A 72,089-nucleotide genomic window follows, 5' to 3' on the forward strand; every position below is an offset into this window, starting at 1 on the left:
TGGTGGACGGCTTTTCCTTTATCTTTCCATTCTAAAAATGCTTTCAAAAGCATATTTTGATGGAGTTATTGTCCATGGCAGTAATTTGGATTCTAGGGCCAAGCTCAATGGTGAAGATCCAAAGCTATTTCTGAGACAGCAAAAGGCAAAGACTTACTCTTATGAAGAAAGAGAGGAAAAAAAAGAGACCAATTTTAGACACAGTATATGATTAGACATATTTCTAAACAAGTTATAAAAATGGCCAATAAACACATGAAAAGATATTATGTATCATTAGACATCAGGGAAATGCATATCAGAATCATAAAATAATTACTTAGCACCCATGCAGATGGATATAATTTAAAGAGATGAAGAAAATTATAGGCCTAGGGAGAGTACGGAAAAAACTGGAACCCCCATACATTGCTGATGGGAATGTAAATTGGTGCCAGCCATTGTGGAAAAGTTTAATATAGTTAAATACAGAGGAACTGTATGCTCCTTCAAACTCCTGAATGGATATATCCAAAAGAACTAAAAATAAATGTTCACACAAAGCACATGTACACAAATGTTTACAGCAGCATTATTTGTAATAATCAAAAAGTCATAAAACCAAAATTTCCATCAACAAAACGTGGTACATATATTCAGTAGACTATTATTCAGTCATAAAGAGGAATGAAACTCACATAATATGCTAGCTACAGTTATGAATGAACTTCAAAAAGATTATGCTATATAAAAAGAAGTCATATGTAAATGGTCATGTTATATGATTCCATTTACATGAAATGTCCAGGAAAGGTAAATTCATAGAGAAAGAAAGCAGATGAGTGGTTTCCAGGATATGGAAAAATTTAGAATGACTGATACCAGGTGTGAAGTTTCTTCTTGGAGTGGAAGAAATTTTTAGGAATTACAATAGTGATGGTTATAACACATTGTGAATACATTAAAGACCACTTCACTGTACACGTTAAAATAGTGAGTTTTATGGTATATGTAAAAAAAATGCTAGCAAAATATTTTGAAAATAAGATTTCTATTCTGGTTGAGGTCTGGGAGTAGGAATGACAGCAAGTGCTAGGTAGAAAAGGCAATTAAAGAAGAAGTTCATCACAGTTCCAAAAAACAAGAACTAGATAGGAGTTCTATTCTATGCAATCATATCCTTAAAGATCAAGTAGTATTCTCAATGGCCTCTATCCTCTTTATGAAAAGTCTGCATCCTTTATCATTAAGCAAGAAATTCTTACAAAAAAATCTTAACATTTGCTAAGATAGCTCCACCATGTTACTCAGTCAAATTTTCATCCATTTACTTACTTGCTTCCAAAGCTGGAAACCACACAATATATTTTCCTAAAATGTCATTCACTGACTCATAGTCTCACATTTTTATAAATTCTTATGCAGGAGAAGGTACAAATAAATATGGCCCATTGTCCTTTTTCTGTATTTGCTTTCTTTTTTTTTTAACTCTTGCTGACCTATGTGGACTCTTACAGGAATTCACGGTCTATACACCCTTAGCAATGTCAACTATACATCCCTGAGTTCAGGGAAGTTATAGTGTAATAGTTTCTTTATTTGAATATTTCTACATATAATTTGCTAGGAGTGACTATCAACCTAAGCAGGATTCTTTTTTTTTCTTTAAATAGTTTTTGTTTTGTTATTTTTTTAGTTTTAGTTGGAACCAATACCTTTTATTTTATGTATTTATTTTATGTGGTACTGAGGATGGAACCCAGTGCCTTGCACGTGCTAGGCAAGCACTCTACCAATAAGCCCAAGCTCCAGCCCCAGCCCCTAAGCAGGATTCTTGTCAGGAAAAAAAAGTATAGCTTTCAACTCCTGGTTAAATACTAATAATCAGGGCTGGGGTTGTGGCTCAGTGGTAGAGTGCTCGCCTAGCATGCACAAGGCATTGGGTTCGATCCTCAGCACCACATAAATGTAAAATAAAGATATTGTGTTCATCTAAAACTTAAGAATAAATATTTTAAACTAAATAAATAAATACTAATAATCAGAATAAAGGAGACTAAATTAAAATAATCCTGTTTTCAAAAATTAGGCAACAGATTGGGAGAAAATATTGTAAAAATAAAGAACTTTTATCTGTAGTACATAAAGAACACCTACAACTCAATAGGTAAGAGATAATTCAATTTAAAAATAGGTAAAAGCCTCTACTCAAAATGTCATGTGTCCGCGAAGTTTTCCCTGATACCAGATTTAAAATGGTGGTCTCCTAATTTCTACCCCATATTCCTGTATTTCTCTTCCCTACTTTATTCTTCTTCAAAGTATTGACCATCATCTAAAATACAGGCAAGATGTTTTGCCAAAATGTGACAATAAGGCAAGAATCCAAGTTTCTATAGCTTAAGAGTCATTTTCTAAGAATGACAATAGACTCAATCTAAAAATTAGACCTATTCAACAGTAACCAAAAAGCATAAACATGTGACATGGCAATAGCTGATGAGGCAAATCAACTATTTAGAATAACTTGATGGTAAAGAAAGATCAGGCTTAAGCTAAAACCTATTAGTGTCACACAAATTCAACTAATTACCTACAATAATTAGCAAGCTTTGTCCTGCTTTAGTCAAACCAATTTTTAAAAAATGAAGTTACAGGTGATAATATAGTTTATACACAGTCATCAGTTGTGTCCATCGAAGGGGGACACTGTCCAGGTGTACCCTGGATATTTTTTGAAATCTCTGGGCTGATTCTGCACCTGATAAAAAAGATAGCACAATGATAGACAACAAATGAGAAAAAGGACAATCATCTGGTCCAAAAACTTAAGACATGAAATTAAGAAGCAGACAAAACAGAAGACAAACAACCATATCACTTGGAATGTATTACTCTGAAGGCAAGTGCAGTAGAGAGAAACACAAATTATTTTAAGCAAAGTAAGAAAAGACCATAGCAATAAGTTATTTTTAGAGAAAACCAACTGGAGAAAAAATATGTATGTTAAGACATGTCAACTTGACACAAAGATAAAGTAGAACAGGAATCTGAACCCATTTACAAGCTGAACAGAGCTGAATAATGAAAGCTAGTGTCATAAACTTGGCTGCTTGACTGGCTTTGTGTAAGAAAATATCTCAGAACTTTGAACTTAGGAAATTCCAACTTGTCTTGCACCAGGTCACGAGCTCCACAGAGCAGGAACCTATTTCAACAAGCAGGTTTAAAAAACATTTAAAAAATATTTTTCATTGCTATTAATGATACACTTAAAAATGCAGTAAGTGCTAAAATCCATCAAAGTAAAATGCACTGAAAAAAATTAAACTTACTCAGAAAGATGTTCAGAATTTGGGATACAGACAGAAACTGAAATTAGAAGAAAAGTTTTATATTTACAACAGCATATGAACTATGATGAGAGTAACAATTTAGTAAAGAGTTCATATTGTGGTTGACCAAAAATAATGGAATAAATAACAAAATCCACAAGCGCACAGTTATATATACGTACCTTTCTCTACTACAACTTGGCAAGTATGGGTTTCATGTTGACTTAAGTGTGCAGCCATATTATCTAAGCCAGAAACATCAGTTAGGAAATCACAATTAAGGCACACTAGAGTAATGCCCCTATTAAAAAATAGCATAAAAGAAAAGTTTTTATCTGTTGTTAAATCTATATACAAGTTCAATGATTATTTTTCCACAAATTATCTTTTTGTGTAATAAATGTAACTTGTTATTTGTTATATAAATTTGATGTAACTGAAATGATTCTCTATAAAATGGTACAGCTATGTCCAAATTTTGCTACTACTTATTTACATAGAGTATTTATGTTTTATAAATATTTATCTTTTGTACCAGTCAAAAGACCTACAACCAGTCTAGGTTCCATTAACAATTTGCAATAATATAGGCAAGTCACATTCTATTTGTTCCCCTGCCCATCTGCAAAGTGAGAATAGCATTCATTCACTCAATATATATTTACTGAGGTTGTCTATACAACTGTATCACTGTTATTATGAACCACAACAACAAAAAAAGCCAGTCAGTACTTGAATGAAATTTATAATCTAGTGTTTTATTTAGTTGAGGACAAAATTAGAAGAAAATTATAAAGTATTTAGAAGTATAGTATGATACCTGCCACTACATGCCAAGGTTTTAGCATGATCTTTCAAGGGTGGTTATTATTTAACATGGAATTAACTGACGTAGTTAATAAAAATGTTGGAGTCCACAAATTTGGAATCCTCATCATCCCAGCACTGTGAATGCTATTGCCTACCTGATGGGGCCTATACTACTCATTCTCTTTAACAAAACTTGTGAGTGCTGTACAGAGAAAGGAGAAAGAAACTCAAGTCCAGAGAAAATAAAGACAGCATCATGCTGCCTTAGCAGGTCAAAGCAGGGAGAACTCCAATATGTTCTTGATTCTTAAATAACACATGAAATGATTAAGGACTTTCAAAGGAAGTTAGGAAACAAGTCCCAAAATCATGAAAAACTTTTTCTGAGTCTAGAATAGTTCTTATACTCACTGAATTAAACTGAATAACATTTGCTATCTGAAGTATTTAAACATAATTGGCATGTTAAAGTTATGTGTCAATGGCCTTAAGATTCATATTTAAAATGTGTTTGATCTCGTGACTTTTAATTGAAAAGTATCTTAAATATTATTAAGACTGTAAAAATATTGAGATGGTTCAGAGAACTTAGAAAGCCACTATATAATTGAACTTATTAGATTTATTAAAATGTTAAGCAATTGGGAGCTAGTTGGGTCAAGCATTTGAAGTGCTGTTTAAAAGAAAATCAAGTATATTTAATGGATAAATGACACTAAATTGTTTAAAGTAATTTGAACTTAAATGTCACTGTTGAAAAAAATTCACTCTGTTCAATTTAAATGAACTTTATCTTACATTAAATTAAAGTTCCTCTAGAAAGTGATTACTAAAAAGTACTCAAATTCTAAATGGAGTATTTCTAAAATTCTAAATGGAGTATGGAGACTTAAAAGCTTAAAGAAAGTTAAAATGTAAAATACTTAGCTTAAATAACTAACTACAATTTTTTCTATGAACAAACTGCCCTCATAGATACTAAAAAGAGTTTCACTGGTAAAGAACAGGCTACTGCCTATTCCACTGGATATAGATAATTTAAAAAGGGATGGCATGACTAACTCAATCTGTTTTAAACAGGGATTTGTAATTGGAATTTTTAATCAAATTTCTTGATTTGGGAAAATATGTGAGTCTGGGAATATTATAGTTGAGTCATTAGTAGAGAAAAGATGGTCTGTACAGAGAAAGCAGAAAGAAACCCAAGTCCAGAGAAAATAAGACAGCATTGTGCTGCCTTAGCAGATCAAAGCAGAGAGAACTAAAGTAAGTTCTTGATGACTTTTTGTTTTCCTTATTTGCTCTGCCTGTTGCTCCTCTACTTAAGGGTCTATAAGAGTCTTTGGAATCTCTCTAATAAATCAAAGTTTCACCTAAATTTTGTTTAGGTGAAAAAATTGATCATTTAACTGATCACTGTTATTATCAGTTTAATACAAAGTATATACATTCAACGTTCATATATTTGATGTTCATTACATAATATATATGTTACACCAGTATATGAATACAAACAAACAGGATACTTCAGACTGATTTCTCCTCCTTAAGTTCTATTTTAATAGCATGATATATGTGTGCACTGAGAGAATTCACTGGCACATCAAATCTAAAATCATCTGCTTTCTCCCCAAATCATCTCCTCCTGACTTTCTTATGGTCCCATTTCACTTGACACTAAAGCTCAAACCATAGTCACCTATGACTTTCTCCTTTCTTAAAACATTTAATATGTCAAGCATTCTATAATATTAACAACTTATTGAGTACTTATCTGTGCCAGGCTGCTTTTAAACATATCATCTCATCTAAATCTTACAACAACCTGAAGAGTTAAGTGTTATAATTATTACCCTTTTATACAGTACAGAGTTAGCTTAGTAGCCTACCAAGGACATAGAGCTGGTAAAGGTCAAAATCAGGTGTAAAATTATGCACTTTGATTCCAGAGCCCATATTACATCATAAACACAATGTAATACCACCTCACCACCTTAATTCAGATCCCTAATCTAAATGATTTATGCACCTACAACTCACCTTGCATGTCCCTGAATTCAACTTTCCTTCAGTATCACTTGAATCTACACAAAACACTAATGGTTCTCCAGTGCCCTCTGAATTAAGTCCAAATTTCCTAAGTTTAATTTTCAATGCATTCCAATATGATTGTAAGCTCAAAATTGTTGCTACAGACTTTAATCCATTACTATCACACAAACATCATGTTCCATCCATTTACTACTAGCCATACTTTCTGTATGTCTTCTCTTTTTCATTTCTGCACTTTTGTCCTATTTTCTCCAACTAGAAGATCCCTCTGCTTCTTCTGCCAGTTTAAAAAAAAACACTCATCCTTAAAAACAAAGTAAACCTAATTCCTATCCAGATCATTCCAAGTAATCTCTCACTTCTCTGAAATAACTTATTGCACTTATTAAAATCCATAGTTACTTCTGTTCATACTTTATTTCCCACCTAATGAACAACATTCCCTGAAGGCTAGTTCCAAGATTGCTTTATCCCTATCATCTACACAGAACCTGCTACAATACATACATGATAAATGCATAATACACATAATATACACAATAAAAAGTATTCCATTTCAATAAGTAATTACAAAGATTGGGGGATATGGAATTTTATAAATATGCTAAGTTCCACTCACAGAAATTGACCAATTCCAATGTGAGACATAATGGTAGTTGAGAGAAAAACACTCCAGACCTTTAAAAAATCAGATAATTTGTTTAAAAAACTAACACACATCTGAGCTAGACAACAATGAGGTAAAAATCAAATTAAAATCTGATTTTTAAAATGCAATAAATCCTATTCATTCTTATAAAAGTCTTTATTAAGGCAGTACCTCAAGTAACAATCAATTTCTCTGAATACAATAAACACTCTAATGAGACTAAAAGTTTTAATATTGAACCATTATTTTTTATCTTCCTGTGAGCTACTGGCTCAGCATCATAAATGGGACCTTTTGTCCAAATACATATTTTTTCCATATACATTAATTTATTCAACAAATATTTACTGAATGCCTACTATATGCTAGGCTTAAAAAAACAAAAACAAATGAACAACAACAACAAAAAAAAACACAAGCCACATAGAATGTATTAAGAGAACACAGACCACAGACAAACAAAAAGTAAAATATACAGTATTGCAAATGCACTTTGAAAAAAAATATTAAAAGGAGGTAAAAGTGCTAGAGTGAAGCATGGGGGGAGTGGATACAATTTCAAATGCAGTAATTAAGGAAAGGATCACTGTCAGAGTGGAGATAAAGGAGTAACCATATAATATCTGGGAAAGAGTAAACTATGCATAGGAGATAATAAACACAAAGATCCTAAGACATAATGCCATTCCCTCTTCCTCCTTTTCCATGAACCCAAAGCATCAAACAAGTCTTTGGCTATACTTATCAATAAATTAGTTTGGTGGAACAAAGATATTGTTATTTCAAGGAGAATAGCAACATAAGCAGAAAATAAACAAAGAAAAAGAAACAAAGGAAATCAGAATTTTAAAAAATGGTGCTCAATGGATTTTGAATTCAGTGTGTGGTATAACCAATGCTAATTATCAACATTCATCCATAGTTTCTTTACAGAAGCTAAGATGTATACTTCTATTTGAAAAAGAAACAAACAAAAAAGAATTATGAAGACTACTGATTTCAAGAATTTCAGTGGTTTCATATATGTGCTTCAAAAATTAACAGCGTCACTTTAATAGGTATCTTAAGTAACTTTTTGATATTCAAATATTGTTGGTGGGCCTGATTTTTCCTTTCATTTTACAATGCAAATGCATGAGAATTTCATCTTGACACCATTTGTCACCAATGAAATAAATTTACCAAGAGATTAATGGCATATCTCAGGTCTTATAAGGAGCAATATAATATCCATTAGGAATCACTCAGATTTCCAAACTGGCACTCCCAGACAGTTTAATTTAAAAGTGCAAACCACAATGATACAGCACTTCCTAGCAACTAGGATGACTATAACAAAAAAGATATAATACAGAATGTTACAAAAGATTGTGAAGAAACTAGAACCCTCATACACTGCTGGTGGGAATGTAAATAATGAGGCTACTTTGAAAAGCAATTTAGCAGTTCCTCAAAAGGATCAATGTACTATAAAATCCAGCAAATTTAATGTTAAGTATATACTAAAGAAAAATAAAAAGACATGTCCTTAAAAAAATTAATATGTAAATGTTCACAATGTAGCATTATAACAACCTAAAGTGAAAATGAACTGAATGAATGGCTAAACTATGACATATTCATAATATGGAATATCATTCAGCACTTTGAAAAATGAAGCATTCATACATGCATGCTACAATATACATAAACCTTTATAGACAGTTGGAAAAGACTACATACACAGTCTATCATTCCATTTGTAGAAAATATCTAGAATGAACTAATCTACATAGGCACAAAGTAGATTCATGATTGCTTAGTAATGGGGAGAGTTGAAAAGAAATGGGGATAACCACTAATGAATGGGGAAAGGGTTTCTGTTTGGAATGACCAATATGTACTAAAATTAACTGTGGTCATTGCTGTACAGCAGCAGTACAGTATAATATTATAACCTATTATAGGTTTGGATGCTATACTATACTGTATAGTATAATATAGCACAATACCATAACCTATTAATTTTATTGTTAAATGCATATTGTACAGCATGTGAATTATATTTCAATAAATTTGTTATGCAAGAAAGAATGTAAATTATAACCATTGTTTAGTAGAAAGAATTAAAAAAAATCAACTAGTTACCTGAGATCTTCAGAATGCTCCTTAAATATACAAAACCTTTTACTTGGACGACTACTGTGAAAGCTGGAGAGACAGAAGACATTTTAATAATTTTAGTATAGAATTATATTATTTCATAATAATAATTATATTAATTTATAAACATATTTCAAGTCTGTACTTAAGTTTCTAGTTTTTAAAAGACTATAGAATAAATACTGAACCATTAACTCTGTTTAATTTAACATTTGATCTGATATTCCATTTTGCTTTTAATTCCTAATGACACATACTTTTTTCCCTAAGCATATACTTAGATGATCAATACCTCACCATTATGTAAAAAGGAAATGCTCAAAGAGTTAAAAAACAAACTAAATTTTTCATTTATTATACATTTAAAACAATTCTAAATTTTTATTAACAAATTAATTTTGCTACAATCTGAATTATTATTAGAAATCAACTTTTTGAAAATAACTTTTTAATAATCTTAGCATGCTGGTATAGAGGCAGGGGAACAGAATTCAATTGATCTAGAAAGTACACACTATTTCAGCTAAATATTACTGTTTACCATCTGTAAATTCAAACATCTAGACAGTTCTTTGTAATTGTTAGTAGAGGTTTAAGAAAAAAAGCAGAACTCATAACTTAATGCTTCCTCTAATCACAGAACAAAAAACCACTAACCAAACATTGTAGCCAATAAGGAAAGCTTTCTGTACTAGAAAACCAGAAGTAGTTTAGCACACTATATCTGAAAGTCACAGAAAACCGTATCACCATCACCTGAGAGTTTATTTAGAAATGCAAAATCTTAGGCTCTTCACAAACCTACTGAATTAATCTCTGGCAGTGGGATCCAGGAAACTGCCTTAACAAGTTTTTCAGTGGTTCTTATATAAGTTAAAGTTTGAAAAGCAGTAGCCAACAAACTAGATAAATGGCTACTCACATCAGTGATGCCTGTATGTAAAGGAACAGAAATGTTCTGGCTAAATATAATCCCTAGAAAACAGCCTCAGAAGATTTCAAATATCATTTCTTCAAGCTAGGGTAACTATTATTTGGAGATTTATGAATTTAAGATATTATCACAAAAACACAGTTTTTAGAGAGATCGGGGGTTGGGAAGCCCTGAAATTGTGTGCAAAAAATTATATAAATCATTGTTTCCTTAGAGGAATGAGTCCAAGACTGGGAGGCAGGTTTACTGGGGATTGAACCCCAGCATGCTCTACCAGTGAAATATACCTCCAGCCCTTTTTATTTTTAGACTAGGTCTCTCATAAATTGATGAGCTGGCCTCCAACTTGGAATCCTCTAGCCTCAACCTCCTAAGTCACTGGGATTACAAGTATGTACCACCAGGTTCAGTTCAAAATAAGTTATTTTTTTAATGACATTTTAAAGTTTTTTCTCTTCAAATAAGTATACTGTTTTTATTTATTCTTTGATAAGGAGAGAGAAAAATTATATTTTAGGGTCTTTTTGATGGCTTCCACATCTATCTATAACTTGAACCAAATATCTACAAATGTTCCTAATTAAATTTTTAGTTGTCTGAATCCAGTTATGATTTAGAGTTCCCTATCTTTGGAAAAAAAAAGCATTTATACTGCCTCTGTAACTCATCTGTATTTACTACATAACTTCTACAACTGCAATTTTTTGTAATGTAAGAATGGAAAAGTGAATCACAACTCACAAATAAAAAGGAGGAAAAAGCTACCTTTCTTCCCTATTTCCACAAAGTTGATAGAAATACAGAAACACACCTAAGAAAACAGAAAAGGCTAAGACTTTTATTCAATACAGTAAAAATACAGTGTTAAGACGTAGGTCTAAAAAACCTGCTACCCAACTGCATGACTATAATTACCAAAAGCTCATTGAATTGTTCTTCACAAATAGGTAAATTTTATTAGGTATAAATTATACCTCAAGGAAATTGAGGACAAAATCCCTCTTTGACCATATTTTCCTTAATAATCTTGATTCCATGTAAGAAACAACTTAACTTTCTGAGAAACACAAAAGGAATGACTTCCTTAACATCCAACAATATTGATGGTATACCTACTATTTAAGACACTGTAGAATGATGATATAATAACTAGAGTGGTAAGTCGCCTGCCCTAGAATTCATGGTTGAGTGAAAGAGAAGAAGATGGTTTGACACAGAATAAATGCTAATAAATAAATGTGGAATGAATATATATTCATAAATTAATGCAAGAAAAAAATCAACAGTGACACAGAACTCTGTGTACAGGAACAAATCATTACAACAGCTTTCGTTTTACTTGGAAACGTTTAACATCTTTCTTCAAAGCCTAAGAGAAATGTCATTTATAGAAAGTCTTCTCTACTTCTTATTTAAAGAATTTATTCTTACCTTCTCTGTGCTCTCATAGTCATCTGCTTATCACATTAACCTAGGTAAACATATTTCTCCTACTAATTAGCAAAAATTAACAGCAAGGACTTGACCCCCAATACTACCTGCCTATCACACTTTATAGAAAACTGTATGGTTTCATATGCCTCCCAAAGCTCATGTGTGAGCAATGCAAGAAAGTTTAGAGATGACTCAATTAGTTTATGAGAGCCTTAACATAATCAGTGCATTGATCCCAGATAGGGATTAACTGGGTGGTAACTGTAGGCAGGTAGGGTGTGACTGGAGGCTCGTCTTTGGATATATATTTTGTGATCATGAGAGTGCTCTGCCTCTCCTTCCTGATGCCATGTTCCCAGTTGCTTTCCTCCACCATTTGCTTCCACCATGATATTCTGCCTCATCTCAGGCCCAGGCCCATGGAGTCAACCATCTACAGACAGAGACCTCTAAAACTATGAGCTCCAAAATAAACTTTTCCTTCTCTAATTGTTTTTGTCAGGTCTTTTGACTAAAACACAAACTGTACCTTCCTAGTATGTAATAATCAGTATTTGTGAAAATGAATCTGGGTGATATAAATACTATTAAAAAGAGATATTAGTAATGTCCATTAACTTAATTCTCTTACATGTAGAAGAAAAAGTTGTCTCATATATCTTTTTGAGGAATAACAGTAATATTATATAGTAGTTAATTTTCACTTTCTCAGGTGATTTCGATTACCACTTACAAGCTATTAGCAAAGTACAATAATTCAAATAACTGACCCCAGTAATACTATTTTTAAAAAATAATTTATAATTATGAAGTTAATGATCTGTTTCCTTCAAAGAGTCTGACTTTAAAGATGTTTCAACAGCTTCAAGATTTTTTAATCTCTTCTTTGAGATTAAGTTTGGGGCCTCTTCTAATTATAAATAATGATTATCATTTATAGTTTATAAAGTAGTAAGTGATATGATAAATACAAAGACCACTTCTCAAGGAGATTCTACATACACAAACAAAATGAAAGGCAGATCAGATGAATGGTACACAATTCAAAAGAATTGACCATTTGAAAGATGAACTGGGAGGGAAGGACAGGGTGTCATGGGGACTAATAAAGAATAAGAAAAAACTACTATATAAAATAAGTATGGGAAGAAAAATACTTTTGAAAAGATTAGCCAACTTATGAGGATCAGAGTCTCTCTTTATAGAAGACTGGGCAGGTATGAGACCAGAAAGAAAGACTACTTGAAAGGCTACAGAGTTGGTATGGTATAGGGTAAGAACTGAATGTACACATCTTTTGGAGAAATGAAGCTTCCCTTCATAAAAACTTCAAACCTAGATCAAGTATCTGCAGTAAGTAGAAATAAGGGTGTGCTACTCAGTGAGAAGGCAAAGGAAACAACAGTATCAATGAAGGAAAAACAAAACAAAAAAAAAAGGAGAAAGGAGCTAACAATGAATAAGGAGTATATGTGATGACAATGAAATGCAGGTTTGGGTGGTTTGAAAAAGGGTAAGAAGAATGTCTTGAGCCAACTGCAAATGGTTGGAGATATAATGGATTTGGAAGTTCTTCAGGACAGGAAGGAAACCTATGATAAATGGGAGAAGGAAGGCCAGATGAACCTTAGTTTAAGAAACACAAAATACTTTCCAATTTGATCCTTTAGAAATTAAGGGCAAAATAAAAGACATCCTTAGGTAGCTTTGTGTTTTGAACAGAATAAGAGATTAGCATTCTACCCAGAAGTATACTAGGGGAAAATATAATGGCGCCTGGTTTAGAGCAATAGGTCTATCAGATACTGCAGTGGTTGGGAGGCAGTCTCAGGAAGCCATGATGCACAGTGAATCCAAAGAACTTCTTGAGTTTCAGAAACTTGGAGCAGTAAATTATTTCTAGCTGGAGCTAAACATTCACACAAAATGGTGCCCTGAAAGAGATGGAACTTAAAAAGTTGGGATGATAGTAATGTGAATCTGAGACAGATAATAATATTTGGCTTTTATTGTTGTTCTATTGAGATGCCAGTGGGTCTAGGGTAAAAGCATCTACAAAATAATTAGAAACACAGATTTGGATCTTAGAAAAACAAAAGATTGAAATTCTAAGATTTCAAGTTGAAAGCTGAAAGTGCAAGTGCTAAAATTACTAAGAAAGGGACTATAAACAGTTGGAGACAGGCAATGAAAGAGAGGTGTTACCTAAAAAGAAGAAAAATGGTATTAACCGCTTAATAGAGACTAAAGAGAAACGTTTCAAAAGTGAGTGGCAACAACGTTAAAAATAAAGTTAAGGAGTAAAGAATGAAAAAAGAGGAAAAGTGTGGTGATAAGTACATGACACAATAATCTTTAAAGGGTCAGTGTTAGTTGATAGGTAGGGATGATACTCAAAAGGGTAAAGAAATGAGTCACAATTAAGCTGGCAACAAACATTTTGAAAAATGTTGATGGAAAAAGGCTGACAAGAAATAAAGAAAATACGCAGGAAGGACACAGCTCCCTCATCCTAAAATTAAAGAAAGTGTTTATAAGCAGAAGACCAATAGTGACATAGGGATGAAGATACAAGTTAACTGAATTAGTTTATGATGAATTGAAGGAAATAAAAGATAGAACTGGCTATGGAGAAATGGGACAAGCTTAATTTCTGAGATTAATATCTGGATGAAGAAAAATATTTGGAGTTGAAAAGAGCTAATTTAAGGAAAAATGAAAAAGATGACCTTCAATTGAGCAATTAATAAGTTGGGTTAACAACTGAAAGATGAAAATAAAATCTTTAGGATACTGAAAAAGGATTAAACAAACACTGTAGGTAAAAATAAGGAGGTCTTTAAAAAGAAAAATAAAGAGATAGGTCTTAATCAAAGTTAAAGATTATAAAGTCAGAATGAATAAATAAACTCTTGTATTCTAGAATTAAGCATACATAAAGATGGAAAGGGGAAGAGGCTGAAATCTTAAACTGGCTTTTATGCTAGGTGAGCATGAATAAAAATGTAGAAGACAAAGAAAAGAACAGGATTCGAAACAGAGGACCACGATGACTATAAAGTTAGATGAATGCTGCTAGACTGGCAAAAAGAGTCAAAACTCTGAACATCATAGAGTATTAAGAATTCAGAAGGAATGAAGAGTATATAGGATGAGACTAAAAATGAAGAGGACCCAAAACTTAAAAGCTGATGTGAAGTGCTGGCACTAAAGAAGCCAAAACACCAGGAGGTAGGCCAATCATCAAGGCAGAAAAACTGAGAGAGAAGGGCTAAAGTTTCCATGAAAGGTAGGAGAATTCTGGAAACGCAGTTTCTGATAATGATAAGAAAGCAAAACAGAGGTTATGTCATGATCTCCAAGAAACTCAGTTATACATTAATTCTAATGTTTATTTAAATGTAACAAACTCACTATGAATAAGCAGTATATCACATTTATAATGGAATAACTATTTTTAAAGATAAAAAATCCACCCTGATAGAATAAAATATTCTCCTATTAAAGAAATACAAATGAAAATAATATGGGTTCTGAAGGGGTTTCTTAGCATAGTGTAATGATAGGTACTTAAACAACATAAATTAAATGAATTAATGAAAAAGAATTCCAACGGTGGCATCATAACCAGAAGAGTCTCTCCTTTTCACTGAACAAATGTATGTATAGATGGCCTGACAGATGAAGGACCATAGAAAGAAAACCAGATTCAATGAAGTTCCTAACATCACTGAAAATCCTCCAATAATGTTAGCTATTAATTAAAAAGCTACAGCTACTAGTTGAATAAAAGGTTAATAGTTTCAACTATCAATACATTTAGGTACAGCTATTCCTCTATGAGCAGAAGCAGTAATCACTGGATTTCATCACAAAACCACAGCTTCTCTCAAAGTGACTAATTTGAAGAGGATATTCCTAATGAGGACATTTATTTGTATGCTAAATAAGCTTAAAACACTTAAAGTTTTATTTGAAAATCACCATTTTTAAATACCTATAGGGAAAAATAAAAAAACAGAAAAATTATTTTCCCAACAAACCTATCCTAATTTTATTAGTTTAATTAACCGTTCTTACAATTTAAGACCAGTAATTACTTGAGTTACTATGTTGGAAAATAACATCAGATAGTATCTTAAAAGTTCCTTACTGCTAGGTCCTTTTGGCTCTTTGAGGAGAAAAACTAGTTTCTAATAGGGATAACTTTGCTTCAAAACAAAAACTTCCTGTACTATAATTTTAGTTGTCAATTTACAGGTTTAACTCTTCTTACCTCATCATATGATTTACATAGGCTTTACTACAGATAGTATTGTATCTGCAAAAGCTACAGTGGACATATGTAGGAAAATGGTTTGCAAAATCTTTTATTTCAGAACAGCACTCAATGCACTTGTGAATGCCCCGACGACACCTTGTGGAGACACAAAGAAAATGGTATAAATATATTTTAAAACAAAAGTAATAAGTAAGAGCCATATTACTATTCTAATTAACTAAAGTATAATGTTTTTATACTTAAATTTAAATTGGTATTGTATATTAGGAATAAAACATCACATTAAGTTCCTCAATGCAGTATTAACTTGGATTTTTTTATTGCTATTAGCCAATGTGCTTTGTTTCTTTTGCATATTAGAGATTTTTGATTTGTATTTAGATTTACTTCCATTAGGCTTATTTCCATTAGGTTTATTTGCATTGGATTTGGTTGTATTAGGTTTACTTGTATTCGATTTGTGGGATTTTTAGCAGTTATATTTTTAGTCCTTGGAGGTGAGAGCTGAAGGGTAGAAGTGCTTGCATTAATGGAAGGTGTAGGTGAAGATCCTGACTGAAGAGGTCCAACTGAAGCTCGAATAGTAACCTACAAGAATGCAGAATATATTTACTTCAAAAAAAATCACTATATTACTATTAAAATATCACTGTACAAAAACCACTTAAACATCAAGTATTTTGAAAGAGTACACATAAACTACAATTGTATTTAGTCTTATTTACTCCAAATGTTCAAAACAATTAAATAAAGTTAAATTTGATATTTATTCACTTAATGTAAAATCAGTTATGTGTAAACACAGTTATTAATGAGTAATTAGGAGTTAATAAAAATTGTATGACTATCAAAAGAGCACATTCCATAGCTATTTTTATGCTGTGACATAATTTTTTTAAAAATTCATATATAGGTCTAAGTTTCACAAAGCTTGAAAAATCACTCTAGAAAGGCCTACTGATATCACCCTTTCATAACTACAAAACAAATAGATCTATAGTAAATGTGACCTCTCCTTTACAGGCTCATTATCCTGGATTTATACTTATAAAATGTTATAAGAAAGAGTTAAGTCAACTTTTTGCACTGTGTGAAGAATTTAATATTGAGACTTCTCTTAAAGGGAACTAACACAAAATTTATCATTTAGTGTTCAAAATAGAAAATATTCAATTATATCTGTTAGTTGACAATGGAAAGGTCAATTGCCTACCAACATTCTCATTGATCACTTGACTATACTCTCCTCATGCATGTGAGGAACAGACTATGATGAAGTCCTATGAAACGTGTGCTTAGGTATTATACAAAAGCACTAGGTCAGGAATCAAAAGAACTGAGGTTGAATCTCACATTATGCCTTCCAAGCCATGTAATCTTGAGTAAATAAGATATCCTCTTTAAACTTCTTCATATCTAAAATACAGGGCACTATTTGCCTTTTCTACTCACTGAATGATTGTATGGATTAAATAATACAATGTATGAAAAGTACACTGAAAGCCTCATTCTAAGATGTCATAACAACATTTAGTATCATTATCATTAATATTATTATTATTATTAAGGGGAAAAATGAGAGAGGACTGCACTGCTTACATTAGTGTTCTGCATGTCTAGTTCCAGCATGAAATGAATGGTTTGCAGGGAAGAATGCTGGATAGCTTCTCTTGCTCTAAGTCTTCAGAGCATGGCTTTATATTATTTTATTTAATTCAAGTACCAGACATACCCACATTCAAAGGTAAGTACCCAAAGCCAAATATAAATGTTTTGGGGGTTATTTCACTTTGGATTATCCATGCCTCTGTTTTCCTCCACTAGAGCAAATATTCAAGAGCTGACTATATGTAAAGAAGTTAGAGAAAACAGATGTATATAAGGCAGAAAGGGAAAAGCAAATTACAATCATCAGTATGCAGTCAGACATGTGTTTGCTCACTTAAAATGCAATGCTGTCCAGCAGCAGTACTTGCTTCTCTGAGAGTAGACTAAATGATAACAACTTCAACAAACATCTGAGAACCTATGGCATTCAAGGCACTATGTCAGACATTGGGGATACAAAGATAAATAAAATAAGATTCCTGATATCAAGTCTCTTAGAGTTAACTGCTAAAACTGACATAGTTCAAAAATAGCCTATATAATATTGAAACAACCCCCTGACCCAAGGAACAGTTAAACTACGTACACTTTTAATGGAGAAATGCCATTTCAACGTAGTACCCACCACTGAACTCAATGGTTAAAGCTTTCCTTTCTAAGCATAAAAACAATGAAAACTAAAATTAGTCAATAAAAATCTGAAGTCATTTTTAAAAAGTCATATTTAATAGATAAAACCAGGTTAGAGCTAATTTTTATTATACAAAATGTTAAAATATAACATATTTGAACTCACTTTTGTTCCAGGAGGAAATCCTTCTAGTTGTTTAGGTTTTATAAATGTTCGATGATGCTGTGTCTTATGATCCATTTTCTCCTTGCATGTCAAAAATTGCAGTCTACATTTTGTACAATGATGTATTCCTTTTTTCTATTGAGAAACAGAAAAAAGGAAAAATAACTTTTATAACCACAAAATTCTGTGTCCTGGAACTACTCTAACTTAATTTTAATGAAAGTTTATAATTTCTTATCATAGATAGTATTTTTTAAAACTTATATTACTATCAAATGTATTTGTTACTATATAGAGTCAAACATAAAAGTTCTATTAACAGGTTCAAATAGAAGTTATACCAAATGTATGAAAGCTTTTAATTATAAACTTAAATTATTTAAAAACATGATACTATGAAAATGAGCTAAACATGTTTTAATTTTAGAAAATGTCAAAATCATTTTAAAATTTTGCTATTTTCAATCATTTGACAAGTTGGTAAAGTAAATTACACCCTCTAAACTCAAGTAAATCTAACTAGATATTTCAAAGGTTAAGTTACAAAAATGGTTATACAAAGCAATGTTGTCCAATAAAATTTCCTGCAATAACAAAATGCTCTAGAGCTTTGCTGTTCAACATGGTAATTACTAGCCATATAATGGTTACTGAGCACTTGAAACGTGGCAAATGAAAGTGAGGAGCTAAATATTTTAAATTTTATTTAATTAATTTACACAGGTAATTGTGACCAGTGGCTACTACACTGGTCAACATAGATACGGAGGCATAAAATATAACTGATCATAACCTATGTTTCAGTTGAAAACTCCCTGAGTTCCTCCTAATATCCTGGTCCTATCACATTCTACAGATGGGAAATAGAACCCAAGAGAAATCTAAGTCCCTCTCCCATAGCTAGATAATAACAATGCTAGACTCCCTGATCCAGTGTTCTTCCTACTGTATAATATCAACTGAAACCTTTACACATTTATTCTCAATAATATAAAAAATATATTTCATATACATATGCTTATAGTATATAGAAATTTAAAATAACACATGCAAAATATTTTCTTCAAAGCTGTATCTCTGCCAGATACATCACTATTTCCCTTTAAATACAACCAACTCTTCATAAAATTTAAGGTAATACTTCTCTGAGGTAATATACAGAGAAGTATCTAGCAAAGTTACTAGCACACAGCAAACATTTCATTAAAAAAAAAGCCAGACATAGAAATACAATATCACATATTCAACTGGGTGTAATGCTCATTCCTGTATTCCCAGAATTTCGAAGGCTAAGGCAAGAGGATTTCAAGTTTGAGACCAGCTTCAGCTACTTAGCAAGACCCTGTCTCAAAAAATGAAAAGGGCTGGGGATATAGCTCAGTGGTAAAGTATAGTTGGGTTCAATTCCCAGTACCCTCCCCCCGCAAAAATCATATGCTCTCACTCATACATTCAAGATAAAAAAGTTGATCTCATGGGAAGTATATAAAGTGGTCACTAGAGGCTAGGAAGGGTGCAGGGATATGGATGAGGGAGATCAGACACTGGAAAACAAAACACTTTGATAGGAAGAATAAGTTCTAGTATCCAACAGCACGGCAGGGTGACTATGTTTATAATAATTTATATATTATTATAAAGAGCTAGAAGAGAATTATGTGAATGTTCCCAACACAAATGATAAAAATGTTTGAGGGAAATGCTAATTACCTTAATTTGAACTTATACATTGTAAACATGTATTGAATTATAACTCTATTTCCAATAAATATGTACAATTGTTATATGTCAATTAAAATTTAAAAAAAATAGAAAATAGTTCTTCACAATGTCCAAAGCAATATGTAAGAACAACATGTTAGAATAATTTAAGCTGTATCTTAAGACTAGCAGTGTAATGCACTATCTTATATCATAGATATAAGCAACTTAACACAAATTCACTTATAAAGTATTCAAAGAGAGGAGGAAAAAAGAGAGAAAAACTTGGCCAAGAAACAGATACCAGAACAACAGGACAGAACAAAAGTTCACTAGAATTCATTTCCCAGAACTCTTTACTAGAATCACTTACTAGGTTACCTCATCCAGCTTCATGATTTTAAATACCACCTACCCAAATGCTTATTTGGCAATATTACTTGACATCTTATATGCTTCTCTATGGACAAACTAAACTCTAGGTTTCCTATATCTCTCTCCTACCATCCTAAATCTGTTCCTTGCTCAGTTTTCTCCATAGCTTAGAATATTAAAACTCCATTCTTATAAATGCTTAAGACAAAAAACTCAGTGTCCCCTCCTGCCCCCCCTCTCTCTTTAACACATTAATAAAACCTGCCAACTTCACTTTCAAGACTACTGATAACATTCCTATTTGTCATTACCTCCAACCACTTCTACCATACTGGTGCAAGTCACCCAGACTATGATTTAAAAAAAAAAAAAAAAAAAAAACTTCTATCTTCCTTTCATGTCTTTTTCTGCCCTGTGATCTATTCTCTCCATGGTTGTTGGTAATTCTTGAAATATGCTAGGTCTCTCACTTAAAACCTTCCAGGAGCTTTCCAAAGTCGTGACTCTGGGTCCACACAAATTGGCCTGCATTCTATTGCTACAACCTTATCTCCTACAATTCATCCTTCTGTTAGTTAACTCTGCTCTAGCTTCAATGGCCTCCTTGCCAATCTTATTAGTAACTCTGGTTTATACTCACTTCATTGCCTACATAATGTTACCTCTCCCACATGGCTTACTCCTTAATTTCCTTTGAAGAGGCCCTTTAATGCCCATGCTGTATATAAAATAGAAAACCCTCCTCCCCAGTGCTTGGCACTCCTTATTTTCCACATTTATTTCCTACCCACAATACTTATCACCAGCATATACAAACACACATTCACACAAATTTATTATCTTTCTCCATTACAGTACCAATTCCTAAATCACACTGCTATATAATACCTAAAACAGTTCCTGACATACAGTAAGGCATCCTTAATAAATATTTGTTGGACGACTAAATAGTGAAGCAGAAAGCAAGAGACTAATGCAGAAAAATACATGAGCGGCAGGTACAATTTAACTAGTTCAAATGACTGCTACTTCATTCAATGCACATTTATCCAAAATCCTGAGACAGAAAACATCAATCTATAATTCCCTGAGGTGGACTTATACATCTCTGATGTTATGTACATATGCATTTTAATGTGCTAAGGGTGATGAAAATACAGTATCACAGTTTTTAATAACAACAATGTTCAATCAAAGATATAATGATCTATTCAGAGTATAGAAAAATAACTGTACTGAATTTTTTGAGAGTCTTGAGGTATTTAAGGGTAATTCTTACTATATGTAATTTCTACCTTTAGATCTAATGCCAATGTAAAATCAACTCCGTGACAGCAGTAAAAACTAGTGCTCTAAAGTCATGTTCTGTCTTTGCCTTTTTTTAAATTTTTTTTAGAGAGAGAGAGAGAGAGAGAGAGAGAGAGAGAGAGAGAGAGAGAGAGAGAGAGAGAGAGAATTTTTTTTTAATATTTATTTTTTAGTTCTCGGCGGACACAACATCTTTGTTGGTATGTGGTGCTGAGAATCGAACCCGGGTCGCACGCATGCCAGGCGAGCGCGCTACCACTTGAGCCACATCCCCAGCCCTGTCTTTGCCTTTTATGAGACAATGCAACATCAGGCAAGTTACTTTCACTAAAACCCTGTTTCCTCATTTATAAAACATATATAGGTTGTGAGGATTAAGTACCCTGATACCATATGGTGATTACTATATGTTAACTGCTTATTGTTTTATCTAATAAGCTTTTTTAATATATCAGAAATTCTTAAATTATTTCATAAAAGTCATATAAACTGGGTTGTTTGCTCTAAAATTACTCAAGACATAACAATATAATCTTTTAAAGAAACAATTACAAGTGAGGTCTTCAACATAATAAAATGAGACACAGAATCAACAATTTTTATTACCTGATATTGTACTGTCATCTGTTAAAAGTTTATAATTCTACTCAGTGAAGGTTTCCCAGTCTTTCATAAATAAGTATACATATTATAAATACATTGGAGGATGCCTGATGATCCTTCTTTCTTACTAATAGATTGCCCTATCTTTACTGCTGGCTATCTACTTCCCAGGCACACCCAAACAAAAAATTTAAAAGTTAGGAACCCATGGCAAGTCAAGATGGCTCCAGGCATGAAGGTTTGATTTTAAATAACATAGCCTAGGCTGGTGACACAACTTAGTAGCACATGCTCAGCATGTGCAAAGTCCTGCATTCAATGCCCTACACCACAAAAAATAAATAGAACACATTGTACACCCCACACACTGGCTCCACACATCTTATCATTATTTTCATGTCTATAACTCAATGTAGAGCTTAGTAAAGCATCTGGGGAAAGTTACATTAAAAAGACTCAAAATAAAATAGTTTATACCTTACTCTCCCTTTTAAAATTAAAGGCTAAAGATGAAATACAGAATACGAAGGACAATGTTTCCCAAACTCTTTATCAAGAAATGTTAATAGGTATGTTCAAATAAAGTGTTCAGTGGTTAAACAAGTTTGGGAAATGATACATACTTTATCTTTTGCTTGGAGATTTACAATGTCCATTAGCATATTAAAAGCTCTGAGAAGTCCTGTTTTAAAAAAACAGACAAAGAAAACTGTTTAATTTTTTAAATCCAGGCATTTACCAAATTGATTTACCAGTGACAATACTGGGAGAACCCCTATTAACACCTGTTGGAATACTGTTGGGGGACCATCAAATAAAAGATCTTTCCAGAACTTCTCAAGGATGAGTGGTATCCCAGTCACAACACCAGCGATCCCAAATTCATTTGGAAATGCTACTTTTATCATCTTTCCCAATTAAAAATTACTACCTGATTTCATGATTATCTAACAACTGCATCTCATAGCAAGGTGATTACCAATGGTGAATAAATTGGTGTGCCAGTTTAATTCATAATACGGAAATGCTTAATGAGTTGGAAAAACCTGATTATATGATCAGGTGCAATAAATCCATTAGGTTCTGATTTTGACAAAAACACTGTTGTATCAACATTTCTAGCATAAACAGGGATAATTTAAGGGCTTCAGGAAAAAAAAACACAATAAGCATAACATCAGAATTCCAAGCACTAATGCTGAGTTCCAAAAATTACACAGCAGAACTGGCAGAAGTAATCCAGGAAAGAAGTTAGGATCTAAACACAGTTCTCTGGCAGAATTCATACATCAATCCATCAACAGCTTCCTTTGCCTTGTAGCTGTGAAGGATGAACCTAGGTCAATGACAACACATTTTCTCATAATAACAGAGCTTTGAAAGTGGAAATAAAGTTTGAAAAGAAATAGGAAAATAAGGTTATGTATCCACAATCTTTTTTTTCTCAGTTCAAAGTAATATTCCCCCCATCCTGCTTCTTGAAAACTCCTTCAAAATCATTCCCAGATCTACTCTTAGGACCTAACTATCTGCCACTTGCTTATTTCACTCACCTTCTCTCTTGTTTTTTCCCCCTCAATCCTTGGTTGCCTATTTCTAATCATTTTTCACAATTTTATTTATGATCTTTATTTATGGTCTACACCATCACTGGAAAGGAGGTAAGGAAAGAACTGGAAGTTTCACAAATAATTCAACATAAATTATAAATTTAATTGGGTTATTTGGAACAACTCTGCTTCATTTGCAGAATAAAACTAATCAGTGTTTCAAGACTTAACCTGGTTTTTCATTAAGATAATATGAAACAGGAATTAGAAAATCTCACCTGATGTTTCATATAATGATGCATATAGGTGTTGCGATTTTAGTAACTTTGAGGCAAAAAGGACACAGCAAGTTCTTAGTGTTTTCATGGGATGTTCTAAACTGAGTTTCCACATCAGAAAATGATGATGATCTATAATTGCAAACCTAGAAATAGAAAGAAGGTTTTGTTTGATTCAAAAATTTATAACTGATGTGCAATTACAAAGCAAATGATGGATCATTTGTTTAGAAGAACACTGTGTACTACTACTCTTGCTGATGCCTATACACCCAAAAATTCCACTAACAGAAGCATCAAAATAAAAACCCAGAAATTATCTTTCAAAATTAAAGAATTCTTCTCAAAACATAACTAGGTTTTGTGGTTTTTAGCAGATCGTTCATCTATCACTGCCTTGACTGAAATTTTCAAGTTTTGGCACCTCCTGTCCTATAAAGTGCTTTTTCTGCTACAAAACAGCACTCTTTTTAGACTGCAAATGGACCCCTCACTATGGTGGTGGCAATCAATCTTTTATTCTTTTGTCTTCCTATTCCTTCAAATTCTGGAAAAATACTGGTCACAAAACATTAGCTAGGGTTCTTTATAACTAACAGCATTTCAAATTTCCCTTGTATACACATTCTTCCCTATATGGTAAAACATGTCCATCTGTATGTCTAGCTGGGCTCTTCTTTGACTACCACAGATGTAAGCAAGCAACAGTCTGTGGGCCAAATGCAGCTCACTGCCTACCCCTCATATAATGAATGAGTTATGCCTTCCACTAATAAATTATTTATAAGAGGGACTTTAATTTTGGTAACCAAATTACCTAAATGATTAAAGAATAAAACACTGATATATTTTATGACACATGAAAGTTTTATGGAATCAAATTTCAATGTCTATATATAAATTTTTATTGGAACATGCCCTTGTACTACTATGGCAGAGTTGCTTGTTTCCAACAATGACAGTAAACCATCAAAACCTGAAATATTTCCTGAAAAAAAAATGTATTGACCTCTGGGTTAACGGGCTTAAATCTTGTAGTTAAAACACAAACACACCACTTAAAAGAACACAATAAAAATGTGTATGTACCTAGCAGATATATGGCATTTCACCAGGTTTATGATTATCCTTCATATGTTGTAAAAGAACATGTTCTGTTTCAAATGATAATTCACAGATTTTACAAATGACTAAAAGTGAGAGGGGGGAAAAGGTATTACATTTTAAGATATAAAAAATTATTTTACAAATTTATATAAATAGTGGTAGTAACAGCAGCAGCAGCAGAAGTGATCAATCATATAGTTTGTTAACTGGTTGCCAAGCACATTCCTAAACACTTCACCTAAATTAACTCACTTGATTCCTATAACAGCATATGAGGAAGGCATTTCTATTATCCTCATTTTCCAAGAGTTCATGTCTCAATTCTTATAGCTATAACAAAAGGAGGATCTGGTATTTAAACTCAAGCTACTTAGCTTCAAAATTTGATTTTAACTACAACCGTAGTTACTTAAAGTTTAAATGAAGAACACTGATTTCGCATTTGATATATATGATTTGAGGCTTCTGAATCCCCAATATGTAATGTCCAGATTATGCCAAGGCAATTACTATAATGAATTACTTGCCAGAGGGACTTTAATTTTAGTAACAAATTTTATTTCAAAATTTCTAAAAGTTAAAACTTAATTTTTCCGTTTTGCCCCCAAATTCCAGAGTCTATTTCTTATTTTTCTTACAGAGTTACTCAGGTTTTCTCAGAGTTTCTATCTTCAAATTCAATAATATTCAACATTTAAATGAAGCTGCAACTTACTAGAAAATTCATGGGGCGTATGTGTACTTTCAATGTGACACTGCAGCTGAAATGGTGTGGGAAACTGACGGTAGCAGTGCTGGCAGGTGGTGTGGTTTTCCCAGCTTTCACTGCTCTGCTTCTCAAGTTCCAAATGATGTTTCATGTGGTTCATAAACCTATAAATGATTGTCAACAGGTGCAAAAATTCAGATTTAAAAACAAAATCTCACCAATCTCTGACTCTTAATCTCAAAAATACCAAGTATTACTCAAAATCCAAAATGTCTTAAAAGTCCTCTAGAAAAGAGTATATTTTAAATATTGCCTTTTCAGTGAATTTTTTCGAATTTATTTCAAAATAATCAAAATATCACTCATTTTCTAACTCAATCATTACTTCAGATTATTTTTAAAAATTTAAGGTAAAAGAGCAGGCTTGTTTTTTATACCTTAAATACTATTTTTAGTTTAAAATAAAACACTGAAAGAAAGGAAACCCTAGCACCAAAAGCAGCTAGAGTCATGAGAGAAATCTTTTAAGACTGTGAAGACATATAATAGATTCCAGCTGCTTAAAAGACAAATTACTGGTATTTTTACTTGTGTCTTGGTTTCTAAATGCATGTAATAGCAATTTTAATGCTTAAAATTACAAGAACTTTTTTTTAATGATACTGGCTTACTGTTAGCACATACTGTTTATTTTAACTTGCAGACTGTGCCCTTTATAAAAAAGGTCCATTTTTCAGTTTTACATTCTGCTATTTCAGCTTCCCTAAAAGGCTCCTTATGAAAAGAAACTATGACCTTCAACAGCACAGAGTGTAGTATAAATGAGAATACTTATTTAGAAGAGCTTACTGAAGCTTTTTGCTGAATTTGAAAATAAAAGTTATTCAATCAAAACAACAATTTTTGGACTGGTCAGCTATTTACAATTACTCATTTTGAAGCCCTATAAGAAATAAACTTGCAACTATTAACATTGATGATAATGTCATCAATCTGGATAACTATCATCAAGAAGGTTATAACATATATCTCTTTTTTTACACCTCTACCACACTACTCTTTACAGCAAGTTATGATACACCTTAAAATATCTTTCTTCTTTGGCTTTAACACAAGCTCTACAACACCTACCAGAAAAATCCTAGTCTTGGTTAAGTATTTACATATGCAAAGCCAATATCTTTTAGCTCAAAATCATAAGCACTTAAGTATATTTATATAAAGGATCCTTTAATCAGCTAGTTATTTTTCTCAATTATTAAATAAGCCCAATCTGGAGTTCATATTTTTCAAATGAACAGATGGAAATGGGAGAAACTAAAAGGGCAAATTTTTTGGAATCATGTTCACAGAATGAAATATACCTATTTTCATTGATAAGTAAGGGGTAAAATACTAATATCACAGTATGATAATAACAGAACAGAGTAGAAATCTTGAGCTGTTTGTTTCTTACCATCCTTGAAAAATAATTTGCCTTCCCAGCTTTACTGGAAAAATTAAAAGCAATGTTATATAATACACATAATTTTGGTTATGAGGTACTTTACTTTAAGGTTACATTTATCAGATAACCAATATATTTTAAATGCTTAATCACTGGATGTTATCAAACGGAGCATGCTGAAAATTTCTAAATATTCTGATAACATAGACCTATGTCTCCTGAAATAATTCCTGAAAAAAGGAATTTCCCATTTTCATGTTTGATATGAAATGGAAATGGCTAATCTTAAAAGCAAAAAAAAAAACTTGTTGCTCAAATAATTTGTAATATGATATGTGTCATATTTAATTTGAACAAGGAGCTTAAATCAGTTAATCACACTTCCATGCTTATCATTGCATCTATTTTTTAAATATATATATTTTTAGTTGTAGTTGGACACAATACTTTTTATTTATTTATTTATTTTTATGTGGTGCTGAGGACAGAACCCAGGGCCTCACAGGTGCTAGGCAAGCGCTCTACCACTGAGCCACAACCCCAGCCCTCATTGCATCTATTAACATGATTTCTGACATATTTTACTATTAAAATGGTAAAAATATGTAAATAGGTGGTAGAGTTCTATTATAGTACTGTTTCAGTGTTATATGTCAAAGCACAACTTCCCCTTTGTTAAAGAATGGGGACCACTAGTTCTTGATGGCAGTTAACAGTGTCACAAAGGAGGTAAAACAATGAGAAAATTCATATGATATAAGATATGGGAAAGAACTTGGAAAAAGTTCTACCATAAAGCAACCATTAATGATTATTATAGGAGCATATCATAGAAGACAAGAAAACAAATAAATGCTGGGCCCAGACGTGTAAGTACATGCTTAAAAATGCTACAGGTGATAGTTATAAAGAGTAAATGGAATATACACATATATATGTATGTTTGTATACACAAACACACACATATCTTGTCTAAGTACACTGATATCTGCAACTTACTTTGAAATTAATTTAAAAGTCAGATAGTCCAAAGGAAGAAAAATATGATAAAGCAAGTACAGTAAAATATTAAGAATAAAATAAAAGTTGTAAGTGTAGAAGTGTCCAATAAGACTTAAATTTTTGATAAGTATTTGAAAATTTTTATAATGAAATTGTAGAAAGTAACCTTATATACTATAAATGTCATGCCATATAATCAATGAAAAATACCATTCAATATATCTTGTTATTTTATTCTTGTTACTCACTTACATAAGATATCTTTATAGTATATCATGTAATGCAAAAATTCCAAAGTAAGTTTCTAAAATTTAAAACATTTGTGTACACCTCTTCAAAATTTCATTGTGAATGAAATCTCTAATTGTTAAAGGTGTCAAATTATAAAATCAAAGCAGACACATCTCCTAGAAATGGTATATCTTTAAAACACATTGCTTTTGGCTGGGCTTGGTGGCACATGCCTATCATCCCAGAGGCTTGGGAGGCTGAAGCAGGAGGATCTCGAGTTCAGAGCCAGGCTCAGCAAAAGCGAGGTGTTAAGCAACTCAGTGAGACACTATCTCTAAATAAAATACAAAATAGGGCTGGGGATGTGGCTCAGTGGTTGAGTGTCCCTGAATTGAATCCCTAGTAACCCCATCCCCCAAAATAGATCACTTTTCCCACTAGGTAAATGTTCTTAATATGAATTGAAAGCTTTGAGCATTAAGATTAGCATAAAGAAGTTCAAAACTGGACACTTTTGAAGTGCTTTCTCCTATAACTGAAGAAAAATAAAATGTAAACTACCTAAAAGATTCACTGCTAAAACAAAATGAACTTATTTTTTTCTTTTAAGTTAAAATAAACTTTGTACATCTTAAGAAATGTGAAAGAAATACAAATAAGTAGATCCTGGTGTCAAATTCTAAAATACAAGAAATGACAAAAGCTTTTCAACAACGAACCAACAAACAAAAAGTCTGCCTTTGTCTATAGTAGAAAGTATTAGAATTGTTTATCTAGAATAGCATAGGAAAATGTAACCTAAAGATACAACATTTATATTTTTAGCATTTCAATTTTCAAATAGAAATAAAAATAAATATTTACATACCTAATATTATTTTTTAGAATTTTCAAGCAACTGAAGCGTTTAAAGGTTGTGTGAGTCTTCTGTTCTTCCTGGGCATCTTCTTCATGTTTTCCATAATAAAAGTCATTAACTAACATGATCAATTTTCCTTTCTCTGAATCAATAGTCTTATTTGTATTTGCTGTATTTGAAAATTCTGTTTTAGCCAGTCCCAAGAAGTTATTTATCATTTCTGGACAACAATACTGAGAAAGAAAAAAATTAGAAGCCTTGTTTAAAAAAAAAAAGCAAAAATTATTCTGTGGTTACAAGTAAGGTCAGGCTATGTAAAACTCTGCTTGGTAATACATCTGGAAAAACAGTCACCAAAAATTTGTGGTGCATATACATATTCTAAAAATCTCAAATGACAAACACTTATTGTCTTAATAAACAAAAAAAAAATTTTTCAAAAAGAAATGAAAACCCTTAAACAGGACTCGGCTATAGATGTAATAACCATTCCTTTGCAATTTATCTATTCAGGTGTAACTATTTAATAATAATTTGTTGCTTGGTCCAAAATTATTCATTTCACATCTATTTCGAGAGTACATAAAGAAATATTTCATTTGCTTGATGTATATTTTTAATTATCAAGTAACACAAAAAAATTTTGTAAGACCTTAATGGAACTAGACTTTGACCCTACTAACCTGCTATTTCTTAGACTCAAGGTACTAGAAAAGGTATTGAACGCAAAGATATATAAGACTAATCTTCCTTCTTAAAAAAAAAAAAAAGAAAGAAAGAAAGAAAAGAAAAAAATCCACTTTTTTACATTAGGTATAAAAGAAAAGTGTTTTTACATCTTAAAACCTAGAATGCTAAATATCTGAAGAGGAAACTTACCTCTTCGGGAGTAAAATCACAATGTCACATAAAATGATTTTAATATGGAATTTGTTCATATGTGAGCTTTTCCTTTTCTTTTTCAACAACATAGAACTAATTCTATCTTTTATTTATTTATTGCACATAACATTCAGTTGTATAGTTTTTACTTAAAGGGCAAGCTCAGGAAGATGTGCATTATAATATTTGTTAAAATGCTAATTCCTGGGCCTCACTTCAGAACAACTAAGCTACAATGTCCAGAGATAGGGCCTAGAAGTTAATATATTATCTATTTTTTTGATAGTTGTAGATGGACAGCATGCCTTTATTTTATGTTTATTTTTACGTGGTGCTAAGGATCGAACCAAGTGCCTCATACATGCTACGCAAGAGATCTGCCACTGAGTTAGAGCCCCAGACCTAGAAGTTATATTTTTTAACAAGCGGTAATTCTTTTACAACTTAAGTGTTTTCTATATGTGTTATGTGTTAAACTGGCATCAACATAAGAAAATTTTAAACTCTTAATACACCTATTTCATTTCTAAGATAACAACATCCACTTCTACCACATGTGAAATGTTAGACAACTGGTGGAACACTCTGTATTACAAGGGACAGTGGGCCTTTCTGGTCCAAGACAGACTTATAACATTTCTTTCAAGGTTGCATTTTACTTATTTTGTTTTACTTATCAATTTATAAATCTGAAAAGAAAACACACACACACACACACACACACACACACAATCTAAAATAGATACAAAGAAAAAAAATACTAAGTAAAATGGGCCACAAATAAGTGGTATAACTAACCTATGTTAAGGAGTTGAGGTTTCACCCACATGCAAAATTAGGACAAATAGATTAGTTCTCTAATACAACATGAATCTCTGTAGTCTTCCATTCAGAATAAATTATAATTGAAATAGAAATACAACATAAAAAGGGAGGTAAGAAAGGTTTTGCTATTTATGTTCCTATATTCTTCTTGCAATATTACATAATATCTGAGAGCTCAAACTTAGGAAATTCAGACTATTTCTAAGGAGTTTTACAAGACTAAGTTCCTTCTTTTAAAAAAATGCTACTTTCTACTTTAAGGATAAATGCAGAAAAACATGGTAGGGAATAAAACAACTAGCATTATTAGAAAAATTACTCAAAATGTGTATCTTCTTACTACTACTAATATGTATCACTGGCACCATTTTGACAAACAAAACTCTTCACTTATTTGAAGGATTCCTTGGAGAAAGATCTCAAACAATGAGAAGTTATAATGCACAAAAATAAATAAAAGAGAAAAGTCTTCCTAATAAGAAATGCAGATTATTTTGTGTCCCAAACACAAAATCTGGCATTTAGTAGAAGTTATTCTGAGTCATATTTAGCACCTGATTATTTTCTGAAATCTACAAAATAGTTTATGAGAGAGTATGTTGCAAGGTTTATATTCTCCAGAAATGTCTAATTTGAAATTAAAGTTGACCTAGAGTAATAAATTACTCTCTCTCTCTCTCTCTCTCTCTCTCTCTCTCTCTATATATATATATATATATATATATACATATATATATCATATAATCAATTACTTGCTGTTCTTTTTTTTTCTTTTACACAAAAGACAGGATCAGATTTTTAAAAATTAACATACAAATCTTGTTCACAGCAACTTTAAAAATTTGTTTTTAAATTGTAGTTGGAAACTATACCTTTTTTAAAATTTATTTTTATGTGGATCGAACCCAGTGAGGATCGAACCCAGTGCTTCATACGTGATATATGAGTGCTCTACAGTGAGCCACAACCCCAGCCCTCACAGTAACCCCTCACCAACAACAGGTCATCTCTTAGACCTGGAAATCTGTCATCTCTACCATGAAGCCTGGATGACTTTAAACAATTGTTGACCAGTCTGACACTTCATGATCCTAACATCTCTGGTCCCAGTAAGAATGCTAAAGCACTGCATGATGTTGCTGAAAACTTAGAGACTGGGTTCTGAGAAGGGGAAAAAAAGAGGCTGAATACCTAGTTTTCCTCTTCCTCTTCCCTGTGCACAAACACAAAACATGCCCTTTCTACAGAAATAAAATTGCTTTAGAATCCCACCTTATCCCAGAGAGAGATTAAGAAGTAGGACATCAAGGGAAAAGGAGAAGGGAAAAGGAGAGGGAAAAATGAATAACAGAGAGGTAAGATAAATTAGAGACAAGGATAGTAGTAAACAGATACTGCAAAATAAAAGAAGGGAAAGAGAGGCCAGTAATGAGAATAGCAAGGTTTAAAAAAAGAGAGATTAGGATTAGAGAGAAAATGACAGATATAGCATGCAAAGGAAAATTCATTTTGGACATACAACTGTATGGAATAAATATTTTAAAATATAATTCAGGCAAACTGTGCTAAAACAAAGGAAGACACAAATATAAAGGCAAAAGAATACACTGTACACTAGAGAAGACTGACTCAAACTTTCTATAGTAAGTTATGTCACTATAAAATTATTAATGTTAAAAATATTAGTCTAATATAGATAGATAGATAGATAGATAGATAGATAGATAGATAGATAGATAGACTGGGATGTAGCTTAGAGGTAAAGTGCCCCTAAATCCCCAGTATCAAAAAAAAAAAAGAAAAAGAAAAAGAAACTTATTACTTTCTAGATGAGACCCTCTGCAATTTAGTGAGACCTTGTTGCAAAAAAAAAAAAAAAAAAAAAAAAAAAGAACTGGAATGTAGTTCAGTGGTAAAGAGCCCCTGAGATCAATTCCCAGTACCAAAACACAAAGTAACAAAAAACAAACAACAACAAACACTGAACACTAGAATCAAAAACAAAACACTTTTTGAACATTTTAAAATGTTAAGGATACATTCATGATACAGTTATGAAAGCTAGATTCTTCTGTATCACAAATATCAGCTAAGTAATGAAAGATATGGATTGAGATGTGATTATATATCTAGGACAGAATAAGTGAAGATAAGGATATGTAAAAAGTTTTATCAGTGGATACTAAACTACAGTTAGATAGGAATACATGTTCTGGTATGCTATTATTACATAGTAGGGTGTCTATAGATAACAATAATGCACTGTACACTTTAAAAAGCCAGAAAAAGGGAGTGGGGATTATGGATCAGTGGTAGACTGCTCACCTGGTGCGGGTGAGGCACTGGGTTCAATCCTCAGCACCACATAAAAATAAATAAATAAAAATAAAGACATTGTGTCCACCTACAGCTAAAATTTAAAAAAAAAAGCCAGAAAATTTAAAGTTTTCACCATAAAGAATTGATAAGTGTTTGCAGAGTAAAACATTAAACAATGGACACATATCAAAGCATCGTACTCCATTAATACGAAAAATTTTATGCTTTATGTACCAGTCAAAATTAATGTAAATAAAGACTAAAATTATAATGAATACTCTGGAAAAGTTTATATGACAAGCAAATAATTTACTTATTATTTTTAGTGTACCTCACTATCTATAGTATATCTTACTATATCATACACGTATTTTCAAATTTCTACCTAATAGTAAAGAAAACAACCTACAGACATTTTTGCTAAAGAAAAAAAAGTATTCATCAGCACTTGGGCTTTACTATAAGAGGTATGGTTAGAATACCAATTAACTAATAATACAATGAGAAAAATGTCTAACTTTAAGAAATTCCTAAAGAATAAATGAAATAATGTATTTATTCAAAGCTTAGTTTTATGTTTGACACATGGAATCAAATAAATTATTATAGGATATTTTAATATTTTTCCATTGGAAAAAATCATTAACTGTGTTATAATGAACTTTGATTTATTAAAAACTTCTATTTAAGTTTTTTAAAATTATTGATCTAAAAATTACATTATTTTATGGAAATTATATTAAATTTTAACTAAAATATAAAAATATAAAAGCTAAAAAGTAAAAAAAAGTCCCCAGTTTTCTATTTTTTAATTTTTATGATCAACACATTATATTTATACATTTTTGAAACAATGTAATTTTTACATTTTTATGATGCAATTGTGTGAACACAATCAAAATCCTCTTCTAATATGAGATATAGAATGCATTACTGTTAATTATACTCACCCTATTATGCCATAGAACATAAGAATTTGCTGTGCCTATCAAACTATAACACTGTACCTGGTGACCAACCAATTTCTATTCCATTCCCCCTCTACTTGTCCCCATCTCTGATGACCTCTAGTCTATTTGATTTCTATGAGATCAACTTTTTAAAACTGCCCACTGCCTGAGATCATGTAGTATTTGTCTTTCTGTGCCTGAAACTCTCCAGTTTTAAACATTTCCTTCCTAGATTTGTGACTATGCTTTGAGACTTCATTATTATAAACACATACATTATTCAATTGCATTCAATTTAGTTAAATAGTATTTCTTACACATTGTCCCATTTTATCTATCATAGAGATACCCTCCTTTCATAAAATGTTACAGTGTTCCATTACATAAATCTTTTAATATTTTGGTTATTTCCAGTACAAGTAATCACAAATAATGCTATAACATGTAAAAGTCACACATGGAATAAGGTTGCCAATCTCTCCAGGCTCAGAAATGTGTACGTTTTGCATGTTTAACTGATTCTATTTTGTATACAGACTGTATGCAAAATAGAGGGGAAATAAGAACATTCATGCCTACTTCTATATGTGGAAAGAAAATCAGGAAGGATATAAAACTGGCAACCAGGTCATAAGAGTCTGAGGTAAAGATTCTTCCCATACACACCTTCCTATTTTTAATTTTTAATAATGTGACTTTGCTACCTAGTAAAAATAAATAAATAAATAAATAAATAAATAAATAAATAAATAAATATGACTAAGAGAACATAGTAGCAAGAGATCTTCCAAAAATGGTAGATTAGAGGCATTATACACTTGCCTGCATCTCCTTGAAACCAAATTAAAATAACTGTAACATAGTTGCTCACTGAGATGAATGACTATGAGAAAATACCAGGTTTCAACTGTGGATAGAGACTTGGAGAAGCCCAAATAAAATCGACTGTGGAAGACAGAATGAAACAAAATGCACCAGTGCCAATCCCAGGGAAGTATGCCCCAGAGGTAGAGAAGAAACAGAGTCCCAACAAACATGACTGGCACAGGATCCAGCCTCCTGCAGAAATATAGGCTAAGCAAACAACAGTACAGTTTGCATGTTAAATTGGCTCTGTAGAAGACACCTGTACTTCTTTGCATATTCTCAGTTTTATAATTTGGAGCCATCTTAGAAAAGGTCCTATTGTCTGAGGTTACTTACTGCTTCAGCAATCAGCATATGTAGTAACAGATGGTGCTTCTCATTAAACCTGGCAGTTTGCCAGACGCAGCTCTCAGAGTCTGGGGAATGAGCAGTCACATGTAGCCAGGACTGGAAACACCAGAAAAATGGACTGTGGATTATGCAGAACTCACCACCATCCCTTCCACCACAGATCTTTGAGACTCTATATCCTCTCTCCATCCTTGGGGGAGGCATACAGGGACACTCCACAGAGCTAGTATTAGCTCTACCCTCCAAGTACTAAGCTCTGAAGAGAAGATTTGGGGAGTTCCACATTCTGACATGCCATGATGTCAGCATCAGCTCTGCTCTAGAAGTGCATAACACAAATAGCTCCAGAGAGAATTTGTTTCTAGGAAACTCTGCATTCCACACTAGCTCATTCTGGTGTACAAAGCAGCTGAGAGGTATTCCAACTGAATCAAGCCACAAATTGCTACCATCAGTCAACTGACTACTACCACAAAAGAAAGGAGTAAGCCCCAGTCTTCTCTCTGTCCAAGCAGCACACAGACTAAAGACAAAGAAATTCTCTGATCAGCACAGTCAAAGAGTTTCTATCCTTCCTGCTCACTTGGGCACTCGAGGGAAAAGAAAATTTTCATTTTTTTTATTCATAGTTTTACTTTTTTTTTTTTTTTAACTCAGGGGTACTTTCAAAACTGCACTACATCCCCAGCCCTTTTCATTTTTTCAGACAGGTTCTCTTCAATACTGGCTTTGAACCTGTGATCCTCCTGCCTCAACTTCCTGAATAACTGGGATTACAGGCATATACCACCACACCTGGCTTAAGTTTTTGTTGTTGTTCTTATTTTTATGTGCTGTTTTGTGCTTATTTCACTTTTTTCCTCTTATTTTTTTGATATTGGGGACTGAACTCGGGGACACTCGACCCCTTGGCCACATTCCCAGCCCTTGTTTGTGTTTTATTTAGAGACAAGGTCTTACTGAGTTACTTAGCGCCTTGCTAAATTGCTGAAGCTGGCTTTGAACTCTTGGTCCTCCTACCTCTGCCTCCCAAGTCACTGGTATTACAGGCATGTGCCACCATGCCTGTATTTTTCTCCTCTTTTTAATATGAAATATTTTTCTTCTCTTCCTTTCTCCCTTTTCTATTTTACTTTTCTCCAACTATATTTTATCCCTTTGATTAATTCTATTTTTATTATTTAACTGTTTGTTATTTAATATTATTTTTCTTCTTTCTTTTCATTTGTTGTGGTATTACTGTTTTTAGTTTTTGGATTTTACTTTATTTATCTATCTCATTTTTTGTTTCTTCTTTGTTCCTCTTCTTTTTTTTCAGTGATTGAGATTGAGTCTGATTGTGTTGAACACATCAGCTGGGTGCTCTGCCACTGAGCTACACTCCCAACCCAGCTGAGGGGAATTATGCCTTGCTTGGGCCACACTTAAACCTTGGCAGATACTTCAACTTAGGGAATAGGAGGAATAAAAGCCCACAGACTATAACCTGTCCCCAAGCAAGCATGGCAAGGTGGGTGAATCTGAAGTCCCTCTTGGGAACCCTCACTATTATAACAAGAACAGAAGAAATAGCATAACTGTTATAGGCACCATAAATATGGTATATGGTGCATCAATATCTGTCATTCCCATACCTTATCAGACAGCATATTGCTGATAGGGTTGGAGGTGAGTGTGACAGTGGAGGGAGCTGTAACTGGCCATTGTTTCTCCCCATGAAACAACTAGAGATGCCCTGAATGTCTAAACAAAAGATAAAGGCTCCGGGACATCACCACAATTGGAACAGCCAGTAGCAGAACTGCTTCCAAGTTAACAACCAAGATCAACAAAGCCCAGGGGAAACCCCCAACACATACCTGATAGGGGCTTCGATTCCCACTATAGGAGTAATCACAGAGGGTACACTCTATATCTATTGCTGTCTATAGCAAAATTGCCTGAAATACCAGACAGACTACCCTCTTGCAAGTCCTATAAAGAAAATAAATCACTTAGGCTCTGACATATTATATATTGTGTAAAAATCTAACCACAGCCAAAGAAGCCACAGGAAAGTACACAAGGAAATACAAATTGAATTAAATTCAATACTAAATAGAAACCCAGTAACCCAGGGCTCACCAAGAAATAGTGGAAAAGAGTGAAAGATATCCATCCCAGTGGATGAGCAAATCTCAACATACAAACACAAGAAATATGAAAGCACAAGGCAGTAGAATAGCTCCTGAGATTTATAAATCTCTAATAAATCTGTAATCCAAAGATATAAAAGTAGATGAACTACTTGACAGAGAAATTAAAAGAATAATTTTTTTAAAAACAGTTCAATGAATTCCAAGAGGATATAAGAGCTGAATGAATTAAGGAAACCAATGCAGGATATGAATGAGAAATTTGATAGACAGGGATTTTGAAACAGAACCAACCAGAATTCTTGGAAATGAAAAGCTCAATAAGTCAGATTTTTAAAAACTCACTTGAAAGCCCCACCAAAACATTAGATAGACCAAAAGAAAGAATAACAAGACTTAAAGAAAAAGTTGAGGAGTTATCAGATTCAGAAACTAATTTTAAAAAATCAGTAAAAATGAACATAATATACAAGATCTCTAGGATACCATTAAAGAACCAAACACAGGTATGATCAGAAAGGATGAGGGAGAAGAGCTACAGATTGAAGGCATAGAAAGTCTATTCAGCGAAATGTCAGAAGATAGCTTCCCAAATCCTGGAAAAGACATGGATATCCAGGTCAAAGAGACATAAAGAGTCCCAACTAGCCAAGCGCCATGGTGCTTGCCTGTAATCCCAGCAACTTGGGAGGCTGAGATAGGAGGATCATGAGTTCAAAGCCAGAATCAGCAACTGCCAAGGCACTAAGCAACTCAGTGAGACCCTATCTCTAATAAAATACAAAATTGGGCTGGGGGTGTGGCTCAGTGGTTGAGTGACTCTGAGTTCAATCCCCCGTATCAAAACAAAACAAAATAAAACAAAAAAAAACCCCAAGTAGACATAACAAAAAGAAAAAAGAAAAGAAAAAAAAGCTTACCCACAACATATTATATTTAAACTCCCAAAAGTACCTAACAAAAAATATTTATAAAGCTGCAAAAAAGAAGGGTCAAGTCATATTTTAAGACAAAAACATTAGAGTAACAGTGGATTTCTCAGAAGAAACTCAAAAAGGCCAGAAGGGCAAGGAATGATGTATTTCAAGGCCTAAAAAAAAATAAATGTCAAACTCAATTACCATACCCAGCAAAGTTTCCCAAATCAAAGGAAAAATAAAGAACTTTCATGATAAGCATACATTAAAGGAATTCCTGACCACTAAATCAGCATTATAGAATATACATAAGGGAATTCTACACAGAAGTGAGGAAGAAAGACTAACACAAAAATAATGACACAGGAAAAAATAAATTTCAGTAGACGAGATTAGAACAGCTAATAAGAAAAAAAAAGGAGAGAACCAAACAGTATTAATAAAATCATCAAATTTCTAAGATCAATAAAAGAGCAAGACACAACATAGAACATTCAAAACAACTAGGAAAAAACTTCAGCCTCGGCTGGGGATGTGGCTCAAGCAGTAGCACGCTCGCCTAGAATGCGTTCGGCCCGGGTTCCATCCTCAGCACCACATACAAAGATGGTGTGTCCTCCAAAAACTAAAAAATAAATATAAAAAAATTCTCTCTCTCTCTCTCTCTCTCTCTAAAAAAAAAAAGAAAAAAAAAACTTTAGCCATGTATGGTGGCACATGCCTGTAATCCCAGCACCTGGGCAGCCTGAGGCAGGAGGGTTGTGTGTTCAAAGTCAGGTTTAGCAACTTACCAAGACCCTAAGCAAATCAGTGAGACTCTGTCTCTAATAAAATACAAACAGGGCTTGGGATATGACTCAGTGGTTGAATGCCCCTGAGTTCAATCTTTGGCACAAATAAAATAATTTTAAAAATTACAGAATAACAAGAAAAAAGTGCACACACACCTTTTAATAAGAATTCTCAACATAAATGGTCTTAATTCTTCAATTAAAAGGTGCAGATTAGCTCATTAGATTAAAAAAGAAGACCAAATAATATACATTCTAAAAAACTCACTGGCAACAACATACACAAACTGAAAGTGAAAGGATGGAAAATGATACTGTAAGAAAACCAAATCCAAAAGCAAGCAGCAATAGCTATACTCATAGATGACAAAACAGAAAAAAAACAAAGGAGGTTATTACATATTGATAAAGGAAATTATTCATCAAGACACATTAACAATTACAAACATATGCACCAAACATAAGAGCACCAATTTTATAAAACACCACAGGACACAAAGGGAGAGATGGCCCTAATAATGAGTAACCGCAGTTCCCACTTTCACCCTACAGACCAAATAAAATCAACCAAAAAATCATCAGGGGTGAATTATACCATAGTTCAAATAACTTAACAGACATATACATCTAAGGGCTGCAAAACGTGTATTCTTTTCATCAGTGCATGAAACTTTTTACACAATAGATCATATTTCTGACCATAAAGCAAGAGTTAACTAATTCAGAAAAACTGAAATGATTACTTGTATCATATTGTATCATGATGGAATGAAACCAGAAATTTGTAACAAGAAAAACTGCAGTAATTATATCAAAACATTGAGACTAAAAATACACTGGTGAACAAACAGTAGGTTATGGAAAAAATCAGGAAGGAAATTTAAAAATTCCAAGAATCAAATAAAAATGAAAACATAATATAGTAGAACCTGTGGGATACAGTGAAAACAGTACTTTGGGGGAAGTTTATAGATATGAATGGCTATATTGAGGGAGGTAGGGGGAGGAGATCCCAAATAATAACCTAAGATAAATCTCAAGGTCTTTGAAAAACAAGAATAAACTAAGGGGCCAGGTGCAGAGGCTCACACCTATAACCCCAGTGGCGTGGGAGGCTGAGGCAGGAGCATCACAAGTTCAAAGCCAGCCTCAGCAACAGTGAGACCCTGTCTCTAAAGAAAATACAAAACAGGGCTAGGGATGCGGCTCAGTGATTGAGTGCCCATGAGTTCAATCCCTGGTACCAAAAAAAGAAAAGAAAAAATAAATGAAACAAAGAGCTGTTTCTTTGAAAAGAAAAATAAAATTGAAAAACTTTTACCAAATTTAACCAAAAGAAAGAGAAGACCCAAATTAACAAAAATAGAGATGAAAAAGGTATACTACAAAAGACAACAATCATAAGATCCTTCGGGAAAATCTGGGAAAACTACATACCCAAAAAAAATGGAATATCTAGAAGAAATGGAGGAGATTCTGAACACATATTTTAAAAATCCAATTAGATCAGTAATGAGCAATGTGACTGAAGCAGGAGAAAAGTCTCCAAACAAGGAAAAGCCCACGCCTAGACAGATTCAATGCTGAAATTTAGCAGACTTTTAAAGAACAGCAATGCTTCTTAAGCTATTTAGAAAAAAAAGGAAGAAAATGTTTCCAAACTCAGCTTACCAAGCTAGAATTACCCTGCAACCAAGACCTGATAATGACACAACAAAAAGGAGAAAACTATATACTAATATCCTTGATAAACATAAATGCAAATAAATGCAAAATCCTCAATAAAATACAAATCAAATTCAATGGCACATTAAAAAGCTTGTCCACAAGTTGGCTTCATGAAAGGGATGCAAGGATGGTTTAACACACACAATTCAATAAATGTAATATAGCACATTAATACAAAAATTAATAGAGGATAAAAAAACTTGATCTCATAGATAAGAGAAAAAAACCTTTGATAAAATTCAGTAAAGCTTCATGATAAAATGCTCTGAATAAACTATATATAACACAATCATACTTTAACATAATAAAGGATATATATCATAGCCAACATCATACTGAATACAGAAAAATTGAAAGTGTCCCTTCTAAACTCAGCAACAAGGACCTGGAGTTGTGGCTCAGCAGTAGAACGCTCGCGTAGTGCATGCGGGGCACTGGGTTTGATCCTCAGCACCACGTAAAAATGAATAAATAAAATAGAGGTATTGTGTTCAGCTACAACTAAAAAATAAACACTAAAATAAATAAATAAATAAACTCAGCAATAAGACAAGCATACCTATTCTCACCAATCTTTTTTTTTAATTGAATATGACAGTGGAATGCAATACAATTATAATTTTTTATAAATACAACAGTGAAATGCATTACAATTTTTTTTATAAATGACAGTGGAATGCCTTACAATTCATATTACACATATAGAGTACACTTTTTCATACCTCTGGTTATATATAAAGTGTATTGACACCAATTCGTGCCTTCATACATGTTCCACCACTCTTATTCAATATAGTAGTACTTAAAACCTTAGCCAGGCCAATCAGGCAACAGAAAGAAATAAAAGGGATAAAGATAGGATAGGAGGAAGTTAATGTATCCCTTGATTACAGACACAATTCTATATTCAGAAAATCCTAGACTCCACCAAAATACTCTTAGAACTGACAAATTCAGCAGATTTGTAAGATTTTACAAAATGCACACACAAAAATCAGTAGCTTTTCTAGACACCAATATCAAACTCACTGAGAAAGAAATCAAAAAGCAATCCTATTCACAGTATTCTCAGAAAACAAAAACTAAAATACCTAGGAATAAATAAAACCAGAACTGTGAAAGACTTCTATAATAAAAATGACCCCAAAGAGGTATAAACATAAAGAACTTGAGGAAAAAAAGAAAAAACTAATGGAACATGGGAAGGCTTCTCATGTTCATATTAGGAGAATATAATTTAAATGGCTATAACACCAAAAGTGATCTACATGTACCATGCAATCCTTATGAAAATATCAATGACATTATTCATAGAACTTGAAAAAAATTCTAAAATTTGTATGGAATCATAAAAGACCTAGAATAGTCAAAGCAATCCTCAGCAGAATGCACAATGTAGGAGCCATCACAATACCTGACTTAAAAATACACTACACAGCTATAGTAACAAAGATATGTACTGACGTAAAAACAGACATGAAGGCTATGAATAGAATAGAAAAACAAGAATAAAGCCACAAATCTGTACCGTTGAAATAGTGAGCAAGAACTTTTCCTTACTTCTTTGCCACAGAACCCTTCTTTTTCTTATATAATCTAAAAAATTCCTTAAAATCTGAATTTCAGAGCCTCCTAAAATAATAAAATGCTCAAACTAGTTTAAGAGAATTATATAAACTATGCTCTGAACTGTGTGTTAAAACAATTATTTCATATGAAACACTTCACCATTTGAAGTTTATGTCTGACATTTAAAAATTAAAATGTAAAAACTCAGATTTTCATATGTAATGTGGCATGTACATGTTGGCGATTATGAAAATAAGGTAACAAAATTTATAAGTTATTAAAAAATTAAACAAATGTTTTCTAAATTTGAAACACAATGTGACCAATAAAATATTGATTTTTTAAAATAAAATAAGAATAAGCATCCATTATAAATATACGAACTTAATTTCTTAAATCTGATGATTAAGGAATGCCAGTCTTACATAATTACTATGAAAGCAGATTTTTATCTAAGCTAAATAGAAATTCCATTATGAGAAGATTTCTTATCTAAATATTGAGATAGACCATAGTGACTGTAAATCTCAAAAAATTCCTTTTTGAGAGGGGGAGTCTCACTATGTTGCCCGACTGGCCTTGAACTTGTAATCCTCTATCCTCATCTTCCCAAGTAGTTGCAAATATAATCATGTGCCACCATGCCTGGCTTCAACCTTTATAAAAATTAAATTCTGAAAGTTTTACCTTCATGTGATTTTTCAAAGGATCCAAAAGATTGAAATGAATATTGCACTTTGGACAAGCTCTTGGAAAAGGTGTTCCATTTTTAGATTGATTTGATGAGGTGTTTGCACCTAAAATAAATTCAGAACATTTATGATTCAAAACTCATCACTTTTGAACATTAAATAATCACTAATAGTTTCAAAATTTATAATAATTTCTAAAATTTATGTATACATACTATAGTAATTTTTATAGTATAGAATGTCAGATTTCATATTTAACTTTTGATGGCATAGCCTGGGAAGATGTCAGTGAAGGAGGTTTAACTGAAGGGAATTCAGCTGGAGAATTTGTTCCAGAAACAACCTCACAGGGCTTAGGATTTTTTGGATTAGCACTGTTTACTTCAGAAGCAGAAGGATGTTTTGATAAAAATGAACTTTCATTCACACCTACAATGATTTAAACAGTGGAAAAAATATTTTAGAACACCTAGAATACTACTCATAACTAAGTACAAATACTTTGGAGTTAATTTACAGATAATAAAATTAATTACCATATCACACAAATAACAACAAAAATTAAGTGATCCAAACTCAGGGCATATACAGAAATAGTATAAACATTTATTATAAACTCCAAGAATTAAGATAATTTGTAAAATAACCTTTCTATGCAAGAAATTCTAAATGTGGCTTCAAACAGAAATACATAAACTGCTATTATAAAAGAAGCCAGACCAAAAATTTTAAAGCAGAAAACACTGAACCAAGTTCCCAGAAGTAAATTACTTTTGGATACTTAAATGTGTTAGAATTTGTTAAAAAAAAGAAGGAAAATCTGACAATAACTTTTTTTTGTTCCAAAAATTGATACCCTCATATGCTTTTTTATTTTGCAACTTAAAATGTCTACTGCAATGTTAGCTCTTTTCTCACCTAACAAACTGAAGAGAGGTCTACTGACAGCTTTAGGTGATTTTAACCACTTATTGCCATGTACAAAGTGGAAACAACTAAGTTTGAATAATATTTTACTCATTCATATGAAAGGGCACATAATGCAGGGAGTTAGTATAAGGATTTTCATACTATGTTCCCCAGAATTTAATGGGGTCATTTTAGGGAATATATTGGGCATGTCTGACAAAAAAACACTTTTCCATTTTATTTATTTGATATTCACATAAAATTTTGTTTGTACAGGGATTTCATTAAAAAAAAACCTCTTCCATTTAAAAACCATTGCCTTAAGGATAAAGAATTTAGACCTATTTAGAGCATTACTAAGAAAAATGGGGATATTTAGACTATAACCAAGCCAGGCAAAGTCCTTTTAGAAAATAATACACAATGGGCTTTGTAAAAATGGATTCTAAAACTGTACATCATATTTTAATAATGCCAACTATACACTAAAAGTAGAAGCAGTGAATAAACTACAAATATTCTTGGCTTTTAAGTCAGACAAGATAAGTTCAAATCCAGACTACGACGTCAGTCTCTAGTTATGCACTCTTAAGCTTATTTAATTAATTTTTCTGAGTTTAAGCTTCCTTTTTTGTAAAATAAGTTATAATGCCTTATTTTATAGAGCTATTTAAGAAAAAGATAATATACTTAAAATATCCCAAGAAAATATTTGGTACATAAAAACACTCAGTAGAAAGTGAAAGCTACTATCATTACTAACTAAATATTTCCCATCTTTATTTTAGGGGGAAAAATTATTCCAACAGATATAATAGTAAGAGCAAATATGCCATAAAAAAGTATTATAGTAGTTAGCTTCTTTCTTACATCCTTTGAGATAACATAAAAATGATCTCCCACTAATGAAGCACTCTATTACAAACTGCAGGTCCATAAGACAGATTCCATGAGATCCCTTTAGCATTCTTGTGAGAGGTTTAGGTTACCTGAAAAACCACTAAGTGCTAGCATTTCAAATGAATCAGTTGATTTTACAACAGGCTAAATAGTAGAAATAGATTGCTTTAATGGAGGAATTTAACAGAAGAAATCTCAATGTTAAAAAAAGTCACTTGCATTTGATTGAACTTCTGATTCTTTAACTTATCTCCGTTCTATTAGGCTGTGCTATTCCCTACTTTTAAGAAATTCTATCTCTGCCAGTATAAATCCTATACTCACTCAAGATCAAACTCAAATTCAGTCTTCTCTGAACCCTCATAATTTCTACCGTGTGTTACTGAACATCATAGTACATATAATTATTAATATTTATCATACATAACTGCTGTCATGTCATTTAAACCTTATAAATGCATTTTTAAATTTACTTATCTTATTTGGCCATCAGAAAAGCCCTGAATAGAATGGCAATCATCAAGAATACGGCAACAATAAATGTTGACGAGGATGTGGGGAAAAAGGTATACACAAATATTGTTGGTGGGACTGAAAATTGGTACAACCACGATGGAAAGCAGTATGGAGATTCTTCAGAAAACTTGGAAGGGAACCACCATTTGACCCAGTTATCCCACTCCTCAGTTTATACCCAAAGGACTTAAAATCTGCATATTGGAGTAATGCAGCCATTCAATGTTTATAGAAGCTCAATTCACAATAGCTAAAGTATGGAACTAATCTAGGTGTTCTTCAATAGATGAATGGGTAAAGAAAATGTGATATATATATATATATATATATATATATATATATATATATATATATATATATATATATATATATAATGGATTATTACTCAGCTTTAAAGAAGAATGAAATTATGGCATTTGCCAGTAAATGGATGGAGTTGGAGAATATCATGCTAAGAGAAATAAGCCAACCCTGAAAAATCAAAGGCCAAATGCTTTCTCCAATACCTGGATGCTAATTCACAATAAGATGGGAGGCACTAGAGAAGAATAGCATTACCTTAAATTAGGTAGAGGGAAGTGAAGGGAGGGGAGAGGAGGGAAGGTGATGTGGGGATAGGAAGAATCATAGAATGAAACAGACATTATTACTTTATGTATATGTGATTGCATGAGATATATGTTTCTACAATATGTACACTAAGAAAAATGAGAAATTATATCCCACTATGTATATCAAAGTGCATAAATGCATTCTTCTGTCATGTATAGCTAATTAAAACAAATTTTAAAATTAAAAAAAGCCTGGAATAAACTATATTAAAAATTAAAATAAAGGGCTGAGGTTGTGGCTCAGTGGTAGACTGCTCACCTAGCATGCGTGAGGCATTGGGTTCAATCCTCAGCACTACATAAAAATGAAATAGATACTGTGTGTCCACCTACAAATAAAAAAATATTTTTTAAAAAAGAATTTAAGTAAATCTCCAAATGGCTGATTCAGGTATGGTGAATGAATACATAATATAAGAAAAATAAGTACCTCTACTTTGAATAATATCAGAAAACAAAAGTGGAAAGAGGTAAACTGACTAAACATTCTCCAGATTAGAGGTTCAAACTTACTTCTTTCAAATTACCTTATTTACTGCTCAGACTAAAGTTTCATTCTTTATATCAGAAAACCTGACTAGAGAATAGGTGTCATAATCCTTACTTTTAAGAAGTTTCAAGAATTCATATCTTCTATGAATAAAAGTCCATGCGTTTGTAAAACCAGATTTAGCACAAATACATCCCCATTTCTCTTTGGGTCTTACCTACTTTATTAACTAGAAGTTTACTAGGTATGTAGTGACACCAAGAGAAGTGAGTATCAAATATTGTGGAAAAGAAAAACAGTGGTGTACATCTAAAATCACAATGACTCATGAGGCTGAGGTAAGAGGATTGAAAGTTTGAGGGCAACTCAACAACAGCTAGTCTCAAGTAAAAATATTTTTAATAAAGTTCTAGATCAGTGGTAGAATGCTTGCTTAGCACATGTAATGCCCTAGATTCAAATCCTCTATACCACACACACAAAAAAGAAAAAAAACATTAAGCATTATTACTATGGAAAAAGAATGGACAGAAGTTGAGTTTGGTAGATTCTTCACACTGATCTGTTTAGTAAACAACCTAAAAACTCCAAAAAAATCATATACATCTCTACTTCATCAAATATTTGAAACACATATAAATTGCCAGTACATAAAGATTAAGTACTTTGATTACAGAAAATTTTCAATAAGACAAAATTTATACTATACAAATGTATTTTGATTAATGAAGAATTTTGTTATACCCTCAATGAACTTAAAATCTTCTTCAATAGGTAAATTTCATTACTTTTTCAAATAGCATTTATTGAGTACTTACTATGTACAAATCATTTCTTTAATGTGGTTACTTTACACTAACACTTTAAAATCATGTTTTACTATCATATTGAGACCATTTATTGGACTAGAGTGACACTAACCTAATGAAGAAATCAATAATAACAAACACTTTTTCCCCTAACTGGTCATAGAAACTAATTTTTAAAATAGAATATTTAGGGCATATGAGGACCTCTATAATTCATATAAATTACTTTAAGGTGTTAAGTTTGGCTCCAAGTGAGAATGAGTTCAAAGAAGTTTAGCCAAGATTTTATATAAAGTTACCCAAAAAGGCATTCAAAAACTATTAGCACAACTCCATGTTACAATATATGAAAGACTTCACAAGAGGATTTGAGCTTCAAAATAGAAAGTTAATTCCATAAGCAAATTCATCAAGTTTTTCTTTTATAACTTTTTGGAAAAAGTACTAATACCAACCTGCTATAGAAAGTGTTGGTCCCCCTTGGTAATGTGATAATCCTGTCTCCTGGGTCAAGTCAAATAGTAATTCTGAAGAATTATTAGATACAACTTGTGATGAGCTCATTATGTAATCCTGTTAAAATATTTCAGAGAAAGAATATTACATTTATTTATTATAGTTATAATTATTTTTCATAAAATTTATAAATGCAAATTAATTATATGCCAATATTATAAGAATAACCTTTGATGCCTCAATTATTAATAAGCTTAAAAACACAAAGATGATTTCTAATTTGCCAAAATTATAATTTACTAAAACTTTGAAAGCAAGCTAAGAGAGCTGGTTTATTCCTGACTAGCCAATTAATTTGAAGGAAAAATTATAGTCCAACATTTTCAAGATAAAAGAAAAGTAAATCCATTTTACATTAATAACAGTGATACACTCTGAGAGGGATTCTAAAAATGCTGTATCACCATCAAAAAGCAAATAATAGAACTGGGCAAAATCTTGGGCTAAACAAGGAGACAAGTATAAAAAATATTAACATGGTTATAAAAGTTAAAAGTTCTTGTGCCTCTAAAAAATTCTGCATCCTGGTGTCTGGGGTGTGGCTCAGTGGTAAAGCACTTGCCTCCCACATGTGAGGCACTGGGTTTGAGCCTCAGCACCACATAAAAGTAAATAAACAAAATAAAGATACTGCATCCATGTACAACTAAAAAATATATATTTTTTAAATCCTGCTTTCAAAATATCAATACAAACAAACAGAAACATTAAGGACGAATATATCAGACAATATGAATTTTGGAACCATGTTTCTTGGAGAATGTTATAAATCAGAAAAGACTGGTCCCCTCACTCTTCCTATCATCCCACAGAAAGCTGTGGTAGGCCAACCTCTCCTTTAATAAGGCAAATATAAAAGCAACCTGGCCAGTAGGCTGAATAAGTAAGAATGCCAAGCAGACAGGGAACAGAATAGAAGTTATTTACAGAAGTGATCTGGGTCAGCAGCCCTGCTCCTAGAGACCAGAGCCTCAAAGGAAATTTCAGCCCTTCCATGAGGAGAAAGGGTGGTTCAAACTAGCAGGAAGATCTCAAGAAAAGAGAAGTAAAAAGTATGAGATGAACTATGCTGTGGTCAAATATACAGTAATAAATACATTTATGTGAAAATATACACATATATTTATTATAAATAATTATGAGAATTGTGGTCAATAAATTTAGGAATATTCAAATAGCATTGTATATTAAAAATACTGACACATACACAAAACACACACCACAATATTATGCTCCAATGCCATTTTCATAAAAGACAATCATTGTTGAGAGTAAGCCAGACCACTCTACATGTTGTAATATATAGCAAGCAAGTTTTAAGATTAACAATGCTTAAAAATCAAACTGGAAAAAAAGACAGCTACTTTTAGGAAAAAAATGGGCAAAGGACATAAACTGAGATAATTCAAACTAAAATGCAATGGCCAATATATTCAAAATACCTTTTTTTCCAACATACTAGTCAAAGAAATGCAAATAATAGTGTTTACTGTATTGGCATTCTTCAACACTGCAAAATATATAATTAGCAGCTACGCTTAAGAGTATCAAGATCAAAAAAAGAATTAATAACTGCAGAAAACATAAGACTAAGAATAAACTACAAGGTGAGATCATGAATAGGATCCTGGAAAGAAAAGAAACATTAATGAAAAAACTGGTGAAATTCTAATAAGTTCTGAGGTTTAGTTCATATTAATTGCCTGTGATAAAAAGTTAACATTGGGGGAAAATGGGTAAGAGAAATATAGGAACTGTTTGAATTATTTTTTTCTTGTAAGACTAATGATAGAACTGTTATGTCTTATTGATATATGGTTTTCTTAAGCAGTGGGAGGGAGGGGAAGAAAGGGAGCAAGGGCGTAGGAATGATGTGGAATGAGTTAGACATCATTACCCTAAGTATATGTATGAAGACATGAATGGTGTGAAAATACTTTGTGCACAATCAGTGACTTGAAAAATTGTGCTCTATATGTGTAATATGAAATCAACTGCATTCTGCCATTGTGTATAACTAATTAGAATAAATAAATAATTTAATTAAAAAGACTAATGATAGTTTGAATTAAGTTAAAGTTTGAAAATGATGACTGGGGATGTGGCTCAAGCAGTAGCGTGCTCGCCTGGCATGCATGGGGCGCTAGGTTCCATCCCCAACACCACATTAAAATAAAAAATAAAAATATTATATCCACCTAAAAACTAAAAAAATAAATAAATTTTTTAAAAAATGATGAAACATTCACTACTGGCAAAGTAGAGATTATATTTTGGTATTATCTGCATAAAAATGTTAGCAGTAGTTACCAAAGCCTTTAAAATAAGGTTCACATGATTAAATTATTCTACATTCAAGGATTCATCATGATAAGGAAATGAAAGTGTAATGGAAAATTATTTATAATAGCAGAAACATTAAAACCTATATATCTAATAATAGAGGAGTGGTAAAATAAATTGATGGATAATCATGCAGTCATTAACATCAAGATTTTGAGAAATAATCAATGATATGATCCAAGTAGAATGTTTAGTAAGAAGTGAAATACATATTGACATATACAACATGATCCGGATATATTCTTCTCTCTTTTCTAAACTTTCCTCACAAAATACATATTATTTTATAACAAAATTTGAAGTATTTTGTTTATAAATTGAGGGCTGATCAAGTTTAAGAATTTTGCTTTGTTACTAACTTTCCAATTGACACAGGACTGTTAAGAAGTTATTGAAATAAGTTATTACTGTAACACAAATAACATCTAGAATTTAGTACCAAAAAGAGAGATATGGATATTTGAGCCTTAAAATGTAGTTTAAAAAAATCAATAATGCCATACTGAACTATAACTAAGCAAAATTTTACTTCAATTTAAATATTTTTTCTAAATATATGCACTTTAAGAATTGAAAATTTCATTTTCTAAAATAGTTCTTTTAACATAAGTATAACAAAGTTAATGCTGTTAAACACTTTTCTAGAAGAAAACTCTGGTTAATTATCACAATTTCAGAGAGCAGGCAATCCACTAATCAACAATAACTAATTAAAATAATTCTCCAATTGAGAATTATTTTATCTCCAATTGAGTCATTTTCCTTGAGATGGCAGGTACACTGTGTTCAATTTTGAGGAAGTGATTGCCAACTACCCAAAATAAAAGAACCACGCCTGGCAGATATATACTAAAGTGGCCACCACATCCAACCTCCTGTTAATCATATCCTGTGTGATTCCCTCCCTTTGCATTGGACCTCTGACTTGATTCGAACCAGTAGAATACAGCAAAAGTAATAGGATAAACATGATTTTCTTTTAGTAATTACATTAATTCAGACTCTAATGACATTTTGCTAAGGATTCTCCCTTAATACCTTTGAGAAAGCAAGTAGCCAACCTGGGAAGACCCATCTGACAAAGAATGAACCAAAAAACAGTCAGATACTGAGACTCAGTTTGACAACCTGTAAGGAAATGAATGCTACAAACAACCATGTGAACTTGAAGCAGATACTTCCCCCACAAAGCTTCAGATAAGACTGCAACTTCAGGAACCACATACTGAAAGTGGCCTTGTGAGACCCTAAAGCAGAGGAGCCAGCTAAACCATCATCCGACCCACAGTAATATTACATAAGACTGTGAGATAATGCATGTGTTGTTTTAAATACATACATGTGTGATAATGTTGATACAAAAAAACAAATAAATAATACACCATGGTTTGTCAGTCATTGTTTCAAGTAAAAATGGTGTTCTAATTTTTGTTGTAATTAATCTTGGAATTTTATTCCTTTACAATTGCCAAAAAAATAAAGATAAACAATAAAAACAGCACAATGAGGAAGTCTCGAGTCATCCAATGTACACAAATGGGCATATATTTTTCAAATTAAATCCATTACTATATTTCTTATAAAGAATTATTTATTAGTTCTTAGGGATTACCTGAAAAATGTAGTCCTGGTCAAAAGGAAAGAAAAGATCAGATGCGGAGAATTTCTGAAGTGTGAAAGATACAATATACTTAGTTGTATAAGTACAAGATTACAGTCCCTGAACAAAGGACTGCAATCTCGTGCAAAGGACCTATAGTTTCCTCTACCAAAAGTTATTCTTTACCAGTAAAACCATCAACAGCTGCTTGAGGATAGGGTAGAAACCACTCAAACTTGATTAGGCACATTGTAGGAAAAATTTGAGCCCAGGTTTGTATATCTATACACAGAATGGGTCTGATTATCTATGTTTGGTGTAATGATTCCCTTTCTGCATTTTTGGAATACTATTCCTAAGTATAGGATGGTCTATCTCCAAATCACTTGAAATGGAGAACTTGTGTAAAGATATTGTAAGGGACCAGCAAGAACAACAGAAACGTAGGAGCACAATACCATCTATTATGTGTAAAACTGGATACCCAGGGAATAGAGTGAAATGTCAAAGAAATTTCCTGGTACACAGGGAAGACAACCAAAAACCAAAAAAACAGCCTTCTTCTATCCATGTGTTATCCAGTAAAACTCTATGCCTGTAGCCATTAAATTACCAGGTAAGGGTTTCATATACCATTCCATAAATAAGGAAAGAAAATTTAGACTAAAAAGAATATAAGACAATAAGAAAAAGATAACTCTTTTGATTCTGGGCTTAAGGAATGAGAATTTCCTAAGATATAAGTAAAACAAACTCAAACTTTCAAATTTCCATACCCCAATTCCATTTATAGTTTAGGTAAGGCATGACCAATATTGCAAGGTAATTAAAATGAAGCAGAAAAATAACTGTTGGTTTCAAAATCCAAAAGGTCATGACCTGGAAACTCACCTGGATCCCTACCCCTTAGACCATCTGGTGCCATCTACCGATTTCATGAAACTTTCAATGAAGGGCTCTGAAAAGGACTTGGCACACTGCTTGAACTTTTAGGCTTAGAAAAGAGCTAATTCTTCTGTAAGAATCTACAGTCTTTTAACAAAAAGATTATATATAATTTGGGATTAGTAATATCTAGGGAAAAAACATTCCAGTATGATGGATTAAACAGATGTCTTACACATAGTCTCCGCCTTATGGGAGAAAACAGGGGAGGCTCATAATGGTCACCTTTTTCAGGTTTAATGAGACGAGAAAAAAAAACCTATATGCCCTACATAGGGATCACTTACATTATAAAGCTATAATTAAATATTTAGTTCAAGAATAAATTTGGGAAATGTCTATTTAGATAAAATGTTCTATTTTTAAAAAACAGTGTAGCTCATAATTCAATCACACAAGCACCAAACTTCAGACACAGAAGTACTTTATGTATACTATTTCATCATGCAAAATATTTTAAAAGACAAATATTAATGGGTAGAGTTTAAAAATTAATGACATTAATGTTTTATACTTAAACTGGTGTTAATAGATCTTAGTAGTTTCATCAAGGAAATGAATATAACTGGAATCTACAACCCATCTAGGACTGAAGCCAGAGACTCTGAATCATTCACTGCCTACATACAGTTTTAGCCATGTATGAATGACAATGCAATGAGGCCTAGATGTGAGAACTTCCATCTGATACTAATATACACTTAGTATATTCCAAAATTTTAATCTAAGCATTCCAAATCTTTCCTTATGTAACTGCTAAATGAGAAAAGACAGAAATAAACAGATAAACAGTTCACTCGGATAAACAGTTTCACTAGAAAATTTTTCCAATCTCAGAAGACCTCCAATGCAACAAGCCAATCTAAGCCTACTTCTTTCTCACACATCTGATATTTAACCTTTGGCTTCCTTCTAGTCTCCAATCACATCCCCATTTTGATTCTCAAGTTCTTACTGGCCTCCCCCTCATCTCTCATCCCTAACTCCTTACAGTAGAATAAATAAACTGAGTCCCATAAGACATTCACAAGTTTTTCTTTAAAAATAATATCTTATAAAATTTGGCTTTAGTAAAAGTAAATGCTTACTGGAAATTGCTGGTTTTGAACTCGATATCTCTCCAACAAAGATGGGCTCATCATCATCATCATCCTCAACTTCTTTTACTTTCTTCTGCCATGGTTCCAGTTCTTCTTCACATTCCATAAAGAGTTCTGCCATTTTTAAATTATCTAATTTTCAAAAGGAGAGAAGTAACCTTATTTTCAAAAAGAAAAGTAAAAACATTTTGCAGGGTGAGTACCAGGGATTGAACTAGTGGACACTAGACCACTGAGCCATATCCCAACCCTATTTTATATTTTATTTAGAGACAGGGTCTCACTGAGTTGCTTAACACCTCGATTTTGCTGAGATTGGCTTTAAACTTGTGATCCTCCTGTCTCGGCCTCCCAAGCTGCTGAGATTGCTGGGATTACAGGCTTGCACCACCATGCCTGGCAGTAAAAACATTTTTGTAATACCTGATATTGAAGATCTACTTTAAAAATTCTAATAGCAATTTCTGAATTGATATTCGTAGTCAGTACCCTGTAATAACAGTAAGAAATTCAGATCTCACTAGGATAAAAACTAGTACAATTAAGATAGATTAAAAGGTAGATAGGAAGACAGAAAATGAAAGATATTAGTTATTTACCATAGATAGAAAACTTAGAGATAATAAAATCCAAAGTGAGCTGCAGTAGTACACCTAGATAAACATATTCTATCTAATCATTATCTTTCTAAAGAGATATTAACCACAGGTAGACTAAGACTAAGAAATAACAGGTAAGAAACAAACTAGAATTACTACCAAATTCAGGAACATTAGGCACAGAGCAAAGAAGAGATAGGTGCTAAATTAAAATACAGGAAATGAGGGAGGCTTATACCAGCCAGGTTATATTACATTTTCTCACCTGAAGAAACCGATCAAAACAATACATACAGTAAATACTACTTCTCAGAAATTATGACCAAGTATACTGAGCTCCTAAGAAGCACATAGATATAGGTAGAACACCAGTAGCATCAGGATTTTAGGAAAACCTCCTATCCACAAAAGAAATAAAAATTTCCAGGGTTCTGGCATTATCTTTCATACATCATTTTTAAAAGGTAATTTTTTATTATACCAAAATAATATCATTTCTACTTTTAACTCAAAATTCAAGCAATATTCTACCATAAAACTGAAAGATACCAACTGAAATTATGCTCTGGAGACGGCATGCAAAGCAAATATTTTAACAAATTAGATGCCATTTTTTTATAAATATATAGAAAAGTATGTCACAAACCATTCCCTGGTCTAATATTTAAATGTTTAGTAATCTACCTATCAAAGGCCTTCCTATTTTTTCAAATGTCATCGACATCACAAACTGACCCCTTTCTTTTATAATTGTACTATTTTAATAGTTAGATAAGAGTTCTTTAAGTTTTTCAACTCAGATCATTAAAAATACTAAAAATCTATATCACTTCTGCACAGAGTACCTTACCTTAATAGTCTATATCATTCCAGTCTACAACATAAAAAGGACATGGACTTGAAATCAAATTGAATGGTTTAAATCTTCACTGCCTTGTAATTGTATGACTGAAGAAATTACTTGAAGCTATTTATGATATCTACCTAAGTTTTATATACATTCAAGAAAATGGAAAACACCATGTAAAACATCCATTTTCAACTAGAAACTCAAACAATTAATTGCCTGCTTGCACTAATCCTTGGTTCAATTATAAATTCCTCAATAAACCATTACATTTTTATTTTCCTTTGAATTTTGAACTACATTGACAGTCAATATCATTCAATTCAAATGTTAAAACACATGATCTCAAACTACTCTCTTTCTTCATGTCTTAATTTTACATAGCCACAGTCAAATTTAATTCACTGAGAATACATTTCCCCCAGAACATTAGATAATCAACATACCCACAGCATGAGGTAACGTATAGATAAGGTGAAGTAAGATAGTACCTAATTTTGAAAAATTAGGAAAGATCCACTGTGAACTGATAATAAAAGTACTATTTATTTCCAGCTGATATATGTAATGAGTTAAATTGTGTTATCTCAAAAGCCATATGCTAAATTCCTAACCCTCACTACCTCAGACTTTGGCTATATTTATAGATAGACCTTTAGAAATAAGGTCACTAGGGGCTGGGTGATAGCTCAGTGGTAGAGCACATGCCTTGCATGCATGAGGCACTAGGTTTGAGCCTGAGCACCACATATAAATAAGTAAATAAATAAATGAATAAATAATATTTTTTAAAAAGGTCACATGGGTGGCAATAAAATCCATATAACTGTTGTCTTTTAACAGAAGTGAAAATTGGGATGCAGGCATATGCACACAGAGAGGACCATGTGAAAACCTAAAGAGAACATGGCTATCTACAAGCCCAAGAGAGAAGCCAGGCCCTCCCCTTGTGGCCCTCTGAAGAAACCAACCCTACCAACAAGTTAATCTTGGCTTTTTAGCCTCAAAAATTATGAGAAAACAAACTTCCATCCTATAAACCACCTAGTCTGTGGTACTTTGTTGTGGCAGCCCTAGAGAACTGATAAGAGTATGCAAAGATCTTTCTTGTTCTTTCTCACAGGACTCTGCCATTGTTAAAATATCCAGAATACACTGCAGAGAGAAAGGTTAAGGTCACATAGCACTTTTTAAATGTTTTCTAGAAATATTTTTTGTCTATGCATAGAAGAAACACATGAATATACTAAATTGATATTTATCTCTTTTAACAAAAAGAATAAAGTTCACTTCTACTTTACTTTTTTATATGAACATTTGCTACTCCAACAATTTTAAGTTTTTAAGAAAAAGTCCTCCACCTTCTCTTGAAGCAGTTAAACAAAAACCATACACACTGTCATCTGTTGTGGCCACAACACTTACCTTTTGGTTGAAAAGGGTTTTCGCCCATCAAGTTGCAGAGCTAATTTTCTGTAAATTGTCACCTAAGTACTGATACATGAGATCAGTCAATTTTATGAATCACTTTAAGGAAGACTAAATATTAAAACATGGGACTTGGAATTAAGAAATTATTGGGGAGAATTTTGATCTTAAAACTCACCATGTGCCTCCAAACAAGACAGCAAATTATATCTGTTTTCCCTCCTGTAAAATAAAGATATATTATCATTAGGATGGGGTAATTAAACTGCAATAAACTCTTTTTTCCTATAAAAAGCTCAATTTTTAAGTTGGATATGTTTGATATATACATAACTCATATAACTGATTCATCCCTAAATAAACCCAATTAAATAAATAAAATGGTGGTTGAAGTAAGCACTTAATAATTGAATAAATACAATGAATTACTAAATAAAAACAATTTTTAAGCAATATTCTTTCATAAAAACTAGTAATCAATCACCTCATGATGTACTGTTTTAGTAAATCTGACTTTTCAAATGCCAATTGCATTCATCTTTATTACCTACTTTTCACGTTTCAGAAATGTAATAATTTCTGTAAGAAAACAAAAGTTAAAATAAATTCTAGTTTATTATTCTATTTTTTTAGCAACTGAAAAGGAACAAAAACTTGGTTGGATACATTTCATCATAGACTGATACATTCAAAATATAGCTACTGGGATCCACCCAGACTGGCCTCTGCCGCACAGGGCCCAGGCGCGCAGGGCCCAGGTGCACAGCCCTTTCCCAGCGGGGCAGACACTCGCCATAGCCTAGCCTCTGGTGCAGGACCACCCCGTCTGACCATTCGACTACTGAGGAGCCCAGATCCAGCCCAGACTGCCACTCCAGCACCCTGGGTTTATGCTCTGAGTAGATCGGGTTCATCCCTCCCCCAGTGGGGCAGACACCTCCAGAGCCTAGCCTTTGGCACAAGACCACCTCTTCCTACCAGCAGACTACCACAGGAGGTCAAGCCCAGTGGCCCAGATCCACCCACACCAGCTTCTGCAGGGCCCAGATCCAGAATGCAGTAGCATCCATTGAGGGTCTGAAAGCCCAACATCAAGGTGAGGTACAGACAATCTGCACAGATACCACAAGAATATAGGGAAGAAACTGTAATGTCTCAGATCCACACTGCAAGAAAGGAAGACACATAGACAACATGAAAAAACAAGAGAGGAAAGTGCCCCAAACAAGACAGGACACTATAATAACAGAAAGTATGAACACCGAAGTTGATGAAATGTCAGAGAAGGAGTTCAGAAGGTTCATAATCAAAATGATTTGTGAATTAAAGAATGACCTAAATGAGCAAATACAAGCACAAATTGATCACTCCAACAAAGAAATAGGAGAGCAAATACAGGTAGCAAAAGATTACTTCAAAATAGAGATAAAGACTCTGAAAAAAAAAAACAGTCAGAAATCCTTTAAATGAAGGATAGCTTAAATCAAATAAAAAACTCAATAGAAAGCAAAACCAACAGACTAGATCACTTGGAAGAAAGAATGTCAGATAATGAAGACAAAGTATACAATCTGGAAAATAAAGTTGACCACACAGTGAAGAAAGTTAGAAACCATGAACAGAACATCCAAGAATTATGGGACAGCATCAAAAGAACAAATCTAAGAGTTATTGAGATAGAGAAAGGCATAGAGTTTCAAGTGAAAGGAATGCACAATCTCTTGAATGAGATAATATGAGAAAATTTCCCAAGCATGAAGAACAAATTGGAAAACCAAATACAAGAGGCTTACAGGACACCAAATGTACAAAATTACAACAGATGTACACCAAGGCACATTATAGTGAAAATGCCTAACATACAAAAAGAATAAGGATAGAATCTTAAAAGCCACAAGAGAGAGGAATCAGATCACATATAGGGAGATACCAATTCATTATCTCAGCAGATTTTTCAACCCACACCTTCCAAGCCAGGAGATTGTGGAACAACAAATACCAAGCTCTGAAAGAAAATGGATGCCAACCAAGAATCTTATATCAGCAAAACTAAGCTTTAGATTTAATGATGAAATAAAAACCTTCCATGATAAAAAAAAAGTTAAAAGAATTTACAACTAGAAAGCCTACACTACAGAGCATCTTCAGCAAAATAGTCAAAGAAGGGGAAATGAAAAATAATGATGAAAATCAGCAGAGGGAGGGATTACACTATTGGAAAATCTCATCAAAGAGAAACCAAGTCATGTTAAATATCAGAAATAAACAAAAATGGCTGGGAATACAAATCAGGTCTCAATAACAATGTTAATGGCCTAAACTCACCAATCAAAAGAAATAGACTAGCAGATTGGACCAAAAAAAAAAAAAAAAAAAAAAAAAAAGACCCAACAATATGCTGCCTCCAAGAGACTCATAGAAAAAGACATTCACAGACTGAGGTTATGGGTTAGGAAAAAGCATACCACTCACATGGACTGCAGGAGCAAGCAGGGGTTTCTATCATCATTTCAAATAAAGTAGACTTCAAACTAAAGTCAATCAAAAAGGATAAAGAAGGACACTACATTCTGCTCAAGGGAACCATACACCAACAAGACTTAACAATTATAAATATATATGCCCCGAACAATGGAGTGGCTATGTTCATCAAACAAACTTTTCTCAAGTTCAAGAGTCAAATAGACCACAACACAATAATTTTGGGTGACCTTAACACACCTCTTTAATCACTAGATAGATCTTCAAACAAAAGCCGAACAAAGAAACTATAGAACTCAATAATATAATCAAAAACTTAGACTTAACTGAGTTAAGAATATTCCAACCTTCAATGAGAGAATATAATTCCTTCTCAGCAGCACATGGATTCTTCTCTAAAATAGATCATACACTATGCCACAAAGCAACTCTTATCAAATATAAAAAAGTAGAGATACTACCCTGCATTCTATCAGATCATAATGGAATAAAATTAGAAATCAATGATAAAATAAGAAATAAAATACACTCTAACACCTGGAGACTAAATAATATGCTACTGAATGATCAATGGGTTACAGAACATCAAGGAAGAGGTTAAAAAGTTTTTAGTGGTACCCAGATAGAATATATCAAAATTTCTGGGACACTATGAAAGCAGTTCTAAGAGGAAAGTTCACTTCATGGAGTTCATTCCTTAAAAGAAGAAAAAGTCAACAAATAAATTACTTACCACTACATATCAAAACCCTAGAAAAAGAACAAAAAATCAACAACAAAAGCAGCAGACAACAGGAAATAATTAGAATCAGAGCTGAAATCAATGACATTGAAACAAAAGAAACAATTGAAAAAACTGACAGAACAAAAAGGTTGTTCTTTGAAAAAATAAATAAAATTGACAGACCCTTAGCCATGCTAATAAAGAGAAGGAGAGAGAAAACTCAAATCACTAACATACATGATGAAAAAGGAAATATCACAATAGACACTACGGAAATACAGAAGATAATTAGAAATTATTTTGAAAACGTATACTCCAATAAAATAGAAAATATTGAAGGCATCGACAAATTTCTAGAGTCATATAATTTGCCCAAATTTAAGTAGGATGATATACACAATTTAAACAGATCAATTTCAAGTGACAAAATAGCAGACACCATCAAAATCTACCAACCGAGAAAAGCCCAGGACTGGATGGATTCACAGCAGAGTTCTACAAGACCGTTAAAGAAGAACTAATACCAATAGTCTCCAATTTATTTCAGGAAATAGAAATTGCTGATGATATGATTCTATACCTGGAACACTCTAACTAGTTTTCTAGTTTTCCACCAGAAAACTCCTAGAACTAGTAAATGAATTCAGCAAAATAGAAAGGTATAAAATCAACACCCATAAATCAAAGGCATTTCTGTATATCAGTGAGAAATCCTCAGAAAGGGAAATGAGGACAACTACCCCCTTCTCGATAGCCTCAAAACTAAATGAATAAATACATAAATAAAATACTTGGGAATCAACTTAATGAAAATGATGAAAGAACTATATAATGAAAATTACAGAACTCTAAAGAAAGAATTCAAAGAAGATCTTAGAAGATGGAAAGATCTACCTTGCTCTTGGATAGGCAGAATTAATATTATCAAAATGACCATACTTCCAAAAGCACTAAACAGATTTAATGCGATTCTGATCAAAATCTCAATGGCATTCCTCATAGAAATAGAAAAAGCAATCATGAAATTCATCTGGAAAAACAAGAGACCCAGAATAGCTAAAGCAATCCTTAGCAGGAAGAGAGAAGCAGGTGGCACCACTGTACCAGACCTTAAATTATACTACAGAGTAATAGTAACAAAAACAGCATAGTATTGCCAACAAAACAGACTGGTATTACAATGGTACAGAATAGAAGACACAAAGACTAACCTCCAAAACTACAATTACCTTATATTAGACAAAGGTGCCAAGAACATCATTGGAGAAAAGATAGTCTTTTCAACAAATGGTGCTGGGAAAACTGGAAATCCATATGCAACAAAATGAAATTAAACCCCTATCTCTCACCATGCACAAAACTCAACTCAAAATCGATCAAGGATTTAGGAATACAACCAGAGACCCTATATCTAACAGAAGAAAAAGTAGACTCTAATCTCCATCATGTGGGATTAGGCCTCAACTTCCTTAATAAGTCTCCTATGACATAAGAATTAAAATCAAGAATCAATAAATGGGATGGAATCAAACTAAAAAGTTTCTTCTCAGCAAAAGAAACAATCTGTGAGGTGAATGGAGAGCCTACATCTTAGAAGCAAATCTTTAACCTTTACACATAAGATAGAGCACTAATCTCTGTTATATAAAGAACTCAAAAAACTAAACACCAAAAATACAAATAAACCAATCTATAAATGGGCCAAGGTCCTGAAGGGACACTTCTCAGAAGATGATGTACGATCAATCAACAAATACATGAAAAAATGTTCATCATCACTAGCAATTAGAGAAATGCAAATCAAAACCACTCTAAGATTTCATCTCACTCCAGTCAGAATGGCACTTATTATGCATAAAAACAACAATAAGTGTTGGCAAGGATGCAGGGGGAAAAGGTACACTCATACATTGCTGGTGGGACTGCAAATTGGTGCAGCCAATATGGAAAGCAGTATGGAGATTTCTTGGAAAATTGGGAATGGAACCACCATTTGACCCAGCTATCCCTCTCCTTGGTCTATATCCAAACAACTTAAAAATAGCATACTACAGGGACACAGCCACATCAATGTTTATTCACAATAGCTGAACTGTGGAACCAACCTAGATGCCCTTCAATAGATGAATGAATTAAAAAAATGTGGCACATATACACAATGGAATATTACTCAGCAATAAAAGAGAATAAAATCATAGCATTTGTAGGTAAATGCATGAAGTTAGAGAAGACAATGATAAGTGAAGTTAGCCAATCCCAAAAAGCCAAATGCCTAATATTTTCTTTGATATAAGGAGGCTGATTCATAGTGGGATAGGGAGAGGGAGTATGGGAGGAATAGATGAACTCTAGATAGGGCAGAAGGGTTGGAGGGGAAGGGAGGGGGCATGGGGCAATTAACTATGGTTGAATGTGATGAACATTATTATCCAAAGTACAGGTATAAAGACACGAATTGGTGTGAATTACTATATATACAACCAGAGATAGGAAAAATTGTGTTCTATATATGTAATAAGAATTGTAATGCATTCTGCTATCATATATAAATTAAACACACACACACACACGCATGCACACACACACACACACACACACACACACACTCATGGTCTTCTGTAAACAAGGTGTTATGCTAAATTCTAAAGGGAAATACATGAATAAGTCTCAGCCACAGTCTTCAGAAATTTATGACTGAATGTCTGTCATTCATTGGACTTAAAAAATTCTGTTACAAAAAAAATCATTATCATAAAAATCACAATTAAACTGCTTTATTTGAACCAAGAATTTATTATCTGTGGGGGGCTGAAGATAGAGTTCAGTGGCAGTGTTTGCCAAACAAGTACAATGTTCTGGGTTAAATATCCTAACACACACAAAAAAGAATTTGTTATCTGTATTTTTATGTATACAGAACAACATAAATTTTATAGAAATTCATTTCCCCTTACATTCCTATAAATATCCCAGTTGCCCAATACCCGTATTCATCCAGCAGAATGACTCCTAACCCAAATCGAACATGATATTTCCCTTAACCATACTCTGTTCCCTCAATCTATTTTCACATAACAGCAGGTCCTGAGTTGATCTTGGCATGCAGGTATGTAGGGAATCCTCCAGCTGCTGAGAAGCTCAAAGGTAGATGCAGAAATGATCCCTGGAGCAAATGTAGGCAGCTAGGTAGAACCTGTGAGGTCTAAAGTCATCTTCCATGGTCAACAACCCAGTCAGGATGAAGGGATGAGGCTGAATCAGCCTCTTTCTTCTCAATACAGGGAAGATGGACACAATCAGGTCTGTGTGGATTGCTGATCCCGGGCTCCTAGGGTATATAGACCTTTATGTCTTGTGAAAATGTCACAGGAAGGTGGGGCAGCCTCCATCTCATGGGACCCTTGGAAACAACTGTTAGGACAAAGTGGTTGCCAAGGCAGTGACCTCATTCACTTCCCTGAAGGAAGTGACCTCACCTCACTTCCTTGGTGATGGAACTCTCTGAACTTGGGATCCAGGAGGCGAGGCATCCAGAGGCAGTTCCACTTCCAGTGGGCTCACTTGATTGTCTGTACCAAGGCCAGAGTCATTCTTTGTTGGTACCTAGTGATGTGTGGATAGCCAAATGCCTTGAATGGTCTCAACAGGGGCTTTTCCTGAGAAAGAAGTGTTGGCTCATTGCTGGCTCCTGACAACTACACAGAGATGGCCAAGGAGACCAGAGCTGAGACAGGACAGGCCACTGCTGAGTAACATATTTTCACCCACCAGTCAGAGGACAGAGTGGATAGATGCAGACCAAATACAGGGGTGGTTTGTGTGTCTCAGTGGGTGTGGGTTTCAATTTGTCATTTTGTCTCATGTTCTGAGAACATGAAGAAAAAATGTTTTGTTGGTTTTTTTTTGTTGTTGTTGTTGGTTTGAAATGGACTGTTAACTAGTTAGCCTTTTTATGTTGGTGAATCCCACTGGGGTTGTGGTTAAAGAGAGTAGAGAGAAGAATGCAGCCGTGAATGTGTCTTCTCTAGTGGAAATCTTTGCAGGACTCCTCATGGCCAATTTATGAATGGACTGCCGCTTGCTTTGCAGATGGGCAACACCTACCAAGATCCTAAGTTCCTGTATTCTTCCTGAATTTTGGCCACTCTCTGAAGGGGTTCGTGGTTTTGTGTCCAAGATGTGTACCACATTCAAGCTCTGTGACATGGCCATGGACTGGATTGCTGAAGGGCATGCCAAGCATCTCAGAAAACTCAAAAATTAGCATGACTGGTAAGGATCTCTCTGGAGAATCCCTGCTTGGATAGATAGTAACCCAAGTTGCATGATTAGGAGCTGTCAGTGCCACAGTGTTCAATTAAAGAAAAGTTTTTCTCCAGGCTTCTTTCTTCCCTATTGTTCTGTTCCCCTGAATTTCAGGGAGGTGTTTGCCTTAGGGCACTCCTTTGGGACTCCTCAAGAAAACAGTTTCAAATGGAAATAAAGAGGCCTAATCTGTGCCTTTTAAGTAAAGTGCTTTGTAAAAGCTGTGTCTGAATCAGACTCTTGGCCCTGTGTGTGGCTGTGAATTACATTCTCAGCACCCAAGGAAACTCAAGAAAAATCCCATGTGTCCATCCCAATCTAAAAGGATGAAAACGAAGTGTACTATTGGATGAAGTCTCTTACCGTCCTCTGGTCAGGCTCCTGACCCCTATGAAGTCAGAACAGGGATCCTCTGGGTCAAATGAGTTGTTGCAAGCCCTCCAGTAACTAGCACACAGGTGTTTGGGTTTTTTCATGAGTCCAGTACACATAAAGAATCTACCCCTGGCAGGCAGGAAGCCTCTAATTTGACAAGCAGAGCAGTATGAACTACAGGCCGATTTTATCTATCCTATTTCTCAGGAAGGGTGTCCAGGCCACCATGACATTTGGCATATGATGGGCATGAGAGCTTACTTTGCACACCATCTAAGACTGCTCACCCTTTAGAAACCCCCAGCCAGGATGTTATGATGAGTGTCTGTATTGAAGAAGATGAGGGCCATGTGGGAGTGTTTTTGTTAGAATAGTGGTCTTTTGTGTTGTGGTTGGAAATGATGACTGGGTCCACCTCAGGTTGAACTCTGGTGTGATGCCATTAGAGACTGAGTACTGAAACTGATCTCAGAGAACTATTGCCATGAATTGTGTTGGGATTTTAGAAGGCCAGGCATTAGAGGAGCCTTTGGAACCTGGGATCTAGAACGAGGGTGTCTTTCTCCACAATACTGGGAATCTCAGCCAGGATTTTACATGATTTTGCTGTTAAAGCCTTCTCAGCTATAGTTGAGATCCAAAACTCACAGGAACCTCATATTTTAGACCCCAATGGGCCTGGATTCCTGTGACCTTTTGCCACTCCTTGGGAACCTTGCCTGCATGCGATCTCCAGAGCTTTTACTGAAAGGAGATTCCTCAACACTTACTGGCTCCTGAATGAATCAAAACCCACAGTGTCAACTTCTTCATTCTTGAAATATGGCTAGGCCAATACCATGAAGTTTTTGAGAGTCCCATGACCAGAAATCCCTGGAGAACTTTAGATCTCCTGTTGCTCATCATGACTGAACCAGCGATTGCCATTTTTGACTGAGTGGAATTCATGACCATGGTGAAGAACAGAGATGCCAGTGAGTAGGAGCCAGAAGGGAACTGGGCCTGGAGCAATGGAGTGCAGGTGTGTGATCCAACATCTGTGGTGGGCCCCTGTGGTTCTGTCATTGGCTTCCAAATGACATGTGACTGACAAGGTGCAGCCAGGAGACCCGAAAATGTAAAGGCATGTGGTTGTGGGGAGAGGATTTGGTGCGATGCTCAGAAACAAGTTGCTATGCTCAAGTGGGAAAGATATATGGGGTAGCATCCCAGTTTGTGTTTTTGCCTTCAGACCCTGACTCACCCCATGTGGCAGATCTCCCTCCAGCACTGTGTTCTGGTTGACCTCTTTTATTTCAAAAACAAACACCAATTTTCCATGGAAGATGTAAAAAATGCCATTAAAACTGGGCGGTGAGCCAAAGGCTTCACAATGCACCCATGGAGACATTCATACCCCAAAGGCCACAGTTACCTGCATAGAGAGGACTCAGCTCTGCTGCCTCCTGTTCCTATGGGAAAATATGAACCCATGTCCTCCTGTTCACATAGACTCAGACCAAGCTTTCATGATCTCACTACAAAGGAAGCTAAAACACAAAGCTATATTTCTAGTGCATGAATGTCAGAGGCAGATAGTCAAGAAGTCATTAGGCCAACAAAGTTCCATGTTTGTGGAATGTTTACCCTGTCCTCTACTTTTGGGATCTCTTCTGCCACACCCAAGTTTGTGAGCTCCTCAGAATTTCCAATTCCAGGTATGTATTCACAGATTTTTTTCCTCTTCTCCTCTAATTGTGTCTTCTTTGGGGTGATAGTAATGTCCAGGCATTGTGGTGGATGACAGTGGAAGCTTTTTATGTGCCACGTGTTCCCATATGTATTAGAGTCATTTTCCATTTTGCCATTTGAAATATTGAATCTCTGACACTAACCCATAACCTTCTAGACTCTGACTACTTATCCTAACATCGATAAAAATAATCCTAAAGGAATAGAAGTAGAGGCATTTGATAGGAGGCATGGTGTATACTTGGACTTGCCTTTTGCTTCATCAGAGATACATATTATAAAACCTGTGACACATTTTTCTCATTTTACTTCTCCAAGAATTTTCAAAATCAACAAATATGTAACTTCCTGACTCCCTGTCTCTGTCGCCTGGGTCACAATATATATTTTTATATACATATATATAATCCTACTGCCATCACAGGTATATTTTTGAGAGTACTCTCACTTTCATAAATATGAATTTCATGAAGAGATCACTGCTCCCCAATACACTGAGGTAACTGAAAATTCAAGCTGTGGTGAGCTTTATACTTCAACAAGTTTAGACATGAAACAATGTAGAGGAAAATGAATATTTTGGGTACATATGTGAAGGATATATATATCTTCTTATGAATTTCGATCGGCATATATACTATTACATTTTAGTGTATTATATATATATATATATATATATATATATATATATATATATATATTATGAATTTGCAAACATGAACTATATGTGTCATATACTTATACTACCTTGATTCTTTCATGTCCATCTGTGTGGATTTATAATCAACTTTTCAGAAGATATTTTTCAGAAATATTCATTTTCTTGGCATACATATTCATTTTGGAATACTCAAAATGAACTTCAGTGAATATTGAGTACTACCCCTAATATTTCTACAGTAAGTGACCCAGGTTAAGATCAATGAAAGTATATTCATATGGGACATGATGTGTATTTTGAATTAAATTTTTATTCAAAATTGTTATATTCCTATTTCTTCAGTATATATACATCATAGGATGTATCATTTCATCCACAATTCACAAATTGATATGCATATGATTCACTTTCATTCACTCCCTGTATCAGATCCCATGTATTTCTCCATGTTGCTTTACTTGCTTTTTCATGTGATTTCTTTTATATCACATAACTTTTGAATTCCATCATCATTTTCAAAGCAAAACTCAAACACAGTTTGTTATAATTAGTAACCCTAATATTACCACTACATGTATAACTACTTGGATTGAATGTTTGTATGTGAATACCAGACTTTATGTGTTTAAAATATCAATTCAATCCATTATTTAAAATAGTAACCTGTTATATTTTTTATTCCCCATATGGTCTATTCATGCATCATCTTTATATACATAAACCCAGGGTACACCTATTTTTATCCCCAAACTCTAAATGATAGGGTTTCAAAACATGCTCCCAGAAATGATGGAAGAAATACACATGTCACCTGCTCCATATATTCCTTTCATCACATCATGTTCTGGACACAAAATGCAAAACTCACACTTATCTAATTCTTCTCCCAAAGCCTCATTTTAAAGAGAGCATGGATTACTAAAATCATCTATGTCTGCATTGCCTATTGTTTTCAAATTTCACTTCTATGGTGAGTATACACTTGATTCTTTCAAGGATAGTGTGTTCAACTACCCCCCTGTTGAAATTATCCCTGATCTTATCACTCATTTTGTACTTTGCCTGATCTCCTAACATCCTTATAGATATCTATTTCCCCAAGTGCCTTGTTGTGACTGACTCTTCATGTGTGCTGACATTCCCATTTACACTTCTTCTCTGCATGGTCAGACAGATTTGCAGGGAATTGTTGGGCGGTGTGCTAGGTAGGACTTTTGGGTGCAGGTGGACGTGGGGCAGCTATTTTTCTGCGGACAGTGGCTGCTTCATCCACAAAAGAAGCCTGTTGTCCCCCAGTGGAGCTGTCCAGAGTGATGACCTTTTAATTTTATTATCAGGACCATGAGGCTTCTAGCTGGAATCACACCTCCCTAAGAGGTTGTAAGGAAACTCTGTGAATTGAAATCCACATAGTGGTGGAAAGATCTCAGACCAGCCATCCCTTGGGAGGTGGTAGTTAAAGGTTAGTTTCACTCAGTTGGCAGAAAAGTTTTGAGGGAAAAGTTCATTTTCATAACGTTTCTTTTGGCTGGAGATAGGATAAATGGGGCAAAGATGGATGTGCTTTTGTACATTGGGCTAATTGGGTTAGATTGATGAACGTGGTTACATATCCAGGGCACAATATGAGCTAGTTTTGTATGTACAGATTCTTTTACTTCCCACTATAATCTCAGAGGGTAGACATCATCACTCCCCAGTTCTTACAGATGGGGAACTGAGATGTGGATACATTGAGGAGCCGCCCAGATCACCCAGATGGTAAATGGCAGAGCTAAGATTTGAACTGCAGTCTTGTGATACAGTCTTTGGTTGTGGCCAGTATACTGCATTACCTGGACATGCAGGGAGGGTCTAGATAGTATGGCTGGATATGTTCCTGAGCTCTATGGCATTCTGTGAAGCAGTGTCCCATTGGGTGTAAATAAGCTGTGTGTAATGTATATATACTCCTCCTGTCCTACAATAAACGGCTCCCACTCCTGCTGTATCAATGTACACAAGTTGTTCGTCACCCCCTGGTTATTTTGCTGCAGCCGGACTGTGGCAAAACAATCCATCACATCAACAGACTTAAAGATATAAATCACAAAATCATATCAATGGATGAAGAAAAAGCATTTGACAAAATAATCCACCCATTAATTTTCAAAGCACTAGAAAACCTATGGATAACAGGAACATACCTCAACATTTTAAAAGCTATCTATGCTAGGCCCCAGGCCAACATCATTCTAAATGGGGGAAAACTTCAAAGCATTCTCTGTAAAAACTGGAACAAGAAAAGCATGCTCTCTTTCACTACTTCTATTTAGCATAGTTCTTGAAAATCTAGTCATGGCAATTACACAGCAAAATAAACAAAAAGGATATAGATACATAAAAGAAGAACTTAAATTATCACTATTTGCTGACAATAAGATTGTATACCTAGAAGTCCCAAAAAATTTCACCAGAAAATTATTAGAAGTAATAAATGGATTCAGACAAGTAGCAGGATATAAAATCAACACCTATAAATCAAATGCATTTCTGTATATCAGTGACAAATCATCTGAAACAGAAGATAGGAAAACTACCCAATTTACAATAGATTAAAAAAATCTGTGAATCAACTTAACAAAAGAGGTGGAAGACCTATACAATGAAAATTACAGAATGCTAAAAGAAGACCTTAGAAGATAGAATGATCCCCCTTGTTCTTAGATAAGAATTAATATTGTTAAAATGACCATGCTATCAAAAGGTCAATACATATTTAATGCAATTTCAATCAAAATCCCAATGACATTCCTCATAGAAATAGAATAAGCAGTCATGAAATTCATCTGGGAAAATGAAAAACCCAAAGCAACAGCCAAAATAATCCTTAGCAAGAAGAGTGACACCACTATTCCAGAACATAAGCTATACTACAGAGTATTAGTAACAAAAACAGCATATTATTGGCACCAAGATAGACTTGTAGACCAATGGTACAGAATAGAGCTCACAAAGACAAATGCACTTAATTATAGTTATCTCATATTCAACAAATGTGCCAGAAATATACATTGAAGAAAGCATAACCTCTTCAACAAATGTTTCTCGGAAAATTGGAAACCCACATGTAGCAAAATAAAATTAAACTACTATCTCTCACCATGCACAAAACTCAATTCAAAGAGGATCAAGGATCTAGGAATTAAACCAAAGAAGAAAGAAGAAGAAAACGGAGGTATACCTAAAGAAGAAAAAGTAGGGTCAAATCTTCATCTTGTTGGATTAGGCCCTGACTTTGTTCAATAAATGGGATGTATTCAAACTGATAAGCTTTTTCTCAGCAAAAGAAACAATCAGTGAATTGAATAGGGAGCCATCAAAATGGGAACAAATTTTTATCACACACATATCAGAGCATTAATCTCTAATCTCTAGGATATATAAAGAACTCAAGAAGCTAAGCACTAAAAAAAAATCAATAAATGGGCCAAGGACCAGAACTTCTCAGAAGAAGATATACAATCAATATAATCAATCAATAAATATATGAAAAAATGTTCATCATCACTAGCAATTGGAGAAATGCAAATCCAAACTACTCTAAGATTTCATCTATCTCCTATCAGAATGACAACTAATATGAAAACAAACAAAAATAAGTGTTGGTGAGGATGTGGGGGAAAAGGTACACTCATACACTGATGGTGGGACTGCAAATTGGCACAGCCAATATGGAAAGCAGTATGGAGATTCCTTGGAAAACTGGGAATGGAACCACCATTTGACCCAGCTATTCCTCTCCTAGGTCTATATCCAAAGAACTTAAAAACAGCATACTATAGAGACACGACCACATCAATGTTTATAGCAGCACAATTCACAATAGCTAAATTGTGGGACAAACTTAGATGCCTTTCAATAGATAAATGGATAAAAATAAATGTGTCACATATATACAATGGAATATATGGAAGATAATGCTAAGTAAATTTTCCAATCCCCCCAAAACATATTCCAGATGTTTTCTGTTATAAAGATGCTAATTCATAAGGGTGTTGGAGGGGGGAAGAAAAGGAGATGGAGGCAAAAGGAAAAGTATGGGTGTCGGAAAGATGGTGGAATGAGATGAACATCATTACTCTTAAGTATATGTATGAAGATACAAATAGTGTGACTCTATTTTGTGTACAACCAGAGATATAAAAAATTGTGGTCTGTGTGTATAATATGAACTGTAATGCATTCTGCTATCATATACAACATATTAGAAGAAAATAATAAGCACACACATACACACACGCACGCACACAAAAAAAGAATGGAGGGGCCAAGATTGGAATATATCGTAGTTGGTAGTGGGAAGGGAGGGGCGGGAACATGAGGGTAGGAAAGACATTAAAATGAGATGGATATCATTACCCTAAGCACATGTATAAAGGCAGGAAAGGTGTGACTCTGTGTACAGAGACATAAAAATTGTGCACTATATGTGTAATATGAATTGAAATGCATTCTACTGTCATATATAATGAATTAGAATAAATAAGAAAATAATAATTATGCTATTCACATTACATATTAGCTCTTTGATTTTGAAATGGCATCTGTTTTTTAAAGGGAAGAGCATATGTCTATACATGTATTGTATCATTATGTTAAGAACATTTTCTATTTATTTATTTATACTGGGGATTGATCCCACAGTCACTGAACCACTGAGCCATATTCCCAGCACACTTTTTATGTTTTACTAGAAACAGGGTCCTGCTGAGGCTGGCTTTGAACCTAAGATCCTGTTGCCTCAGCTTCCAGAGTAACTGTGATTACAGGTTTGTTTACCATGCCCAGCCATTTTCCATTTTATTGAAATTTTTTGAAAGCTTGCTGCTTAATAACTATAAACATATTTGATTATGTGTAAATACATTAATTTAGACAGTTGTTTGCTGGCTTCATATTAAGTTTCTAATATTTCCTATTTCAAAACATTTTGTGGTAAC

The 72,089-nt window shown here is 33.4% G+C and overlaps 1 pseudogene; it reads right to left on the minus strand.

The window, feature by feature from the left end:
- Positions 1-3,310: 3,310 nt before the first annotated feature.
- Positions 3,311-57,744, minus strand: LOC143387188 (zinc finger protein 280D-like; annotated as a pseudogene).
- Positions 57,745-72,089: the final 14,345 nt, after the last annotated feature.

The sequence above is a fragment of the Callospermophilus lateralis genome, unplaced genomic scaffold, assembly GCF_048772815.1.
Source record: "Callospermophilus lateralis isolate mCalLat2 unplaced genomic scaffold, mCalLat2.hap1 Scaffold_121, whole genome shotgun sequence".
NCBI lineage: Eukaryota > Metazoa > Chordata > Mammalia > Rodentia > Sciuridae > Callospermophilus > Callospermophilus lateralis.